At 38.4% G+C, this 72,089-nt stretch overlaps 2 protein-coding genes across 3 annotated transcripts; one reads left to right on the top strand and one right to left on the bottom strand.

Annotated features, from left to right (window-relative positions):
• Nucleotides 1–26,728: 26,728 nt before the first annotated feature.
• On the bottom strand, nucleotides 26,729–57,339 carry LOC308703192 (uncharacterized protein). Of its 2 annotated transcripts, XM_081386513.1 has the most exons (4): nucleotides 57,270–57,339; nucleotides 53,918–54,234; nucleotides 41,859–42,113; nucleotides 26,729–30,125 (listed from the first exon to the last, which is right to left on the bottom strand). In XM_081386513.1, exons 3-4 carry the CDS (start codon nucleotides 41,914–41,916, stop codon nucleotides 28,840–28,842), a joined length of 1,344 nt encoding a protein of 447 aa, XP_081242639.1. In that variant the 5' UTR covers nucleotides 41,917–42,113; nucleotides 53,918–54,234; nucleotides 57,270–57,339; the 3' UTR covers nucleotides 26,729–28,839. The 2 variants fall into 2 exon arrangements, with proteins under 2 accessions (XP_081242639.1, XP_081242640.1); XM_081386514.1 differs by lacking the exons at nucleotides 53,918–54,234; nucleotides 57,270–57,339 and adding an exon at nucleotides 43,413–43,432.
• A 1,889-nt stretch (nucleotides 57,340–59,228) lies between these two features.
• LOC308694876 (uncharacterized protein) lies at nucleotides 59,229–61,863 on the top strand (the record flags this gene model as incomplete). The annotated part of the gene is made up of 3 exons (XM_081372678.1): nucleotides 59,229–59,279; nucleotides 60,052–60,105; nucleotides 60,361–61,863. The coding sequence occupies 3 exons, from the start codon at nucleotides 59,229–59,231 to the stop codon at nucleotides 61,516–61,518; spliced, it is 1,263 nt and encodes a 420-aa protein (XP_081228804.1). The 3' UTR covers nucleotides 61,519–61,863.
• Nucleotides 61,864–72,089: the final 10,226 nt, after the last annotated feature.

Genomic DNA, 72,089 nt, shown 5'->3' with positions numbered 1-72,089 from the left:
TTTTTATATATATATATTTATTAGGGCTGTCAAAAGATTAATCGCATCCAAAATAAAAAATTGTTTAAATAATATATGTGTGTGTACTGTGTATAATTAAATTTGTATATATAAATACACACACATGCTTGTGAAAAATGTGTAATTTATATATAAAAAAAAAAATATTTATATATATTATAAATTATAGATAAATATATACAGTATATGTATGCAAATATTTCTTAAATATATACATGCATGTGTATGTATTTATATATACAAGATAATTATACACAGTACACACCCATATATTATGTAAACACAAACTTTTATTTTGGATGCGATTAATCACGATTAATCTTTTGACAGCCCTAATATATATATATATATATATATATATTAGGGGTGGCACGGTACATGAAAAAACATCCGAACCGTTCGGTTCGCTTGTCTCGGTTCGGTGCGTGTGTGCGTCGCACGGTTCGCACGGTTCGACGCATGCGCAATGTAGCCTTGTGCCCGTGCTAATACAATGCTAAATCATAAATCAGATGTATGCAGAATAACATTACGATGTCCAGCAATCGATTTAAATAGTGCACTGGGTTTACTTAGACATTTAATGAGATCTACTCCACTATATGCTATTTTTTCACGTGAATAAAATTTCACGTATGTAGGCTACTTCAATGGTCCAGTGGAATAACTTTTGCCAAGCCTGTCAGAGGTTCTGAGTTCTAATCCGCACTCGTATATATATATATTTTTTTTCATCAAAACCGATTATGTTTATCAGTGGTTGTATATCAAGCAGGGACAGATTTGTGTGAATTTTGTTATGATTTAATCGGAAAGAATAGAGAGTCTCCACAACGGATTGAAGCGCGCATCCCAGCGTGTGCGCGAGCCACAAGAGAACACTGTATCAGCGCCACTGATCGCAGCGGCAACGAGCACTTTGATCACTTGATTTAAAAAAAAAAAAACACATTTCAGCGCTAGATTGCTTCTTATTTAACAAACGACCGAAAAGTCTGAATACTGAATACTTTGCTAGTTAACTGGAGATGCTTTATTCATTTGTATTGGTACATCCGTGCCGCGAGATGTTTCAAAAGTGATGGGGTAAATATCGACCCTGGCAAAAAATGGTGGGGAAATGTCCCACTCGCAAATTACGCCTATGATGACGAGACACGAGGAGAAATTGACAAAGAACTGTCCAACACAGCCCACGTAGCTCTCACTACAGATGATGGACCTCCAGGGCCACTGAAAGTTTCCTCACGGTAACTCGCTCACTATTACTTCGAAATGGGAAATGATGAGAAGCTGCTTTTTGCAAACACGCCCCATTTATGTAATAAATAATTAGATAATTAAATTATATATCATATGCTTAAGTAAATTTTTGCAGTGTGTTAATGGTTAAAAGAAAAAATAACAACAAGAACCGTACAGAACCGAAAACCGTGACCCTAAAACCGTGATACAAACCGAACCGTGGGTTTTGTGAACCGTGCCACCCCTAATATATATATATATATATATATATATATATATATATATGTGTGTGTGTATGTGTGTGTGTGTGTGTGTGTTCTGTACATTTTAAAAAGCAATTTTAACCTTTAATTTAATTAAATAATTTAATTTTAATCTAAAATGTATTCCCCAAATCATGCATATTTTCCCTATATTTTCTCTATATTTTCTCTTGATATCAGTATGTTCACAGGGTTTTTATTGTTTTGTTTTTTTCAGGGATCAGATGCTCCACTGAGGAGTCCTGCTGACTTCAACATTCACATGAGTCTCTGTAGATGAACATGGTAAAGTGAAAAATCAAACACCTTGGAAATGAAAGGTATGTACTATGTTTCAGGAATGACACAAAGGTTTATAAGTTTGGTTAAGTCTCTGTCTTTAGTTCAGTGTGTTAAATAATGTGCTTTTTTTGTCATTTGTTGTGTATCTTTGGATTATGTTGTGTTGTAAACAAATACAATCAAAAAGCCATTATTTTTTAAATCTCCTCATTCTTTGTGCAAGGTTGCTCAGAATGACAGGGCCTGATAGCTCCTAATAGCTCCCCCCGTTAGGGGAGGGTCTTTGTCTTTCTCAGGTGTGAAAGAAATAAAATATTCATGATGTTCGCATAAAGCTTTTTCACACAAAACATGTCTTGCCATTTTTAAATCAATATATTGTCTTCTCTGAATGAGCAGTCAGGGTGATTTTCACATAGTTCTGGAGCAAATATTCATGAATGTTCTTCAGCATCATGAATGAATGAAGAATAAACACCAACCTCTTTGTTCTTCAGGATCTTCAGTGTGTTTCATTCTGCAGGGTTCTGGATCACTCATGTTCTCACTGTCCTCTTTAATGGGAATTTGCAGCATTTATTGCTGAATTACTGTGGGAGGAGCTTCACTGATGATGTGATTACTGTGGGAGGAGCTTCACTGATGATGTGATTGTAGTGGGAGGAGCTTCACTGATGATGTGATTACTGTGGGAGGAGCTTCACTGATGATGTGATTGTAGTGGGAGGAGCTTCACTGATGATGTGAATGTAATGTGAGGAGCTTCACTGATGATGAATTACAATGGGAGGAGCTTCACTGATGATGTGATTGTAGTGGGAGGAGCTTCACTGATGATAAATTAGAGTGGTAGGAGTTGATCTGCCAAAATCAAAAATATATAAGTTACTGAGTTTGTTTTTATGCTCATGGACATCAGAATATAATAATATAAATTCTTCCAAATATAAATAATGGTAATAAAAACAGAAATAAACAGGCCACTGTTAGATTGAATGAACAAAAAGGTATCTCTCAAGTTTATTAGCATCTTTGTCTCAGAAGATATAGCAAGAATATGAGGGGAGTTACAGCGAGTTAACCAATAAGATAGTGTATACTAGAGATGCACCGATTGATCGGCTGGTGACCGGAATTGGCCGATTTTCACGTGATCGGCCGTAACCGGCGACCGGCCGGTCAGTCTGACAAATGCCGATTTTATGCCGGTCAAATGCACTCGGGCGCCGCATAATTAACATCGCGCAACATCAGCATCACACGTGCACACGGAGCACATGTAGAAAACCTCGTGAATTACGTCCGTTCAGACCGCAAGCGCGTATTTTTTTTCGGCGTGCATGTTAATCAATGAGTGCATTCACAACGGAAGCAGGAGCAGCGCGTGAGCGTCAAGCAGGAGCGTCGCGGGCAGTGAAGCGCGTGTTTCGGCGCCTAGTCTATTTGCTGCTCTGCTCACGCTCAATTAAAGGGAAAGCACACTTTTGATGGAAAATAGCCTAAATAGGGTTTCACAAAAAAAGTGCCCAAAATGCACAGAATTTGTGTGTTTTAACAAGAACTGGAGTAGGCTATGTCAGAAAAGAAAACAAAGACTAATATTTATAGAAAATGTACCCTTTAAACTTGTTTTATTATTCAGTTTGTACAAGTGATTGCAATAGGCCTGTGTGTGTGTGCTTTGAGAAATATCTTTATACTGCAAGGCTATATTTATTTTATTTTTTATTTATATAGCCTATTATTTTATTGCCATTCCCTGTTTTCATACAGACGTTTCGTTTGCTAAATATATATATATATATATATATATATATATATATATATAATTATTGGATATTGAATGTGAAAAGGAAATGGTTCTTCCACAACACTGCACTTTAGATGTGTGTGAACTATGCAAATTGTAAAATGTTCTATTACAGAAAAGATATAAAATAAATATTTGTGTTTGCTGTAAAGTGGTTAGAAAAAATTAAATCGGAATCGGCTAAAATCGGTATCGGCAGGTCAAACTTAATGAAAAATCGGAAATCGGAATCGGCCCACAAAATTGTAATCGGTGCATCTCTAGTGTATAACTACAACAGGGGTCATCAACACGGTGCCAGCGGGCACCAGGTCACCCCCAAGGACCACATGAGTGGTCCCACAGGCCTGTTCTAAAAATAGCACTTGTGAGGTGCGTCTACAATTTAATTTTATTCTGTTGCTATTCTTTTTTAATTACACTTGCATTTATATATATTTAAAAATATGTTCATTATACATGATTTTAGATAAGTTTAGGTGAACTCTGACCTACTCTAGTTCAAAAGTATTTTGCGCGAGACAAAACCAGTGCTCGTGGAGAGTAAGCTAGTGGGGCATTTGCGGGGCGACTGTGGTGACGACAAAGCAGCACAATGTGGAGAGACACTTCACTACGTGTGACAAAAGCTACCATGCTAACTACCCACAAAAGCTAACATGCTCTTATTATAAGGAAACACCAGTACTTTGTTTAGGCTTGGTTTGTAGGGAATTCCAAACCTGCGCACATATATTCAAACGCACATAACTATAGAACCAATTCTTAATGCGCATGTGAACGGCATCAGCGTTTCTCACAGGTTTGCGTTTAAAGTCTGTGTAGAGGGAATGGTGTCGCCTTAGCCCCTAATTTAATAACAACTGATCGTTGCGACGGAAGCGAATCAATCAAAACTAACTTTAGCTGGAAAATAACTTTAAAGAACCGCTATAAAGCCAAAACTGTTACCTTAAATTATACGTTTATCTCTGTAAAGCTGCTTTGAAACAATCTACATTGTTAAAAGCGCTATATAAATGAAGATGACTTGACTTGACTACCCACCGGGAAGTGCACTACGGCGGACAGAAAAGGCCCGTGAGCTAAGGGCAGCTTTGGGTAACCAACAGTCTTTTTTCTTAGATTCGGTTCGGCACGCATGTGATTCACGGATTAATTGCTAAATTTAACCATCATAGGGTGAAAGTTCATAATTTGTACGTGTATTGACTTGCCAATTTACACATTCAAACCATTTTCAAACCCCCCCCCCCCACACACACACACACACAAACACACACACAAACACACAGAGAGAGAGGCGCATTTCAGACAGCGCTCGAACGGACACAAACAAAATTGTCAAAATACCATCTAAATGACCGTCTCGACAAGTAGGCCGTTCTCTCGTTTGTGGGTGGTTCTTCAACTACGGGCACTTTTGGCCTTATGAACTTGATGTAAAAAAAAGTGTTCAAATCAAAATTGTCACAGTCTTACAGTTAAATATAACTAGTCTAGTTTAATGATCCATAAGAGAACGCACTTACATTATAAGACAAATTGGTGTTTTTTGACATATTTTCCGATCCGCACTGAACAAATGTCATTTCCATCACATGCAAATATTTGATTATTATTTAAAATTCTTATGATATACATAATTTCTCAACAGTGTAAAACCACTTCCACACATAGTTTGACCAATTTATACCTATATTGCAATTACCATAGATTTGTGGATTAAATTAATTAATTGTCATGAGGCCCAAACACAAAGCTTACATCCACCACAACCTGAAATATAATATTGCATTGGTTAGATACATTTCAGAAAAATAACTACTTGTGTTATTACATTAAGTGGAACATTATCCCATAAAATATGCAGAATTTTTTAATGAGTGATTAGAATTTTGTACATATTTTTAAAAAAGTTATGAGGTGGTGGAAATGACTGGGTGTTGTGGAAATGACAATGAATGGACGTCCATGTAGAAAAACAGAAAACATTTAGTTGAAACCCATTTAACAAATCATTAGTCATTAGTCTGTTTGGTTCCATAACCAGATGAACAGTTACAGTCTTACTGTAAACAACTTTAACCACAAATAGTGAGACCTTTATCCAGTTGACCTCCGCAGCATCTTAAAAATAGATGTAAAGGCATTTAAACAAATATATATTTGAATAAATACATTAGTGTTGTACATTTCAATAAATAAAATATTCATATGTAGCCACTCAATCTAAGAATTCCACCTTGTAAGCATAAATGTCATTTCCACCACACCTTTGTCATTTCCACCCAAGAATAATGTGGTGGAAATGTGGTGGAAATGACCGTGGTGGAAATGATAATCCTACAGTATTTTGTAAAAAAATCCAAGCTAGTATTACATATTAGCTATGAATTGGTAGTTAGCATTGCATGCCTACAAAATACATCTATTTGTGTTAAAAAATTAATTTATTTACAAACTCATTTATTGTTACGCCATGTTTGGAAATGACATACAATAAAAATATTTTCATTTTAAGCAACATTTACCTTGAGTTTTCTTATCCAAGTTGCTGAAGAAATTTAAAATCTCCTCCATGTCAGACATGTGCTGTGATGTCATTGTTCATCTCCATAGAAACTACCCAAACAATCTTTCAAAAAAACTTTTTAAAGGGACATTACAGCGTTGTGGTGGAAATGACGGCAATACTGTGGGACAACTACATTTTGTATATAAAATCACATTAATAGTTGTCTGACCTTAAATACCTCAATTATGTTTTGATTCTTTTACTGAAACTTTATTCAGTCATAATAAAAAAAAAAGATAAATAATTTTTTTACACTTCTTTTTCATTATTGAAGATCAAAAGTCTGGGTGTGGGACAAGCACAAAACAGCAATATTTGCATGTATAATGATGTTTAAAAAGGTGAAAAAATCATCATAGACTACCGGTAAAAAGTTCCTAAAGTACTTTCATTGTAAATTTAACTATGAAAGTGTTAATTTTTCAAAATTAAATGTTTTTTATAAAATATGATCAAAGGACATGAAAGTGCCCGTAGTCTAAGAATTGCCCACATGTCATATGTGAACAGCTGAGAAAGAAACGGATATTTGTCCGTTTTTTTCGGTCCGTGCAGTCCGTCTTAAAGTGACAGCGCCCCTAATATTATATAATGTCACTCAGGGTCCGAAATTAACACCCGCCAAGCGCTAAATGCGGGTAGATTTTTCGTTTGCCGAGTATATCTCAAAAGGCTATCCGCCACAGTGGCGGGTGAATGTTCATACCAAAATAATAAAATTGTCAGCGCGCACGCGCTCTTCTGCCTCTGACGAGCAGAGAGAGAGAGAGAGAGAGAGAGCGAGTGAGCAAGTGAGCCCGGCCGCGCGCGCGCACTCACTATTCAGAGCGGACAAGCTTCCCCGTACTTTTTGACAAGCGTTCTTGACAGGACGGCCAGAGCTTCTTTGCAGCTCAAGTCGGCGGCGGTGTGTGCGTACAGTTAACGCTCTATCTGTTGACGGCGCTGAGGAAAAAGGATATGTGAAGCTCCCGCCACTGGAAGAAGCGGTCGCCACCCATTTGTGTCCTGCTCATCAAAGCCGTGCAGTGCGTCTTCAGCACTCGCGGATCGTGCATACTCTCCCGCTGGCCAGGCTGCTTCTGCTTTACAAACCATGGCCGATCTTTTCTCGAGAAAATTTGTTTTCTCATAGCGTTTGCAACGCAATACTCGTCCCCTTATCTCTCAGGGAACCGAAGTTACGTAAGTAACTTAACCGAGTACGTTCTGCCTTCCCTTCCACATGAGTCAGGAAACAAAACTGACAAAAAATATATATATATTTCACCCCAATGATAGTAATATTTCATATATTTCTCTCATTTTGATCTTTATATATATATATATATATATATATATATATATAGAGAGAGAGAGAGAGAGAGAGAGAGAGAGAGAGAGAGTTTTTTTATTATACATTTCAAATTTTACTCTGGACAATTTTTTTTTTTTTTTGTATTCAACATAATATGCCTACCTTATTATCTCAATTAAAAGTACTGAAATGAATGTAGCCTATATGTGACCAAAAAAAAGGCTGTTTATTATTTTGGCCGGTAAAAAAATGCTTGGCTGGTGGATTTTTTCATCTACCAGTCCCCGTGGCAGGTGAGCCAAAAAGTTAATTTCGGACCCTGTATACTGTTTTCTGTGTCATAGATATAAATAAAACAATGTACCTGAATATACTGTTGTTTTAAATAATGTGTGAACTTTATCAGTTAGGCTAGTAGTTTTTAATGTAGTAGCTATCGAAAAACTTGATTCCAAGCAAAAAAAAAAAAAAAAAAATTTTGTTTGTCAGTGGCTTGTGAAAAAGGGACATTTTTCCTATGAAATGTAGTGATGTAAGTGATCATCTAAAATGTAACAATTACTGAGATTAAACTGCTGAATATTGATATCTCTTTCCGTCCTTATTGTCATTGTTGCTAATCATTGTGAGATATTTACATGATTAGTGTCTTCACATAGATGAGTATTATTAATAATGTATAACTAAAGGCAAACTGAGCAAATTAGAGCGTATCAAACTGGTAGCCCTTCGTATGACTCAGTACCCATGAAGTAGCTCTCAAATTCAAAAAGGTTAGTGACCCCTGCCTTACATGATATATGAATATGATACATTGAATAACAAGGCCATATATATGGTCAGTTTCTGGCAATCCTACCACATGTGCATTTGTAGCCTGGAGGACCCTTATACTGTGTTCATAATAGAGAGAACAGGAGACCATTCCCCCATCCGAACATAGAGGTCCACATAATGAAGAACAGATGTTGCCAGTTCCTTCTTACAGAACAAAGAAATTCCCATGCATGTATAGATTTGATATTTCCCACGTTCATTATTCATACAGGGGCAATATAAAGAGTGTCTACATTAATTTTAATAAGTAAATGTAATCTGTCAAAGATAAATATCGACAAAGAAATAAAGGTAAACATGAAAACGGCAACAGCAACACTTGATATCTATTCACACCAATTCCCCTCACAGATCTCAAACTTTAACTGGACATTCAGTAACAGTTCTCACTCCAAACATCGAGACAATCACACAAACGAACACAAACTCGCTCAGGTCTGAATGAACTCAACATATTCTCCTCATGCTCGCTGCTGCTGCACTAAATGTTTATTTCAGAAGGAAGACGCCAGAAAAGACGCACAAGTATTGCTGTGATCGATGAAAACAATACAGAAATGAGCCTGTCGCTTAATCAAACTGTATAAAGTGTGTGTGATGGTTGTGTAAATATGAGAAATACCGTGAACTGTTCTCCTCACCTCAGAAGACTCGACACTGAAACTGTCTTATAGTTGAAGTTAGGGAAGAGACGGCGCGAGCGAGCGGTGACGTCACCTTCACCTTCACGCAGTGATTGACAGGACGGGACGGGCACGTGATCGGCTCAGAATGCATTTTCAAATTGCACATTGAATTTTGCTTCATTCATTGCGGGACACTTAATGGAAATGCAATCGCAAGTGTCTTAACTGTGAGTGTAAATGCAATTAAGAAAAAATAACATTTAAATTACAATTTTGCTACAGTTTTTGCTTGAACATGTTAAACATATCTAATCATTTCTGTAATACATTTTAATTTTGCAACTTATAAAGCGTGTAAATATGGATTCAAATTACATATTAAAACTAGTGTATGAAATGGCAAATGTAAATATTACAATTGAATTTTCATTTTCATTTTGCACCAAACGTTGCACAAATGCATGGGAAAATTAAAATGTAAATACAGAAATGCATTGCCATTTTACATATTGCATTGTCATTTTGCATATTACATTTCAAATTGAATATTGCTACCCATATGCTTCCATAGATCACCTCCATCCAGTCTGAAAAGTGTTTTGGCCTGTAAAGTCCGGCTCAGTTTATTCTGTAGCGTCCTAAGACAAATAGTAAAGGCATTGTTGGAGCTACATTAGTTTGCTTTCAGTAGTGGTCATTTTGTTAATTAATTTGTTTACCATTATAATTTTGCTCACATTAGTAATATATATTTTGGTAATGTTCTTTTGTTGTTTGTTTAGTTAATTGTTTTATTTATATGTTTAGTCTTTATTTTTGGCTAGTTTAATAACTACAATGTTTGATTTAGACACCTGAGGGCAGTAGTGGGCGCAGGTAAAGGTGAATATAGGTAGGAAGTAGGATGCGACCTGTAGCACCTGGGTGATGGGCATATGTTTTTTTACCAGCGCGAGAGATGCTGTATTGTTTTGCTCAGTTGAAATAAATAAACCAGCCACAACTCTGAATCAGCCTGGAATTGGACTTATTTCTTGCCTGTGTGCATCACCTGCCCAGGGTGCTAGAAGTTGTCGTTTGAAGTTTGATTTAAGTTTAATTTTATTTTGTTTGTTGACAAACGGCCACTACAGGCATGTTGGTAGATTAGCACCTGTAGAATTTCCTTTTATTGAAACCCCAAAAGCTTTGTTGAAAAGCTTCTATTATGTTTAGATCCATGAGGCAGTTCGACTAGCGCATTTCCTTACTAAAGAAAGAACACTTCAACAGAAGACTGTATTCTCGTAATTTTTACTTTATTCTACCAAAAGCTACTAATTACATCTTCAACAGTGTAATAAGATAAGATTACTGTACCAATTTTTTTTAAGAGTAATTCCTTATTTTAATTTTAGAACAAAAAGTAATTCAATTACAGTAATTAAGGTTAGTATTGCATTACACCCAACACTGATTATTTTATAATCATACGCATATTAGTGATATGCCGAAATGATCCCAATTTACTCCTATTTGGGGTACCGAACAATTTATACCTGGTCATAAAGATGGAGGATTTAAGTAATGGAATATAAGAGGCATTCAGAAAATTATAGATCTATATGAAGATGGAGTTTTACTTTCATTTGATCAGCTGTGCCAGAAATATACAATCCCCAAAAAGCATTTTTTTTAAAACTATTTACAGTTGAAAAGTTACATGTTACAAAAGAATAACGGATAATCTGTATGTCATCTTTATAAAAAATTTGAAGAAATAATTCTTGGAAATTTAGAAGGCAAGGGCCACGTATCTGTCTACAATAATTTAATGGTCAAACAACAAAGAAAAGAGGCAATTTTTGTTACTCCTGCACTTTATTATACTGAATGTCCTTTGTTTGTTCGTTGTTGTTGTTTTTTTTTGTACTTGAGTGCAATAAATTTTGCTTGAAAAAATGAGAATCGTTTGCGAGAATCATGATCTCAATTCCCATGGAGAAAAATCCTGATTCACGTTTTAGCAAGGATCGTGCAGCCCTACCCCAGAGGGTTAATGGTCCACTGAATGGAAACAGTGGTGCATTAGGAATGGAGATTCCAACTGCTACAGTGAATCAGATTGCTGTGTGCAGATTGGAGGAAATGTTAATGAATCAATACACTCGTGATTTCAATGAAAGCACAGTGAAGAAAGAAATGTCCAGGGAGGACATCAAGTTCATGGAAACCATGGATCACTCAGCAGTATTTCAAGATGGGAAATACTGTTTGAAATTGCCCTTTAAGACCAAAGAAGTATATCTGCCTAACAACTTTGCTGTGGCAAAACAACGGGTCCTTGATTTGAAAAAGAAGTTTCTCAACAATCATAATTTTCCTTTTTTTTTTTTTTTAAACAACAAATTTATTTGTCAATTAAAATTGTCACACAAGTTTAAACAGCATTTCCATTTTCCATTACAACAACAACAAAAAAAAAAAACATACAACAATAACATGGGCTACTTGTCTATATATTATTATTATTATTAATTCTTTATTTCAGACCCATGGGTCCATATAAATAACTTACAACATCCATAGACAAAAACAACATACATAATTTAAAATACATACAAGCTTTCTCTCCAATGCTTCCAGAAACAGGAAAAATACCTTGTTTCACTCAACACAATATTATTTAAGTCTCTTATGATACTATTTTTAGAATCATTCATCCGACATATGAAACTGTACATATACTTCCTTAAGACAGCATTCAACATGGGTATATCATTAGCCACAAACATTTGACTTGCACTTGACCACCTTGGGACCTTAAGTAAAATTCTAAGAGCATCATTATATGCTACCTGTAACTTTCTCATCTTTGCTTTAGAATATTTACACCACAGGTGGGCTGTATAGAAAGAAGTACAGTATGCTCTGAATAGAGTTATTTTCACATCGTCTGAACACATAGAAAACTTACGAGCCAGCATATTGGCTTGCCCATACAATTTACAGCACTGGCGCTGCACATCATCATCATCGTTTAAATCATCTTTAATGATGTGGCCTAGGTACTTTACTTTAGTTACTACATTTAAAACTTTATCATCTAGATATAAAGAAGGAAAGTTAATCTTTTGGTCCTCTTGGGTTTTAACAATCATGATTACACTCTTTTTAATATTAAATTTTATGTCATGCTGCTTACCATAATTTGAGCAAATTCGAAGCAATTGTTGTAGGCCTACACTATACGGAGACATAATGACAACATCATCCGCATACATCAAATGATTAAAAATACTATCACCTATCAGACATCCAGTCTTACAGTCATTTAGCTCCACAGAAAGACCATCCATGTAGAGATTAAAAAGAAGGGGTGACAATAGCCCACCCTGCCGAACCCCATTTGTCATATAGAACGGTTCCGAAACGGAATTACCCCATTGTACTTTTAAGGTTTGATGTATATACCAAAAGAGTAAAATTCTTATAATATAAGGGGGAACTCCTCTTTCTTGTAATTTTAAAAAGAGCTTAGAATGATTTATTCGATCAAACGCCTTGGAAGCGTCTAGAAAACACATAAAAACAGTGGAATTATGAGTATTATACTTACTAACTACTTCTTTTAATGAATATATGCATAGATCAGTGCCAAGCTTACTTTTAAAACCAAATTGGTTATCCGTAGTTATTAAATATTCTTTAATCCTATCCATGAGAATTTGCTCAATTATTTTAGAAAGCACACTTGCCAATGCAATTGGCCTGTAGTTTTCTGTCGCAGTTATTTTGCCAGTTTTATCCTTAATAACAGGCAATAGTAATACTGTTGTCATGGAATCAGGTAACACAGCATGAGATAAAAAACCTGAAAAACACAAAGCAAGTAATACAGTAACCCTTGAACTAGCGTGTTTCAAATGTTCAGCAGTTATTCGATCAGGACCGCATGCTTTATTCACAGCGAGTTTATCAATTGCGAACTTAACCTCATCAGGTGTAATAATCATATCTTCTTCATTCGACACATGACCAACTTCAAATTCTTCCCTCGCAACACAATTAAAAAGAGCTTCATAATGTTTTCTCCACAGGTTAACAATATTCTCGGCTCCAACAGCCCCATCAATACAAGTCGGCAGTGGTATTTTTCTGTTGTTGATAGCCTTAACTTCTTGCCAAAAGTCATAGCCATTATTTTGCTGCAGGTTCTTAGCCATTGAGTTTGCTCTCATGGTCAGCTCATTCCTTTTTATATATCGCAGAGCATATTTGAATTTAGCATTTGCCAGTTTCTTTTCCTCAAATTCTGGACCATACCTAGCTTTACCTGTCAAAACCCAGTTTTTAAAAGCAACTCTGGCCTTCAGATGTAATTCAGAAACAAATTCATTCCATCCGGCCCTAAAGTTATGTTTTTTATATATACTCTAAATGTCCATCAATTCCACGAAGGAGTCACCATCTACCACTCAAAAAAATGATTCATGGCATAGTTAATAATTATGTATTTGCATCCTTTTGATTTTATTTAAATCATAATATTTTCTAAATGTATGTAGTCAGATTGCTTAGAATCAGTGTAAATCTGCTAATTGTGAAAACTATTCGATTTAATCAGTTAAAAAGTATGAATATGGTTTAAATGAAGGTAGCTGCGGAACGAGCCAGATTCTATTAGTTACATTTTATGAGATTGGTTTGCATACAATTTATGGGAAATGGAAGGCGGAGCCGATCCATAGGGGGCGGTACTGCACATAGACAGGTCTAAATGCACCTGGAGAAAAGATGAAGCAGAGACCAGCGGCAGTTGAAAAAGTTCTCCTCGCCATCTTACATGAGATCGGAGCACCTTCTTGGATCAACCTGATTGCAAGGCAAGTTACATTATGTACTCATCGTATATAAGTTGACTGTTTCTGTTTTCAATGTATATACACGTGTTATTTCTGCTGTTGATATCGTATTACAAGTATCAATGCCCCCTGACTATCAAATTTGGATTTAGTCCACTAGCTAACTTGCACATGGTTCTAATAAAAGCTAACTTTATCTACTTTCCCCTTAAGCTACATTTTCAGTATAACTAATTAAAAGTAACTGGGAGATGTTTTGTGTTTTTAGTTTATATTAATATGCGTTTTTTGTTTGACCTGAGTAGCCTATAACTTTGGCCCACGTACATTGCGTAAATAAAAAATGGTGTTAGGTTTGGGGTAAGTTAGCGACAGTGGCGGATTTAGCAAATCGGGGGCCCAAGGCAAGGTAGAGCTATGGGCCCCCTCCCCATCCAATCTTTAAAAGAGAGCGAAAAAAATATGTATGGACTGAATGGTGGATAGGCAGGTAAAGCTAATCTACGGGGATGTAAAGGTTAGAGAGGAGAAAAAACGTCCCCTTTAAACCCTGCATACACTTCTTTACTCCTAAACAGAAACATGTTACAATGTTTAGCCTACATGGTACAATTTCTGGTAAGCTATGTTTTTTTTTTTTTTTTTGCTTGACAAATTTCACCATTTCGATTCAATTCTTGTGATTTGATTCAATATTGACTTATTTGGATAAATATTAGGTAACGTTTCACAAGATAGGCGTTACTTTTTCTCAAGAAAAAAAAGCCCTATCAGCTGGTATAATTTAAGGTTAAAATAAGTAATATAGTAGCCTACACATATTTAGCCAAATACTCTCTAATAGCTCTTATTTTTCTAGCCAATTAAATGGCTTTCCTGAGGTAAAGTTATGTGACGATTGTTCTCCAGCTGTTTTACAGCTTTCCACGGTTGAAAAACACTTATTGATCGATATTATGAAAGAGGATTATACATTTCGGTAAGTTATACTGTATCTTTCAACATTGTTAATTCGTGTTTATTTACTATTAGCTAGAGATGATCAGTTCACGTGCCGCTATAGGAATCTGTCACGTAACATTAAAACGGCAAAACGGTATTTATTGTTTGTATTTCGTTATAGAATTGACAGAATCTGAGAGCTGAGATTTTTTTAAATATCATGATTCATAAACTGCTCAGTTTTGTCTGTCGATCTCCGTGTCCTCTTTGCTTCACGATTTTTCTGTGCGTTGGACTTGGACGTTGTTGTTCCTGATCTGTATCCCCAACAGTAGCCGTAATAATACTTATCAGCGTCTTTTCACTTATTTCTTTTATTTGAGCCGCTTGGGTAACCTCGAAACTTTAAATTTTCGCGTTTAGACTCGTCTTGCTCTGTTTGTGTATTTCCCAGTCCTCCTGTTACTGCGTGTTGTTTATCTTTCGCGCCGCGCACCTTTACGGACTTTTTGCTTTCCTCCCGCTTCCTCCTTTTTTCAGCACCGCTTGGGTAGCTAGCTTCGCTTCATTTTTACTCTGTCTACTACTCTGTACACTCTGTCTGTCAATCACTTCTTTTCTCCGTCAGTTTTTTGGCACAGCCTTGTCACTTTCGCAGATGCGCAGTAAGTGAGATAATGGAATAATCCAATGTAGTGAGGCGGGGGGGCCCCCTCCTGTCTGCGACACTAATGATTTGATGCCATTTTTCGCAAATGGAGTTTTAGAAATATATAATTAAAAAAAAAAAAACTTAGACATAAGTTAATAGGGCATTTTGGGGGCCCCTAGGTAGCTCGGGGCCCAAGGCAATTGCCGACCTTTGCCTAATGGTAAAGTCCGCCCCTGGTTAGCGATTTAAAGATTAAAATCGCGATATTACTCTAAAAAATTAATGCTGGCTTTGTAATTTCATAAGCAAAAGTTTGCGTTTTGTTTCTAACTAGAACCGTTTTTTTCTTTTACAGATACTTAAAGCATCCTTTCTTACATCTAACGTATATGGTTGGACATGGACAACCACCAACCTTGTATGTATGCTACAAAAATACATAGAAAAATCAATACATCAAATTATGAACAATTAATCTCAGTTTAAATGTTATATGATTCAACATAAAAAAAACATTACATTCCAGAATACATAGTTAAAAACATATTTTACAGACATGAACAGCCGATATCATCTTGCAATCAACCATATTTTATTATAAATTGGACCTATGTTATTTAATTGTTATATAAAAGTTATTAATTTATTATAATTTATTAATTTATTATTATTATTAGAAGTAGCTGTATTTTGACTTGTCTTGTTACAGCAAAATCAAGTGTAAATCAAGTAATGTCGATTCTCTAAGTAAACTGTTTTTTTCTTTCTTTTGTCTTTTTTCACAGATACGTGAATGTGGCCATGCAAAGTGTGTGACGTTTCATTATCTACCCGGTATGAATTGCTAAAACATTTTAGGCTGAAACATTCTTTCTCTTTATTGGCATTATTGTTTAAATGCAATATTGTTAAAGCATTATTCACATAACAGGTATTATGACATATGACAGCTACGCAATCACCACTTTGACACTTCAAAAAGTTAATAAAGAGATCATAAAACTAATCCATATGAATTTAGCAGTTTAGTCCAAATTTTCTGAGGAGACTCAATCCTTTTTTATGATGAACAGATTGAAGTTTTTTCACATTCAAACATTCATCAACTCACACATCAGTTAACTTATAGCAAACGGAAGCTCAAGAATTTTCGCTTGACGTGCGAGAACCAGTGAGGTTTGTTCTAGTGTGTTAAGCAAGTTCAGTTGAGCTTCTGTTTATGTTCGCTGATCAATGTTTATGTGAATAAAAGCCTAAATTTAGTCTAAATTTGGACTAAACCGCTTAATTCATGTGGAATAGATTTACTATCTCTTTATGAACGCTTGGAAGCGTCAAAGTTGTAGTTGCGTAGCTGTCAATAGAGAGACAGAAAGCTAACTTAAAGCTAATTAATTACATGTTTTTTTTGGGATCTTTTTATGCTTGTTTGAGAATGAAGACATACACACCAGGCGAGATTGTATCCTGAGGTGCCTAAGTGTCTGCCTCAACAAAGACATCGAAACACTTCTCAAAGAATATGTGGTAAGTGTGTGTCAACCTACTCTCTTTATGTTATACATTTCTTATGGATATATTTACATTGATGCCAATGAGAAAATGAACATAATCACAGTCTAGCTTATGCCCTTGTGTGTAGTGTGCAGCGAAATATTAAACTATGCAGCAGTCAGTGCAGAGCATGATTGATCACACCAGACAAATGAGAAGCTTTTCAACTAGAAATAACCTGGATCAGCTGCAAAATAAAATTGTAAGCCTTGGAAAAGTTTCACCCACAAATGAACATTATGTCATCATTTACTCACCCTAATGTCGTTCCAAACCTGTATGAGTTTCTTCTGTTGAATACAAAAAAAAAAAAAAAATTTTTTTTTAAATGTTACAAAATATAACATTACATATTTTTTGTTCAGCAGTAGAAAGAAACTCATGAAGGTTTTGAACAACATAAAGGAGGATAAATCAGGAGTCTCATTGCACAGACAACAATGGGCATCTATGTCATTCGAGCGGAGGGTGCTGGTCCTGGAGAAGAACCTTCAGATGTGGGTGTAGTTCTTGAAGTTCTGCAAAGCCTGCCAAGTGTCACACTTGGATGTGTGATGCTTTTTGGACTAATTTATGCCCTTAACTTAAACTATCCAATGGACCTTGATTGCACATTTGACGCATTTCAGAAAATCCTGATGGAACTGGATACAACCAAGCTGTCACCAAAAGTTCAGGGACGAAATTAAGATGCTTCAGTGATTGACAGATATGCTGATATTTTCCTCTTGACTTGTTGCACTTTTTCTACTCGTTTGAATGAGTTTTAAACTTAAACAAAACTTGTTTTGTCTACTTGTTGAACAAAACTACTACTAAGTTCAACTACTAAGTTGAACAGATTCTTTGTTGTTCTAGATTTTTCTCTTTTTCCCCGCTGTCGAACCTTTTATACACCTGTACTCCTAACTTGTAAACGTGGGTAAAAAGTGTGGTGGTTCAATGAGGTTGATTGTGGCAACGATAAAAAAACAAACAAACAAAAAAACATTAAAATAAGTGCATTTAACCTTAATGTGCATGTAAACATGTAGGGAATTTTTTTTTTTTTTTTGAGGTTGCACACATCACAGTGTATGTGAGCATGGGTTATGTCTTGCTATCTCATCTTTTTGCTGCCTTTTGAGCTTGTTATTCCTAAAATAAAAATGAGGGGAAAAAATGTGAAATGAGGTGGTTTGGCCGTTATTTTTGTGTTGTATATCGTGATTGGGGAGGGGAAAGGGTGATTAATAAATACTAATTTATAAATATGATTTTAAAATACATTGGGTTTATTAATAAAAATTACTTAAATGTGATGCATTTTAAGTAAATTAGGTTTATTATATAATAATACATAAACCCGTTTCTTATTTATTTTTAATAATGTAGCGTTTATACACCCGTATAAATATAATTAATTATTATTCATAACGGATTATGATCAATAATTATTAATTTAATTATTTTCAGAATTTACTGTAGCAGAATCAATAGATCATTTTATCAGTTCATCCAATGAACAGAAAGCATAAACAATTATTAAATCTAGGAAATATAATATCTTCCTGGCCAAGAAAGAATAATCCCCGGCTAACAGTAAATTAAGAAATAAATCAAGGGTAAAAGCATAGGTAACTTTGATCAAAGTTCAAGACAATAAATTCGTAAGCACATAACACAAGTAATACTTCTCTTTTCAAATACAAACAATACTTTATTGATTATATGCTAACACACATGAAACTAACACAAACACACGCACACACATATACACACACATTCATACAAGTTACAGAAAGAAAGAAATAAAGAAAGAAAGAAAGAGTTTGGAAAGAACGAGTTAAGGGTAAGAGGAAGAAATCCCGAATTTCTATATGCACTCAAGACATGACCTGAATGAACCATCAATCATTAATTTAACCCTGGTCGTTCCTTATGCAGTTTATAAAAGGTTATAATGCACCAGTTCAGTTAAGAGTCTAGAGGTTACTTGCGTTTCTGTGTTCTGTTTGAGGATTCCCTTTTGTCAGGTACAAGGGTGTTTTTCGGGGTCCGTTGGTTGATCTCCTCGTGCTTGGATAGAGTTCAGGGAGAACCAGTCACGTGGTGTGCTGGCGGATGGTTGAAGCGTCTTTGAAGTTGAAAGCGTGTGTTGCAGCCGTGAATCGTGGACCGAAACTTTGCAGCAAAACTTAACTTAAAACCGAGACTTTCAATCGGAAAAGAAGATTAACATCAAGAAAGAAAGAAAATTGAGACGAGAGTAGTAAGATGGCTTGAATAAAGCTGTTGAACCCGTTCTTCTGATCTTAATTTGGGTTCGTTGTCTCTTCGCGTCTACATGGTTACTGGTCTGATTTAGATCTTCATCTCGCACTGCATTTTTGTTCTGCTCTAAAACACTGTTGCTTTTTTCTTGAGAGCGAGACTTTGTTTTGGGTCTAAGATTTTAAACTCAAAAGTTTGTCCCACCTCCTGAAGAGATCGGACCAATTAGACACTGGCTTTATGTAACCCCTCTCACCCGGGTCCTTCACACCCCGCTCCGTGCGGGTCTCGAACCCGGGTCTCCGGCATGAGAGTCAGGCGCTCTAACAAGGAGGCTAAAGACTGCAGCCTCTAGCGTCTGTCGCTAGAGCGCCTATTGAGATCAGAGGAGTGAGGTTAACTGCACAGCAACTACTAGCTGGCCTCCGTTACACTCACCCCCCTAAACCTCACTCCCATCCGGGTCACGGCACCAATGTAACCCCTCTCACCCGGGTCCTTCACACCCCGCTCCGTGCGGGTCTCGAACCCGGGTCTCCGGCATGAGAGTCAGGCGCTCTAACAAGGAGGCTAAAGACTGCAGCCTCTAGCGTCTGTCGCTAGAGCGCCTATTGAGATCAGAGGAGTGAGGTTTACTGCACAGCAACTACTAGCTGGCCTCCGTTACATTTATTTGTCTCATCGTAAATCATGCGTTATCTGGGATCTCCTTACTCTCCAAGCTCAAGCAGAGAGTACAGAGGCCACAGTTTAGACATCATTACTATTATAAGAATACAAAACATTTTACACAGATTTCAATCAAGCCATCTTTTGAATCACGGGCATACGATCATACTGATATGAAACACAACACACTTTCATTCAAACATCTAACAGTTATAACCATTAAAGGACTTACATGGGATATAATCTTATTAAACATGCATATAAGTGGTAGAAACAACACAGGATTATGTAGTTGCATGATGTTTTCTGGTTTAAAGAGAAGAGAAATCTGGTTTGGTCCTTCAGAGGTCCTAACAGGGGAGGGGTCAGGAATGTTGTGGGGTCCAGCAACATCTGCTGGTATCTTGACAGAGCACTGAGTTGTGCCATCTCTGAACCAATCATTCTTTTAAAAAAACCCTCACATTGACAAGTTCTTCCGTTAGTTTGGCCATAAAAAGTTCTCATTGTAGCCTTACTGGCGCCGGGATGGGTGATTTATGGCTCTGGGTTTGGTGATTTGAGCCTGGAATGTGAGGACTCTGTGTGGGACCTTGGTCTCTGTCTTTCTCTTAACCAGTCAGTGTTCGCAACAAAGCTAGCATTGACCAGTTATTTCGTTAGTGCTGGGGGGGCTCTTTTAAATAGCCAGACTGGTGGCAAAGATTGATGATGATCATGAGACATTCTGAACAACTCTTCCCTTTTGTTCGGCGGGAAGTGGAAAGTTTGAATTAATCTTCTGGAAGAAGATTAGTTTGTGTTTGGTTCATCCTCATTGTCGCTACAATAAATTGGATTTATTGATAATTTTACATAAATCTCATTCTTACTTGTTTCAATTATATAGGACTTACAAATATTTATTGCTTTAAGTTTATTATGTTTACGTTAAAGTAAGTAATCCAAATGGATGGAAAATTTATATGCAATCAAATTACATAAATCTTATTTATTAGGCCTAAATATTTTTTTGAGTGTAGACTCTCCAAAAAGTTATAAAACACTTTCCAGATGGACCAAAAGGTATGTGACTTGTTTTTCAAAAAGTAGGTAATTTTTTCTAAGGCAAGGTGTGAGGTCATCCCCTTTATCCATTGAGACACGCCAGGACTTTCTTCTTTTTTCCAAGTACATGCTATTAGACGTTTAGCTTCTAGCAAACAGAGAATTAACAATAATCTTTTATGTTTGGTGATTTTAAAATTCAGAGGACAGACATGCAATATACACAGCTTTGGATCAAGAGGAATTGCTTTACTAATGATTTGGCTTATAATATTCAGTATCTTAACCCAAAAGCAATTAACTTTAGTGCATTCAAACATACAGTGAAATAAAGTTCCCTTTTCTTGTTTACATTTGTAACACATGTCAGGAATATTCGGGTTGAAGTGATGTAACTTAACTGGAGTGATATATTGTCTGCTCAACCATTTATACTGAAGTAGTCTCAAATGGGTGTTCATTGTCTGAGTTTGGGCTTTCAAGCATGCCATTTGCCACTCTTCCTCAGTTATATCAGTCTGCAGGTCAGACCGCCATGCTTGAAGTCTATCATTAAATTATTATTTAGATTTGGCTACAAACAGTTTATATAGCACAGAAATCTAACCTCTACCTTTCAAGCAGTTATGTGTGATATTCTCCAAAGTAGAAAGAGTCGGCTCAACCAGACTTTGGCCTTGTCTTGATAACATGAAGCTACGTAATTGCAAATATTTAATAAAATGTTTTTGCGGAATTCCAAACCGTGTCCTAATTTCTTCAAAGGACATAAATCCTCCCTTGTTATAAAGATCAGACACCTTACTTATACCTTGAATTGACCAGATTTTAAAGCCTGGATCGGCTCTGCCAGGGCGAAAATTTTCATTACCAAAAACTGGTGAGAAGGGTGAGAGATGCGGTAATTCCCCTATGTGAGCAAGAGCCTCAAACCAAACTGCTATAGTATTTCTAGTATACGGGTTTTTAGTACATTTACTTAACTTTTTAGCATCTGTTGAATACAAATAAAAATTCAAAGGAATTGGGATAGAGTGAGCCTCTATAGATACCCAGGTCGGAGGATAATCCTTCTCAAAATAAAACATTGCTGCTCTAATTTGAGCTGCCCAGTAGTACCATTTTAGGTTTGGTAGGTTTAACCCCCCTCTATCATAAGGCAAGTAGAGCAAGGAGAGCCTGAGACGAGGGCGCCTGTTGTTCCAAATGAAGTTTGTAAACGATCTTTTCATTCGGGGCAAAAAAAGAAGAATGTGGAGGGAGGGAGATAGATTGGAAGAGATATAATAATTTGGGTAAAATTGACATTTTTAATATATTAACACGGCCAATCAATGAAATAGGAAGTTTTGTCCATCTATTCATCGGGTCAATTGTCGAGTCTGATAGGGGCTTATAATTGGCTGATACAATTTCATTAACAGTAGGTGTAATTTTGATCCCAAGATAGGTAAAGCCTTCTTGTGAGATTGTAAAGTTTGACTGAACTTGGGGGAGATGTATTTTTGCTTTGTGGAGGAACAGCAACACAGACTTAGAATTATTAATTTTATACCCTGAGAATTCTCCAAATGTTTCAATCAAATTTAGCAATGCTGGGATAGACTGTTTTAGATTAGAAGAGAATATAATTATATCATCTGCGTACAATGAGATACGATGTTCTGAGGATCCAATTGTGATACCAGAAATATGTGCATGATTATGAATTGCCATAGCCAGTGGTTCAGTTGCTATAGTGAAAAGCAGAGGAGAGAGCGGGCAGCCCTGGCGTGTACCCCTGTAGAGTCTGAAAGGGGCAGATGTTATTCCATTTGTTAATATCTCAGCTAAAGGGTTAGCATATAGGATCCGGACCCATTTCATAAACTTATCCCCAAACCCCATCCTTTCCATAGTTCTGAACAGGTACTGCCACTCAATTCTGTCAAACGCTTTTTCAGCGTCTAATGACAGGAGTGCATTATCGCGAGTATTACATTTCTCATGTAATATATTAAGTACTCTACGAATGTTATGGAAACCCTGCCTCCCCCAAACAAAGCCATTTTGATCAATATGCACAAGTTTGGGCAAATGTATTTCTAGTCTCTTTGCAAAGAATATTTAAGTCATTGTTCAGGAGAGAAATTGGTCTGTATGAACCACAATCAGTTGGTGATTTGTCAGGCTTTAACAACAGAGTGATCACCGCAGTATTCAAAGAGGGACGTAAAGCCCCATGCTCTAGTGACTCCTGGTACATTTCCAATAGAGGATGAATTAATTTATAACAATCATAATTTTCATCAGGAATATACCGGGATACATTAATGATATCATCAGCAGGGGCTATGCAGGACAAATACCTCAAGAACAACACTGTGAAAGTATGGTACATCCCTCATCATAGTGTCCACCATCCAAGAAAGGGATCTATTGGTGTTGTGTCCGACTGTGGAGCCACATATCAAGGAACATCTTTGAACAATAAACTTTTACAGGGTCCTAATCTTACCAGCTCTTTGCTTGGAGTTCTCACATTTGCTTCAGGCAAGAACCCCTAGCCTTTATGGGTGACATTCAAGCTATGTTCCATCAAGTGAAGGTAGCTGAAGAAGACAGACATTTTCTTCGCTTTCTTTGGTGGCCAAATGAAACATATCGGAGAGACTTGTGGAATATAGGATGACTGTTAATTTATTTGGTGCAGTTTTCTTCAGTGCGTAACTTGCACAACTCGGAGAGGAAACTGCACCAAATAAATGCAGATGACAATCAGTTTGAGTTTCCAGCTTATGTGATCCAATCTGTCAAGCAAAATTTCTATGTGGATGATTGTTTGCAGAGTTCAGTTACGGAAGAAGAAGCTATAAAGACGATGCAGTCTCTCATTGCTTTATGTCTGAAAGGGGGATTCATTTTGGAAAAATGGATCAGTAATAGTCATGCAGTATTGCAAACTGTGTCAGTAGATCAAAGGGCTAAAGACCTGAAGGAGTTAGATTTGGATAGAGATACACTTCCACTTGAAAGGGCACTGGGCCTACAATGGTGTGTGGAAACAGATTATTTTAAATTCAAGTTGGACATAAAACCGCAGTCTTTTACCAGACGTGGCATGCTTTTAATCACCAGCTCCGTGTATGACCCTCTGTGATTTTTGGCTCCAGTCGTGTTGTCTGCCAAGATAATGCAACAGTAACTCTGTAGGAGAGGTTGTAGATGGGATGATGCTATACCAGAGGACATATTATGCCAGTGGAAGAGATGGGTGGAGGATCTGGAGTCACTAGTTGTATTCACTGTGGACAGGTGTATTAACCCTGTGGATTTTGGAGAGCTCAATCATGCCCAACTACACCATTTTGATGATGCCAGTATGAATGGATATGGCACAGTTACATACATCAGAATGTTGAATTATGAGAAACGTATTCACATTGCTTTTCTACTTGGTAAAGCCAGAGTGACACCATTGAAGGCTGTAACCATTCCCCGTTTGGAGTTGACAGCAGCTGTGCTTGCTACCAAAGTAGATGCAATGCTAAAAGAAGAATAGAAGATTCAGTCTTCTGGGCCGACAGTACAACAGTACTAAAGTACCTCAACAACCAAGACAAGCGTTTTCATACATTCGTAGCTAACAGGATTACAACCATTCGAGAAACCGTTGAACCCTCACAATGGAGATGTAAGTTCTAAGGACAATCCAGCTGATGACGCTTCAAAAGGAATGAAGATTGGAGACTTTTTAAAGAACAGCAGGTGGCTTCAAGGTCCAGCCTTCTTGTGGTTGAATGAAGAGTATTGGCCTATAGATACACTAAATGTCACGATAGACTCTGGTGATGTAGAGGTTAAGCGAGAATCAACAGTAAACATCATTAGTGTGAATGAAGTGTCTAATCCTACTGACCAACTAATCGGTTACTTTTCTGAGTGGAGGAGGCTCAAAGTAGCAGTGGCCTGCTTTCTCAAATTGAAAATGAACTTGTGGGAAAGAATTCGTTTGAGAAATAAGCAGAAGGCTACAAACGTAATATGCTATCTGTTTCTGATGCAGAAAAGTTAGTTCATGCATTCATGACCTCGAGACTAGATTACTGTAATGCTTTATTAGCAGGTTGTCCTGCATCCTCAATAAACAAGCTACAGTTAGTCCAAAATGCCGCCGCTAGAGTTCTTACTAGATCAAGAAAATATGATCATATAACACCAATTCTGTCGTCTCTACATTGGTTACCTATAAAGTTCCGTATCAATTACAAAGTATTACTACTGACCTATAAAGCCCTAAATGGTTTAGCTCCCGTGTATTTAACGGAACTTCTATCGCCCTATAATCCATCACGCTCTTTAAGATCACTAAATTCGAGGCTTCTGGTTATTCCTAGGATATCTAAGTCCACTAAAGGAGGGAGGGCGTTTTCACACTTAGCTCCTAAACTCTGGAATGGCCTTCCTGATATTGTTCGAGGCTCAGACTCGCTGTCCCAGTTTAAAACTAGATTAAAGACGCATCTCTTTAGCCAAGCATTCACATAATACTTACCTTTTATACTACAGTTGAATCAGATTGAATGCATTAATATTGCGAACAGCAGCTACGCTAATGATTTCCCATATGCTTTTCTGTTGTTATCTCGGGACGCTAGTCCCGAGGTAAATACAGATCGTCAGCTCCAGTTTGTATCCAGCCTCTCATGGAAACTACAGATTCTCCAACACCCGTGCAGAGACGACTCGGCGCCTGTGAAGAGACGACTCGACGCTGGCGATATGTTTATGCCCTAAATACATGATTAACTAACTGTTTTTCTCTATGTATATTTCTGAAATGCACTTTCTGTAAAGCTGCTTTGAAACAATATGTATTGTGAAAAGCGCTATACAAATAAATTTGAATTGAATTGAATTGAATTGAAATGCTGGTCATCCAAAGAACAATCAGGACGTTGGTGTACAGTCTAAGGAATCAAGAGTTACAGCAATGCCTAAGAGTCTCATTTTGACGCTAGATGATCTACAAGGAGCAGAAAAAGCCATAATTTGTTATTGCCAGCAAAATAAATTTAGTGAGGAAATTTCTTTCATCTGGGAAAGTGTCAGTGAATTGGCAAAGTCCTATTTATTGGTTGGATCCATTTTTGGATGATGGACTGTTACGAGTTGGAGGAAGATTGAGTAAAGCAGCTATGCCTGAAGAAGTCAAGCATCCACTTATACTATTTCTATGCTTATTCTGAAACATGTGCATGAAAGTTTGGGTCATGGTGGACGAAGCCATACGTTATCTACTGTTAGGAAGAAATTTTGGATTACTAAATCCCACTCTGATGTCCGGAAGATCATTTCTGGGTGTGGCTTTTGTAACGCCATAATAGAAGAGCAGTTGAACAAAAAATGGCAGATCGTCCAAAGAAAAGGATCCTTCCCGATAGATTACTTCAGACCAATGGAAGTAAAGTGTGATGGATTATCACGATTAATACCGTTCCCAATTATCTTACATCCTCCCTAGGATATATATATATATATATAGATAATCTCGTGGTAACTAAAGAGCCTATCCTTTAGTCGTGTCCTCAAGAGTTAGGTGATCAGTCTATACAAATTCGTATTCCATTATAACAATAATAGATCTCCCCTTTGTATTATAAGTCTACCTTTTGTGGAACTCTTAAACCTTGTTCACAATACAACACCCTTGTTATATGCTGCCTCTTTGGCTAGGCTGAATGATCAATCAAATCTCATGATTATTCTTTTATAAAAGAATGCTCACCCTCTGGTGTCGTTTTCTACAGAAAGGATCTCCCCTGATCCGGGTTGAAGAATATGACTCGTACTCAAAAATCCAAGGTCCAGTCAGATGATTTTAATAAATGTTTTAATAAAATTTATTAAAAAGAATCAAATAAAAGGAATACTTGTTACAGATTATAAATGAGTACTAAATAACAGATAGAAAATGGCTAGGCATCTGCTAATTGCTGGCGTAGCAGACGGTGATTGCAAGGAAGAGCAATGAGTCCTTTGTCGTCTTCTTATATAGTCTTGAATTCTTGATGAATTCAGGTCCTGCCTTATTAAAATTAGCAGCAGCACGCTGACATAATCATGTTAAAAAAGAGAAACAGGGCTATAAAGGCACATGTCTAAGAAAGGCACATGTCTAAGAAAGGCACATTTGGAAATGAGAGGCACATTAAGATTATGAAAGGCACATTAGGTTATGTAAGCCATATGGTTATGAGAGGCTCATTAGGTTATAGCAGACACAAAGCCCTTATTCAAGAGATACACAGCCCCTATTCAGCAGGGGAACTTATAATAGTAATGTTCCTCATTTTCCCAGACAGGTCTTTGACAACAGCTGCAACATCCTGGGATGTCTGTGTCTTATTATGACATTTCCTGCGCTGGCGTCGAGACAAAGGAACTGAAAAAGCGAGGGAGGTGCCATCCTTAAATGGGCTTCTTTCAACAAAAGAGAGGAAGGGTAACTTGTAAAAGATATGGAGTAGTGTTCACTTGTATGGCAAGTAGGGCAATTCATCTTGAGGTAGCAAGTTCACTAGTCAAGTCAAGTCAAGTCATCTTCATTTATATAGCGCTTTTAACAATGTAGATTGTCTCAAAGCAGCTTTACAGAGATAAATGTATAATTTAACGTAAGAATGTTTTGGCTTTATAGCGGTTCTTTAATAAAGTTATTTTCCAGCTAAAGTTAGTTTTGATTGATTCGCTTCCGTCGCAACGATCATTAGTTATTAAATTAGGGCCGACAAGACGACACCATTCTCTCTACACAGACTTTAAACGCGAACCTGTGAGAAACGCTGATGACGTTCACATGCGCATTAAGAATGGGTTCTATAGTTATGTGCGTTTGAATATATGTGTGCAGGTTTGGGATTCCCTACAAACCAAGCCTAAATAAATTACTGGTGTTTCCTTATAGCTTTGATTCAGAATTTTATTTTATTTTATTTTATTAATTCGGGGTAGATACGCGAATTGAGTTTCCCGATGACGCTTTATCTGTAGAGTGGTAAAGGGATCCTCCATAGGGAGAGACTAGTTGGCACTTCAGCACTGCAACATGAACACAACATGTACATTGTACTTATTTTTTGATGCAAGTACATAGTACTTAACGCCACTTAATATAAAGTGGGACCAAAAGGGTCGACCGCAATAGCGAAAGGTGAACGAATGTCAACTTCTCTCTAATACAAAGAAAAAGCCAAATTGGACATTATGCATGGTGGTGTTGTGGAGTCAATAAAAGTGTATGGTGATGCAACGGAAGAATGGTCTTCTCGTTTCTTATGGAGGAAGTAGACAATGTAACATCAAAATGCAAGCAAGTGAGTCAACCTAATTCTCCGTGACCAAACAACTCAGTAGCTTGAAGTATTAGATTTAGCTCCTACAGCCAGTATACTTTTTATATACAAAAAGTACAATTTGTGTATTAGATTTAGCTCCTACAGCCAGTATACTTTTTATATATACAAAAAGTACAATTTGTGCAAGTACATTTTCAACATACTATTGGAAATATAAATATACTTAAAATACAATGAAGTACATTTTTTTTCGCTTGGGGCTTTTGGAGATTAACTGGCATAAAGTTTGACGTTCGCAAATTTAGGGACCGTCTATAAAGTTACATGAGATTATTGGCATACACGGTTCTAACCTCAATAACATTTGAAGAGAATGACTTAGTCACAAAACCAAAAGTGTAGGGGTCAGGCATGATGCACTCCTTTTATATTTTAGGTATTTATTCAAGTAAACTGTCAAATCATATGTAAATATTACGTAGGGGAGAGCGGGGTATTATCGTCGCTTGATCAACACAAATAGCTAGTATTCTCGTTGCTTGATAAACTTAAGGTTGAGCCACTGTAGTCTGTTGGACTATTTTAACGATGCTTGCAGTGATGTGGTTTCTCCACTGCATGGATCTTCATGTGTCGCTTCAGTTTAGCTTTAATAGAGAATCTCTTCCCACACTGATCACACGTGTGCGGCTTCTCTCCAGTGTGGATCCTCTCATGTGTTTTCAGAGATGATGAGTCACTGAATCTCTTGTCACAGTGTGAACACTTGTAAGGTTTTTCTCCAGTGTGGATCCTCTCATGTGTTTTTAGAGATGATGACTGACTGAATCTCTTGTCACAGTGTGAACACTTGTAAGGTTTTTCTACAGTGTGAATTCCTTCATGTCTTTTCAGATTTGAAAACTCACTGAATCTCTTGTCACAGTGTGAACACTTGAAAGGTTTTTCTCCAGTGTGAATTCTCTGGTGCAGTTTTAAACGTGCCGCTGTAATAAAAGTCTTCTCACACTCAAAGCACATGTACTCTCTCACACCAGTGTGAGTTTTCTCATGTCTATGTAAATATTGCAGCAGGGAAAAACTCTTTCCACACACAGAACATGAATGTGGCTTCTCCTTCATATGAACTCTCAGGTGTGACTTCAGGGCTGATGCACTAAGAAATGCTCTGCCACATTGATCACATGAGAACGGCTTCTCTCCGGTGTGGATCCTCATGTGAAAATTAAGGGATGATGATCGATTGAAACTCTTTCCACATTGATCACATGAGAACGGCTTCTCTCCAGTGTGGATCCTCATGTGCAAATTAAGGGATGATGATCGATTGAAACTCTTTCCACATTGATCACATGAGAACGGCTTCTCTCCAGTGTGGATCCTCATGTGAACATTAAGGGATGATGATTGATTGAAACTCTTTCCACATTGATCACATGTGAACGGCTTCTCTCCAGTGTGGATCCTCATGTGAACATCAAGATGTTGTTTGGCTGTGAAACTCTTTCCACATTGATCACATGTGAACGGCTTCTCTCCAGTGTGGATCCTCATGTGACGCTCAAGATGTTGTTTGGTTGTGAGACACTTTCCACACTGAGTGCAGGTGAAAGATTTCTTGGCTCTTCTTTTCTTTAAAAATTTATTTTTAGTCTTTGAGCGACTCAAAGGTTTTTCTCCAGGTTGGACATTATGTTCCTCCACCACTTCACTCAGTTCTTCTCTCTCCTCCTTCACTTCACTCAGTTCTTCACTCTCCTCCTTCACTTCACTCAGTTCTTCACTCTCCTCCTTCACTTCACTCAGTTCTTCACTCTCCTCCTTCACTTCTCTCAGTTCTTCACTCTCCTCCTTCACTTCCATCAGGTCTGACAGGAAAGAAAAATATTACATTTAATTTTCAGTACATCAAAATAATTCAAAGAGAGAAATATAAAGGATATGAAAGTGAGTCCTGATGTAGTAGGATATACTGGACGTAAACAACACTGGATCGCCACCATGGGGAAATACATCTAGCACAAAAAGACGGAGAACTGGAGTGGTCTCCAGGTTCAGGAGACGGCCCTACCGGCCCCCACTACTGGCTCTGATCTTATCCAACATGTGATCCCTTAAAAATAAAATGGATGAACTTCTGCTTTTAACACAAACGGACCGGAATTACAGTGACTGCTCGGCCTTCTGCTTTACCGAGACATGGCTGGATCAATCGGTTCCTGACGAGGCGGTAACCCCCCCTGGCTTCACTATCTTCAGAGCCGACAGGTCAGTCAAACTATCCCTCAAATCTAAAGGAGGGGGGTATTTCTCTCATGGTAAATCAGCGCTGGTGTAACAATTCAACAATCCTTCATCGTCACTGCTCTCACGATTTTGAAATGCAGACCATATTACCTCCCAAGAGAATTTGCCTCAATTATATTAATCTGCGTTTACGTTCCACCACAAGCTAACGCTAACACAGCCATTAGCGATCTCTCCCAACACATCTTGTCTGTTGAAAACTCCAACCCTGATACGTCTGTCAACGCTAATCTCATCTAATCTTGTGATTTCAACAACACAAACCTGTCATCCGAACTCCCAAACAACAAGCAACAAGTCACTTGCCACAGCATGGAAAGCAAAACACTGGATCAGTGCTACATCTCTGTTTCAGATGCTTACCGGGCATTCCCGAGGGCTCCACTGGGGAGGTCTGACCATGCTGTGTTGCTCCTCATTTCGAAGTACAGACAAAAGCTTAAATACATTAAGAAAACATCAAAATCTGTCAGGTCCTGGTCCATAGATGCCATTGAAACACTTTGAGGGTGTTTCGAATGCACAAATTGGGACATATTCAGTGCAGCTTGTGACTCCCTCGACGAACTCACAGATACTGTAACGTCATACGTAAAGTTCTGCGAGGAAATATGCATCCCCACCAAGACAGTGACATTCTATGGCAATAAATACATATAAATATATACCATAGCAAGTGCTTGTAAGCACTTCGACTTGGTGGAGTAATATCTTCACTCGTGAAAAATCCTCTCACCGGCACCCGCTCACTCTAGTGAAGATATTACTGCGCCAAGTCGAAGTGCTTCCAAGCACTTGCTATGGTATTCCGCCATACAATATAGTTATCCATTTTACACGCTTAGAAAAGCGCAATGTTTTGTTTTGTGTCACCGTCCTGGGTCGAGTTACACTACGCGAGTAACTGTATTTAAATAGGGAAAACGTGGATGTGTTTGGTAGCTTCTCTGCTTGGCCCATATTGAATGAACTGGGCTAAGCTAAGTGCTAACAAAGTTTTGTCGCAAGACAGAGCGATTTAGTGCACGCACTGAGACGAGAGATGCATGTATTAACTCGTCTTAGTTAAGGGAATAACATAGTTTAATATGAAAAAACGGTGGAGTATCCCTTTAAGCCAATGTACAGTCCCACAATGTTTTAAATGCTCCATCATTATTCCTGTGCCAAAGTCCTCAAAGATCACCTGCCTAAATGACTTCAGACCAGTTGACCTAACATCTGTGGTAATGAAAGCATTTGAACGGATTATTCTGGCATACCTGAAATCCTGCACTTCCTTGCTCATGGACTCATATCAATTCGCCTACCAAGCCAACCGGTCCGTTGAGGATGCAATCAGCATAGCACTCCACCATACCTTGCAACATCTAGAATCACCAAACACCTATACACGCATCCTGTTCATAGACCAGATGTGTGCACGCTCATGGACCACACGCACACTTGCACGAGCACAAGCTGTTCTTAACCAAAGGAGCATCAGCCGCACAAATATTTTGTTTACAGTCATATTGTCTTCAGAGGTAATAAAGTTATAAATCTGCAAGTCATTTTAAATATGTGAAAGGAAAGGCATTTGAGTAAATTACACACGTACTGTATGTGTGAGGGGAAAACGGGGGTAGTAGAAAACTTCGGTTTTTGTTTCCATCTCCATGTTGAACTGTTTTATGTGTTTACTGTATCCACTTATGATTGTATTATTATGGAAACACGTTCATGAACAATATAAGTTATTACTTTGTTATTACTTTATAAAAGCTCAAAATAATAATCATACCATACACAGTTGGTCAACAAAGTACACTCAAATGTCTCAAGGTAATATTCACAGATTATTACATCATTTGTTGTCATAGCTTTGCCGTATCAAACATGAGAGACTGGGCTATATCTTGCCGTTTTATCAAGAAAAAAGCCAACTGAGGATCCCGTTTGAGCCCTAGAGCAGACCGCAGATTCCAACGAACAGTATATATATATCGTTTTTACCTTTTGTACACACCACGTCCGAGTGATCCGAGGGCGCTGGCGCTTCCTAGTGCAGACCGGAGATCTCTCCATTTGTTGAAAGCCTCCCGATGTTGACTCTCGTCTTATTCCGACGCCTGTGGCACTAGACAAACATTTTCTTTTCTTTGTCTTACGTGGAGTTTACGTTGGGGTTTGGAATGAACTACAAGCCGGTCTCTTTGAATCCATCTTCTACTTTTGTCGAAAGTTGACTAAAGTTTTGTCGCTCGAGTTGTCTTCGCTGATACGGAGAATGGCAGCGGCGCGGCGAATACACAAACATGCCAGACATTACCAGGTGAGCGTGAACGCGCATGACGTCACCCGAATCCCTCTTATTTCTTTTACTGTATAGGATTATAGAGGCAATCGCAGTGATCAGAGAAGGGCTCATTCAGCCCATCAGGCAATTGTTTAAGCATGTATGGGTAAAAAACGGGTATTTTTAACCTGAAATGTTGCGCAATGCACCTTTAAAGATAGGCTTTCTACAAAGCAAAACTTAATGAAGTGGTAAAAATCATGTCTGACAATTTACAAAATAAAACTTCATTAAGTGGTAAAAATATGGAAGAAAAATAATGTCAGATGTTTTTGAAATCCTGTTGAATTGCACTACTTGAAAACAAATAGGCATTACATTAACCATGCTTGCATTTTAATGCATTGTATTTTTAGGGCTTGCATTTTTATGGGCCGAAATTCAACATGGTTGAATATTTAAGCTGTGAATATTTCAATTAAAAACATTTCAAACACATTTACATTATTAAAAATTCAATAATCCATATTCATCTTTCATATTTCATATTGTTTAAAAATACAACCTATAATATTCAACAGGCATTTTTCGGTCCATTTTATTTCGCTTTGCAAATTCGCTTCCACAAATTCAGTGGTTCAAATTTGAATTTAATTTTCAATTTAAATTTAAATTCAACATAGACATCCAGGAACTGCAGGAAAAGCAGTAGATTGCCGAGCATACTCTCCATCTGCTGTTCAGTCAATCTCACCAGCAGGGGGTGCAAAAGCGTGTGCTGTTGACGAAGACCAGCAACAGTTAGAACAAGCCATTCATTCATAAAACTAATTTACAGCAATGTAAGTGTATTTGTGATTATTATGAAGGCGGTTTTATGTTAAATTCAGTGTCTTCACGGTCACTTTTCCTGTGTAGCCTACATGCATCTTTCTCTACCGTGAGCGAGATTATAATGTTATTCCCCGATGCGGATATACAGATCCAATGTTACATTTTTGAGGTTGACATATTTCTCTTGGTTGTTTAGTGGCCTTAACTTTATATTGTGGCGATGTGCTGCATGCAAGCTATTAGGGTTTCCCTCAATACTTAAGGATTCCCCTGCTGGACATACAAAACTCTTAACATAGCTAATATAACTAATACAGTGATATTAAAAACCAAACGCAAGTCCAGCTCCAGATGGACTCAGAATAACGCACAAAGTTTAATGCTGAGCTTTTCCCAGTGATAGACTGGCATAAAGTTGGCTTGACGTTGGACATTCGCACATTTAGGGACCGTCTCTAAAGTGTACACGACTTTGGTATACACGTTTCTAACTTTGATAGCATTTGAATAGAACGACTTACAGGCATAAAACCAACTGTAAAGTGTTCATGTAGTGTCAGGCATACTGTGAACCCTTTGGATTTTTGATTCAAATAAATTAAAGTTTGCTATTGAAGTTAGAAACGTGTATAATGTTGTATGCAACTTTGGAGATGGTCCCTAAATGTGCGAATGTCCAATGTCAAGCCAATTTTACATTTATTAGGCTACATTTAGTCATTTAGCAGACGCTTTTATCCAAAGCGATTTACAGTTCAACTAACTGTAAAAACAGTTCAAAAGTAAAGCACCATGGTACAACAATACTACGCATGTTCTAAAGAGAGAAACCCGTAATTTAGAGCGTAAATGGAAAAAAACTAACTTAGAGGTCTTTAGAATCGCATGGAAAGACAGTATGTCACGTTACAAAAAGGCCCTAAAAGAGGCCAGGGCTGAGCATCTCCGCAAACTAATAGAAAACAACCAAAACAATCCTAGGTTCTTATTTAACACTGTGGCTAGACTAACAAATAAACAGATGTCTCCTGAACAAAATATTCCGTTACAGTTTAGTAGTAATGATTTCATGAAGTTCTTCACTGAGAAAATAGAAAACATCAGAACCACAATTGTAAACGTTCAATCCTCAATTGCGTCTTATAATTCAGCCTCAATTATCACCCCGCAAGAACAATTACAATGCTTTACAACTATAGAACAAAAAGAGTTAAATAAACTTATCACTTCATCTAAAACAACAACATGTTTACTAGATCCTATACCAACTAAACTTTTGAAAGAAGTGTTACCTATAGTGGAGGAGCCTCTCCTCAATATTATTAACTCGTCTTTATCTTTAGGTTATGTTCCAAGAACATTTAAACTGGCAGTTATAAAACCTCTCATTAAGAAACCACAATTAGATCCACATAATCTAGCAAATTATAGACCCATTTCAAATCTACCTTTTATGTCTAAAATACTAGAAAAAGCTGTGTCCGCTCAACTGGGCTCTTTCTTGCAAGAAAATGACATCTATGAAAAGTTTCAGTCTGGATTCAGGCCGCATCATAGCACTGAAACTGCGCTTGTTAAAATTACAAATGATTTACTTTTATCTTCTGACCAAGGCTGTATCTCAATACTAGTTTTACTTGATCTTAGTGCTGCGTTCGATACTATAGATCATACAATACTCTTAGATCAACTACAAAATTATACTGGTGTTCAAGGACAAGCACTAAGCTGGTTTAGATCGTATTTATCTGACCGCTACCATTTTGTTTATTTAAATGGAGAAAAATCGATCATAACTCCAGTAAACTATGGAGTGCCGCAGGGATCTGTGTTAGGCCCTCTATTATTCTCAATATATATGCTGCCACTTGGAAATATTATAAGGAAACATGGAATTAGTTTCCATTGTTATGCTGATGACACTCAAATCTATATTTCATCACGGCCAGATGAAAACGCTAAATTATCCAAATTGACAGAGTTTGTTAAAGATATAAAAGATTGGATGACGCGCAATTTTCTTTTATTAAATCCAGACAAGACAGAGGTACTAATCATCGGTTCAAAAAACCACCCACAAAACCTCTTACAATACAACTTTAACATCGTAGGATGTCCTGTTACTTCATCCTCTACAGTAAAAGACCTGGGTGTTATATTAGATTGCAACCTGTCTTTTGAAAATCATATTTCATATGTTACAAGAACAGCCTTTTTCCACCTTAGAAACATTGCTAAGCTACGTAATATGCTATCTGTTTCTGATGCAGAAAAGTTAGTTCATGCATTCATGACCTCGAGACTAGATTACTGTAATGCTTTATTGGCTGGTTGTCCTGCATCCTTAATAAACAAGCTACAGTTCGTCCAAAATGCCGCCGCTAGAGTTCTAACTAGATCAAGAAAATATGATCATATAACACCAATTTTATCATCACTACATTGGCTACCTATAAAGTTCCGTATTAATTACAAGGTATTGCTACTGACTTATAAAGCCCTAAACGGCTTAGCTCCAGTCTATTTAACCGATCTTCTATCGCCCTATAATCCATCGCGCTCTTTAAGGTCACTAAATTCGAGGCTTTTGGTCATACCTAGGATATCCAGATCCACCAAAGGAGGGAGAGCATTTTCACATTTAGCTCCAAAACTCTGGAATAGCCTTCCTGATACTGTTCGTTGCTCAGACTCGCTCTCCCAGTTTAAAACTAGATTAAAGACGCATCTCTTCAGCCAGGCATTCATATAATACTTTTAATCTTACAGTTAAATCCGACCTCCAGTTCATAAACGCCAGAGGAGAACTGGCCCCCGACTGAGCCCGGGTTCTCCCAAGGTTTTTTTTTCTCCATTAGGTCACCTGATGGAGTTTTTCGGTTCCTTGCCACTGTTGCCTTTGGCTTGCTCAGTTGGGGATATTTGGGAATATTTAATTTAATTAATCAATCAACGATACTATTGATCAGCATTACCAAACGTGGACGTTCCACTAGAAACAAACATTGATGTATTGTTTTATTACTGTGAAGCTGCTTTGATACAACCTATGTTGTGAAAAGCGCTATATAAATAAACTTGACTTGACTTGACTTAACAATAGGAGGACAACAATATGCAAGTGCTATGACTCTTCCCAGTTTAAACTAATGCAATACACGTAGGCATAGCTTACTAATATATATATATATATATATATATATAGAGAGAGAGAGAGAGAGAGAGAGAGAGAGAGAGAAGAGAAGAGAAAATAAAGTGTTAGTATTAATTGATCAAGTGTTGATTTTGTGCCATTATATCATGAAACGCTCTGCATGAAACTTTGCACGTTAAGTTCATATTCTTAGTCCATCTGCTTGCCTGTAGCCTACAGCCTACATCTCCAATATGGTGCGAGTTTGGTCTTTTATATCACTGTATTAGTCCATAAAGCTACGTTTAGCGTTTTGTTCTTCTAACTGTTGCTGGTCTTCGTCAACAACACGAGCTTTTGCACCCCCTGCTGGTGAGGTTGACTAACAGCAGATGAGAGTATGCTCGGCAATCTACTGCTTTTACTGCAGTTCCTGGATGTCTATGTTGAATTTACCACTGAATTTGTGGAAGCGAATTTGCAAAGCGAAATAAAATGGACCGAAAAATGGCTGTTGAATATTATAGGTTGTATTTTTACAAGGGGTCATATAATGGTACATGCACTTTTACAAGTTGATTGTACTGAAATGTGTGTTGGCAGTGCCTGTACACAACCATCGTAAAATGATAAAAATCCATCCAGTGTTTTTTTTTTTTAATCTCCTTATATGTTTGACCCTCTCTGAAATCAAGCCGTTCACAATATCGACGCCCCTCCCACGATGGGTGATTGACAGTGCAGCGTTTCAACACAGACCCGCCCTCGCTCGTGAGAGAGCTCTCTGTCATCATAGTTCACGCGTCACTGTTGATACCGTCAGTGGAGCAGAATGGCGTCTGCGATTGTGGTGTTGAGTTCTTCGGTGTAATAAGGAACACAGCAGTCATTTGGATGTTCCTAAATCCGAACCGTTGAAGATGCAGTGGCTGAGTTTTGTTTTTGAAGCGATATGCCCAAAGGAATGACACGGGGATTCCCTCACGGGGATTCCCCACGATAGTCCATGCTTTCATGTTTGCGCGAAACATTTCACACCAGACAGCTTTACAAATGAGAAAAAACGGATCGGTACCAACGTGTTCCTGCTGAACCTCCAGAAGAAGTGAGTGTAATGTTTTTATTAACCTTTATATTAATATTTATATTTTGCAAATTAGCAAACCTTGCTGCAGGCTTCACGATGAATGCGTTAGGTTTACACTCAGGGTACATTACGGCATGTTTTCTATGTACGACGTTCTCAATATAATTCATAATCCCACGTTTATAATGAACAACGCGTGGTTGACTGTGTACGCACAGAAAAGATGGGCGGGGTGAGCAAAGCTCATTATCATTTAAAGACGTATGCACTGAAACGGCGTGCTGAAAACTGTTTTTGACCAGGTAAAATGAGTGTTTTCTTACAATACTGTAAGGCTGCTGCCAGTATGTCTGGCCGACCCCTCGACGGAACAAAAGGCCCCCCTGGACATTAACACTTGAACTATCTCCTGCATATGTAACAGGGATTTCGAGGTGCAGCACACAGTGCAGCTCACACTCCACACACACTACCTCCCCCTCATCCCCCCTCCTCCTCACCTGAAATACACTGAAAACCTATGCAATGTAAAGTATGTACAAGAAGTATCTATGCATGTTTGATATCATTTAAAGTGTCTCAGTGCGCCTGGTAAAATGGTCTCATTCTCCCAACCATAATGAAAAGCTAAAAGAAGATATAAAATATGAGAAAGTTATGTATCTTCTAAAGGTGTTCCCTCCCCAGATCCTCCATTCAGACTGTACCTCCTGTATGTTAAACAAGAACCTATTCAAATACAAATTCTGATCTCCCAGTGTGAACCCCTGAAGAGGGAACCAAAATCTAATTATAATGATAGACGGCCATTTGGTAAGAATATTGAATTATCTGGGTATATAAGGAAAAGGGACAGAAAGTTCGAGGAGTCTGTAGGTTGACTGCCCACACAAACCGTTGTGTGTAATTTTCGTTGCCAGGTAATAATTTCTACAAATTCCTCGATTCCGGAATTGTTGTTCTGTTATGATCAATTGATGATTTTATTCTTGCGAATTGGATTTGAATTATTGCTTCATTACCTGGTCAATAAATTGTAAACGTTTGATTTTATTCTGACTGACTCTGAGATTGTTTTTACTCTTATAGATTATAGGATTCGTATATTTCCACAAGTTTGCGCCAGACATTAGTGACGACTAATACTGGATAACAGATTCAAGTGTACTTGAATGAGGGGGGCGAGTTAATTTCCGTCCAGAATCAGCTAAATGCTTTTTGATCAACCTGGATTCGGGTGCGCTCCATAACCTCTGTTCTCTTTTAATGTTCTTTTAGATAAGTGTACGTGGATATCCCACGGGCTTGACTACACCAAAGCCATTTTGAGAAAAGTGAGTTGATCGGCTAACGTCTTTTAATGGTGGTCTTGACCTCTACTAATTGAAACAATTGAATTAAGTTCCTGAGGTGGCATTCAAGGGGGCTATATAAGTGTCTGTTATTTTGTACGTGTGAATACGGCGAATCTCAAACATTTAGCCAATTACCTCTGTTTTGTTAAGCCAGACTGGCGAGATTGTGTCGTGCATCTGAAGGACTGCTGAGCGATATAGTTTCCGAATCTAAATGGGTAAATTATAATCAGAGTTAAAAGAATAATCAGATATTCGTTCACATTTAATGATGCACAGATATCATTAAAACCTTTTTCATTTATGGAGTCAGATGAAACGAGCTATTGCATGTGAGAAAATATATTGCATTTAATCTTGTTGTGTTGCGTAAAAGGAAAGACAGTAACGCGCAGAGAAACCTTCCCCTTATTATTGGAGACCTCCATTGGACCAATAGACGGGCTTACAATACTAATCAGAATTTTTAATTAAAGTATATCACAAACTTTTAATTTAGACCCTAAAGAATCATATTAGCATGTACAAAAATGGCATTATATGACCCCTTTAAATAGTTTGAATATTTTGGTAGTGAAATATGAAAGGTGAATATGGATTATTGAATTTTTAATAATGAAAATGTGTTTGAAATGTTTTAATTGAAATATTCACAGCTTAAATATTCCACCATGTTGAATTTCAGCCCATAAAAATGCAAGCCCTAAAAATACAATGCATTAAAATGCAAGCATGGTTAAGGTAATGGCTATTTTTTTCAAGTAGTGCAATTCAACAGGCTTTTTATTTCAAAAACATTTGACATTATTTTTCTTCCATATAAAAACCATGTCTCCTGATATATTGCGCATCTTATGATCCTATCTTTTATTACAATTGTTTTTGAGCTAAAATTGAGAACACATCATATAGGCTATATACTAGGGGTGGCACGGTTCACAAAACCCACGGTTCGGTTCGTATCCCGGTTTTAGGGTCACGGTTTTCGGTTCTGTACGGTTCTTGTTGTTGTTTTTTCTTTTAATCTTTAACACTCCAAAAATTTACTTCAGCATATGATGTATAGCTAAATTATCTAATTATTAATTGATTTATTTCATAAATGGTGTTTGTTTGCAAAACGCAGCTTCTCATTCCCCATTCTGAAGTAATATGAGTGAGCAGTCACCGTGAGGAAACTTTCAGTGGCCCTGGAGGTCCATCCGTAGTGAGAGCTACGTGGGCTGTGTCGGACAGTTATTTGTCAATTTCTCCTCGTGTCTCGTCATCATAGGCGTAATTTGCGGGTGGGACATGTCCCCACCAATTTTTGCCAGGGTTGATATTATCTCCTAGCACGGATGTACCAATACAAATAAATAAAACATTTCCAGTTAACTAGCAAAGTATTCGTTTCGTTCGTTTGTTAAATAAGAAGCAATCTAGCGCTGAAATGTGTTTTTTAAATCAAGTGATCAAAGTGCTCGTTGCCGTTGCGATCAGTGGCGCTGATACAGTGTTCTCGTGGCTCACGCACACACCGCAGCGGCCGCACATTCTTCACTCGGACGCGCGCTTCAGTCTGTTGAGACTCTAGGCTACTCTATTCGTTCCGATGAAATCACAAAACAAAATTCATACAAATCTGTCCCTGCTTGATATACAACCGCTGATAAACATAATCGGTTTTGATGAAAAAAAAAATATATATACGAGTGCAGATTAGAACTCAGAACCTTTACGCTTGGCAAGTTCTGCCACTGGACCATTAAAGTAGGCGGTACGTGAAACAGTCGATCTATCTATGTAGCCTATTTATTCACGAGAAAAAACAACATATAGTGGAGCAACATATATACTCATTAAATGTCTAAGTAAACCCAGTGTACTATTTAAATCGATTGCTGGACATTGTAATGTTATTCTACATATGTCTGATTTATGATTTAGCATTGTATTAGCACGGGCACAAGGCTACATTGCGCATGCGTCGAACCGTGCGAACCGCGCGACGCACACACGCACCGAACCGAAACAAGCGAACCGAACGGTTCGGATGTTTTTTCATGTACCGTGCCACCCCTACTATATGTATATAGTATACACACTGTCTGTTTATTTTATAAAACATGTTTGGGGCCATGGCGTAATTAAACTAAACGATCAGTTATCGGTGATGATACGTTGTTTATTATTGCAAATGTTTTTTACAGCTTCAAGGAGAACACCTGGCTGCCTGCTTGAGGATCTCCATCAATGGACCCTGTTCTGAGGCCTTCCCATATGATAGGGCACTGGAATATTTTTTCAGAAAGGCCCGTAAAAAAATGTTCAAAGGGTGCAAAATTTGCTACAAGAAGTCTGTGGAGCAGTCAGAGAAAGTGTAGCAATGGCATAGCAATGAAGAAATGTCTTTAAGTTATCTAACACTAAGTGTTGACAATGGAAATGTGTATACGTGTCAATAAAAATATATGATATATTTAACCCTTTTGTTGTGCCTTAATCACCCCCCACCCCACCACCGCACCACACCCCAACGCATATATAATCTAATTCTGTGGGAAACACTGGTTTCTAACATGAATGTTCTTCAGCCTCATGAATGAATGAAGAATAAACACCAACCTCTTTGTTCTTCAGGATCTTCAGTGTGTTTCATTCTGCAGGGTTCTGGATCACTCATGTTCTCTCTGTCCTCTTTAATAAACTCAGTCTTTGCAGATTTCAGCTCTTCCTGATGCTCTGATGCTCGTCTTCACTCGTAGCTGATGGGAATTTACAGCATTTATTGGGGAATTACAGTGGGAGGAGCTTCACTGATGATGAATTACAGTGTGGGAGGAGCTTCACTGATGATGTATTCCAGTGGGAGGAGCTGATCTGCCAAAATCAAAAATATAAATTACTGAGTTTGTTTTTATAATAAATGACACTTCTAAGCATTTATGCCTGTCTATCTATTAATCGTACAGTAACTGATGCCAATTCATTATTTTTCATTCTTTTTATTACTAATCCTAACATTATTCTGCTTCTTCATTAAAAGACAGGTATCTAGAAATATAGAAAAGAATATAAATAATTTAAATTCTTCCAAATATAAATAATGGTAAGAAAAACAGTTAAAAGCATAAAGACAGAAATAAACATATAGTAGCCAACAAATCCCCTCAGTCTGCTGACACCAATGAAATGAGCTTTAAGTGTCAATTTACAGGAGATCTGAAGACATCAGCATAATAAATGAGGTGAAAACAGGAACTATTGTCATGAAATAAAGAGTGTTTTCAGCAGATCTGTTAATATTGATGAGCCTCAGACTATCAACACTCATTCAACAAGCCATTCAGGATCATCAGCAGATCATCTCACTTTATTCTGAGTGTTTGCTGTTAGAAACACATTATTTGAGTCAGGATACATGACAAAAGCCTGTAAAACTGCTCTACTGAAAGACAATACTGTTATTTCTCACAATATAACCACCAAAATAAGTGATAAATCACCAATAATAAAACAAAATAATTAAATAAATAACCTCTTCAGGCAAATAACACCACCATAATATGTGAATCTAAATATAGTTTGACTTTATAATAACTATTAATTGCAATAAAGTAATTCCATCATTAACGTTACATTCGTACAGAAACTGACAATGATCATAAAACTCTTAAAAATGAAGAAAATGTAATGTTTCCTGTGTCAAACTTCATTAATATGTATCTATATTCCATGCATGTATAGATTTTATATTTCCCACATTCATTACTCATACAGGGGCAATATAGAGTGTCTACATCAATTTTAATAAGTAAATGTAATCTGCCAAAGATAAATGTCGACAAAGAAATAAAGGTAAACATGAAAACGGCGACAGAAACACTTGAGATCGATTCCCCTCACAGATCTCCAACTTTAACTCGACATTCAGTAACAGTTCTCACTCCAAACATCGAGACAATCACACAAACGAACACAACATCGCTCAGGTCTGAATGAACTCAACATATTCTCCTCATGCTCGCTGCTGCTGCACTAAATGTTTATTTCAGAAGAAAGACGCCAGAAAAGACGCACAAGTATCGCTGTGATCGATGAAAACAATACAGAAATGAGCCTGTCGCTTAATCAAACTGTATAAAGTGTGTGTGATGGTTGAGTAAATATGAGAAATACCGTGAACTGCTCTCCTCACCTCAGAAGACTCGACACTGAAACTCTAAATGAGAGAAGAGACCAGTGTTGCCAACTATTTTCAAAGGAAAGTAGCTAACGCCTCCCCTAAAAGTAGCCAAATGTCGCTAGATGACGTAATACGTCAATTAGCATATTTATGACGTAATCGCGGCGTACTTGCGTTCTGCCTGCCTAATGTTTTTTCTCATTAAAATCATGCTCACATACTGTATTTTAACATAACATAACATAACATAACATAACATAGGCTATAGCCGAATGTCCAATAAAGCTGTTCTCATTTACTATTTTTTTTTTTTGTCAGACAATAGAACGAGTAGCTATTGATTATTTTTTTTATATGTGTAAAATTATCTGAATTGAGAGAGTTCGGGAACTGGGTGAACTAAAGCACTGTGATAGTTGGCAACACTGGAAGAGACGGCGCGAGCGAGCGGTGACGTCATCGGCCTCCAAAGCACGCGGCCACGCGCGTACGGGACACCCCCGCAGCCAATCAGGGCCGCGCAGATTCCACGCAGATTGTGGAACTAAATACGAATTAAACTACGCCAAGTATTATGGGAAGTGTTTAAGGTGTTCGTAGGAGGAGAAATAATAGGATCAAATAAAAAAAAAATTAAATTAAGTATTGATAATAATCCTGAAAAATGACATAACCTGTCTATCATGAGAGCTAACTATGATAAATTAACAACTGACATATATCAGCGAAAATGGACTGTAAAAATATAAAGGCACATAAGGCTACAGTATTCTTTAATTATGTCATTAGCTCAATTTAAGGACCATGTGGGTTTTCACTTATTCACACTTTTTAGAGACCCTGTTTGTATTGTTTATATTTTCAGAAAATAATATAATAACATAATTTGAAGGTATTAAATACATTCAATTACATGTATTATTATTATTTTTTAATTATTATTACAAATTAGAATTTAACGAGGTAAACATATGCTCCAGCTTAGGGCTGAATCCCAATTCTCTGTCTTACCCCTTCCCCTTAGTTTTGCACGTTCACGTGAGAGTAAGGGCTATCCCAATTCTCATTTTGATCAAGGGGTAGGGCTAAGGGGAAGGGGTAGATAGCCCTTAAAACCAAGAATTTTCGCGAGCTTACTTGAAGCCAAGGGGTACCCAGAATGCACTGCGCAACCGGCAACAATGGCGGGCACACCACCAAGAGAGTCCCATAAATGTAAGTATTTTCGGCTTAAATGATTGATTGAAAAATTATGACAGTCTTGTTTTGTGCTCTACGCAGTCATGTTCATATGTATTTGCAACCATGTTGTTAACTGAAACTAGTCTGCTACGCTAGGCTATGCTAACGATACATTGCTGCTTTGCATTTCGAGATCGCCTAAAATGTCCGGGATTCGGTTTTTGCTTTCTACAGTCGCCATTCATTAAATTATGTGTACATTATTTGACACTGACACGTATGTATTCAGCTTCAAACGGATCCCGACTGATACGAAAACACAGGAATTTAAGCAATAATAAAACGCACATAAACCGATCACTTGTTAGCGTTCATGCACGTTAAACACTTCATTCAGATTCACCGATTTTAATGAATTCAGTGTGATTGAAACAATACCTTGTGCATAAACATGATGAATAGCGACGGCAGACTTCTAACGTTACTGTCCTGTATCACACAGGGACGCCGGAGGAAACCCGGCAGCTGATCCACTTTCGGGATGAAAACGAACTTAAGTTTTTAAAATCAAAATATGCTGCAAAGCTGTATTTTTATTTTATTTTATTTTTTTATGCTTACTTTATTGGTTCTGTAATATGATTTATTTTTATTTGACGTTTTTGCCTGTTATGTTTACTTTATTGGTTCTGTAATAAAATATATTTGTATCAATTTTTTTTGCCTGTTATGTTTACTTTATTGGGTGATAAAGATTTTTGTTAACAAAGAAAGTGTTTCTGAACATCAGTGACATTCAAAACAGTGATAACTGAAACAGATATACAAATGCAGTGTGTATAAAAAATATTTATTGCAAACAGACAAAATTACACAGATAAGAACGTCATATCCAACACCAAAGTGAACAAAAGTATAAAATATATAAATGCATATGACACTGTTGTCATGTTCAACAACTGCAGGAAGTGAAAAGCAAGGAACAGCTTCAAATAGATACAGATTTAGAAAGAACAATATTTTTCAACCGTAACAGTTTTATCATTTTCCAATAATGTTTTGGTAAGCACAGTTTTTGACACAAAAGGATTGGCAAAAAAAAAAAAAAAAACATGGGAATGAACACTAATGTTCATGCTTGCACATTGCCTGAAACTAGGACAGCCAGTCTGTTTCGTGTGTCGTTCCCAGAGGTTTCGTTTGTTGCCATGGGTTCACGGGCTGGTTGGGGGTCATTAATATCCATCAAGATGTCTTCATCTGGAACCAGTGTGTCACCATTGTCCATACACACATTGTGTAAAAAGGCACATGACCTGGGGTGCAAACGTGGGCTTCACCTCCAAAGCTCTGAAGAGTGTTGACCTCCACCTGGTCTTCATCATGCCAAACGCCGTTTCGATTATGCTGCGTCCCCTTGACTGAAAGTAGTTTAAGCGTTGCTGTACTCTTCCATGCACTGGCTCCTTGAATGGGGTGATGAGGCAAATTGGCGTTTCCAAACAAGGATACCCACCATCACCCAGAAGGATGTAGCCTGTTGGTGGACACCGTCTTGCAGTATAAAAACTGCTGTTCTTCATTATGCGCGTGTCATGGACAGATCCCGGGTACCCCACAAAAATGTCCAGAAACCTGCCATTTGAGTCACAGATTGCCTGCATGCTAATGGAGTAGAATCCTTTATAATTCAGATAGTCCAATCTGTGACGCTGTGGTGGTTTTATTCGGATGTGGCTGCCATCAATTGCTCCAACCACATTGTGGAATGCAGGGGTTCCTGAAACGTTGACGAATCCCTGACCAACTGCAGGCAGGTCCACTGTTAAAGGGAAGCAGATTGCTCTCCTCAGATTGTCCCAAATATTCTGGGCCACTCTGTGGATGATACGGTGAACTGTAGCCTTTGGGACATTAAAGACACTGGACACCACCCAATAAGAGAGTCCATGTGCCAGCCAGTAGGTATAAATGAGTACCTCAAGCTCATTACCCAAGCCATGGTCCTGCTCCCTTTGCAAAAGCCTTTGTAAGCTTTGCATCGCTGTTCTGGTGAGGCGGAAATCCTGCCTCAGCTCAGTTTCAGCATCGAACCACATGCGCAGTATAGGCATGTTGGGGTTTATGGCACAGTACCTAGTTGCAGTACCAGTCTGGAAAATAAAACCATTTCACACCATTAATGAGCTTGTGGAACCCACTTTTCAACAGGCACAAAAAAAAAAAAAAAATTACTATATTCGAATTTTGTCAAGAATTATAAAAAATCCGCAATAAGCTCATAATTTGTGCTAAAATAGTCTAAATGTTTAGTTTTTTATAACAATTTTAAAAATCTGGTTATGTCTATTTTGATGTTTCTGCGCAAGTTCAGCAGACAGATGTTCGGTATATGGGTTTGTTCCGATCAGATCATGTGAGCGGAGAGCGCATTTCTGAATATTCCGCTCCGCACTCAAACGCACGACCGCACACATCTAAGCTTGCCACAAAGAACCGGTAAAAGTAATTTTCAAAATGCTGACATTGAAAGTCCCGCTCGGAGCGGTAAATCAAACAATGATTTGTCCTTTAATAATGATATATTAATATTGATAGGATGATAACAGGTGTCATGATCATTCTTAAGTTTCGTGATCAGCACTGCTGCTGTATCAGACAGTGGTTAGATCAGCTTTCCAGTAAAAAAAAATAGGACAAGGGAAATATAAATTATGCATTATTTTTTATGACAAATAAATTATGCCCAAAATACGGGACATTTGGCAACCCTATATAACGTTAGTTTTTTCCCTTCCCCAAGAAAGCACATAACGTTAGCAGGGCTGAACTGGGACAAAAAAAAAAAATGTTTTTGCTAATAAAAATTAGCGTTATAGCTAACAGCTCAGATAACTGTGTTGGTTAGTTCGGTAAACGTTTGTTACCAATCCATACATACCATAAGCGGATCCACCAGCATCCGTAGGCGTCGTAGACCTCTTCTTCTCCCTTGATTTCTCCGATTTGTTGCAGACAATCGCAAAAAAAATTCTAAAACCCACGCAATCGACATAAACACGCTTGCAGACGGCATCTTGGAAGTTTGTGATCAACACGTGTTGCCCCTGGTGACACAGAGCCACTTAGTAACACTTAGTAACGATATATGATGACGTAACCAAGTGGCGTCTCATTTCATAGGGGTATGTTTTCACCCCTAGCCCTTACCACTCGGTTTCGAGGGTAGGGGTAGGGTAAGACGAAGGGGTAGGGGTAGGGTAAGGGGTAAGACAGAGAATTGGGATTAACCTTAAACATCATATTCAATAATATAAAATAAATATCTTATATTTGAGAGGAATAAATAAAATTCATCTTACATGTTTAGAAACGTACAACTCTTGAACTTACATGTTCAAGAAGCTCTTAAGAGAGTTAACATAAATCACAGAGTGGTTCTCTCTCACACCAGCGTCTCTGACTCAGAGGAGTGTATTCAGTGATGGGATGAGACATTGTGAATGTTGTGTTGAATTTACTTCAAAGTAAAATCTTAAAAGTTTAAATGATATCTTTTAAAAATAAAAGATGTTTTAAATAAATTATTAAAAGTCTTAATAAAAGCAAATATTCTACAACGATGGTCTGTGGAAAAACTCGACTTGAACTTAAAAGTATTTATATTTATTTATCATGGGTATGTAAAATAATTTGAAGCGTCACAAGTCATCTCACGCCTGTGAAATGTTCAATAATTTCTTAAGTTGTATCTGTGAGAAAATGACAGCGACATAGGCCTATCTTCAACCATGAGAACATTTAGAGACTGTCCCACTGATAGGCTGCTTATAAGGTCCTTCCGATCAGCGCTGAGAAGGAAGTTACTTGACAATAATGATAGCTTCAGGATATCGGATGACAGAGCGTATGTCATGTTAGTCTGCTAATGCCTTTCCATACTAAATTCATTTCAAAGCATAACCTTAAACGTTTACATTAGATATTTTAAAAGATTGATTAAATTAAATCTTTAAAGTTTGAATACATACTCATCTTCTATTTATCTTTTAGAAGACTTTTGTATGATATAAATTATTTTGCTTAATGGTGACCTAAAGTATAATTGTTATTAAACAATGTCTGTTCAAAAACTGTACTTGGTCGTCTTAAATCTCATTTATATGAAAAAGATTCAACCAGCATTTTTTGTCCATCCGGGGGTTCATCACAGAAAACTACATTTTCAAAATGAAATAAATAAATAATTTAATAAAATGTAAACAAAGTTTTAGCTAAATAAAAACACCTTACATTTCCAGAGAGGCGAAGTAGTTCTTCATGCAATGATAAAAACAAATAGTTTAAGTTGTCATAAACATATATCAGCCCCAGACCCTTCAGTGATAAACTACAGTGTGAACTGAAGCTTCAGACTCTCACAGAGACTCGAGGAGGAGTTACAGACCAGATGAGTCTCGGGGGACAATGTCACAGTAAATCCAGTCTGCGTTTCAGAGCATACTACATCCAGAGTTGCATACTAACTGTTCAAATTCATTTAAAAGCATAACCTTAAAAGTTTTATTAAAATAATATCTTCTATTTATCTTTCTAGAAGATTTATGTATTATTGTAACTAAACAGCGTCTGTCCAAAACCTTTAGATTGTTGAAAAACTGTACTTAGGCGTCTTAGATCTTTGGTCCACACCACATGAAACATGTTGTCAAAGTTTGTCACAATGTTTTGCTGCTGCGTTGTTTTTAAGAAATCCGAGGACTTCACATTGCTCTTATTTAGACTAAGTTGTATCATTTGGAAAATCACCACACAATTTGAGAGACGCAATGTGTGATAAGTAAAAATCACACATCGTCTTAATTCAAAGTTTAAGTATAAAATCGTATAAGATAATTTTTACTTGTATCTCCCGAACTATCCTTAATCAGTGTGGAAATATATCGGTGTGAGAATATACTATCGGTCATCTACTCAAAACACATGTAGAAGTTTCAAATGTTAGCATTTGTTGATGGTGGCCGCATGAACAGACTTTGGGGAGAGCTATAGCAGGAAGCATGCCCTTTGACCTCCTCGATTTTGGAGGCGTTTTTGTTAAAGATTTCTCCCATCTAGCGGTTCTCCCATCTACTCGCTTTTTCAAATGCGTGTTGCAACTGCGGTAGCTGTTATGCGTCAAGAATCTATGACAACGTGTCTTCCGATAGCGCTTCATCGAGTTTAATTGTACATGTTCTACCGTTATGCTGACTATATAATGATTTACACAACCAAGCTTGTCATTTAGACCGTACCTTTGACTTACCCGTCGAGAAGAAATCAGGCAACTTCCCTTTCAAAGTCTTTCTCCTTCATTAGCTCTTTACACCTGGGAAAAGCTATCCCGATATTTATTTACATACCGATAAATTAAATTTGAGCTTTTTGGCGACGAGGATTCCTTCTCCTGTGGCTCGGCATAAGTATGATCCTGCATTATATTGTACCGTGCAGTGCAGCCTTTCAAATGTGCCGCGGGAAGTATCAACGCCTCCCATATGGTCTAGCGCAGGGGTCACCAACTGGCGGACTCCGGTCCGAATCCGGACCGCAAAATGCGTCCATACGGACCGCGAAGCCTTTTGAAATAATGAAATAAATAAATGCCGCTATTTTCTAATAAAAACACATTTATATCAGGCACATCAAAGTCAGCTCAGTAGAGACGTTTGGGTCCAACAGCGCAACGGTTTGCTACTACAGTTACTATGCTCACTGTTGCTACGTTCAGACTATTTTTCAGACCAGACGCGCAGTCATTGCGCAATGAAGAGAGCAGAGAGCGCGCAGAGCCGCAGACAGATGAAACTTTCAGCGAGTGAAAAATGCAGAGAGATAAAACTTTCAGTGAGTGAAAAACAATGGCATTTTCAAAAATTAGTAAAGTTGACGCTGAAAACCAAGTTTTCTGAGATAATTGATGGAAAAATACGCATTTATTCTTCCTGCATCGAGCTGTAACTGTTACAAGGCCCGTGTGTCTCATTTGCTCCGAGTCTGTCGCGGTTTTATAAAAGTGGAAACATTAAATGTCATTACGAAGCTAAACATAGACACTTATTAGAAGAAACTTATCCTCAGCAGTCCGAGGTAAGGGCGCAGAAAATAAATGAGCTCAAAGCCCAGTATGAGCGATCTACACGGGTCGTCCTCTCTCACTCATTCGCCGCCCAACATCGAGCATATGAGTGTTCACTGAGAATACAGTGAATTTTAAACAATTTTATTTAAATTTCATAAGAGGTTATTTACATTTTTATGGACTGTAGCCTACAAAATAAGAGATAAAGGGTTTCTTGCACTTTTTAATTTTTCCAGGTGGCACTATTTTTTGCATGTGTTTCTGAATGATATTGCTGAAAACGCACTTTAGTTTTCCTTTTAAGTTGTTAATGTTGAAATTAATGTATGTTTAGTGCACATTTAGAGATGAAGGCATTTTGCACAGTTTCCTTTATCATATTTTTGTTAGACATTGTTACTGGTTGAATTCAGATATTTTGTACCAAATCAACGTAAAGGACATAACAGAACAGCATTTAAATTAGATCAGTTTTGTGAAGGATTACTTATGGCTGCTTATGAAAAGACATATTGTTTATCCATTATATTTTGTTAAAAAAAAAAATGTTATCTACACTCGTTTCTTTAGTCTGGTAAAACCCATCAATTCATATTTTTAGGTAGGCTATATAATGTCCGGACCTCGGCTGGTGAGGAGGGTTCATTTACTGGACCTCAAGCAATTTTAGTTGAAGACCCCTGGTCTAGCGGTTAGGATTCCTGGTTTTCATCCAGGCTGCCCGGGTTCGACTCCCGGTATGGGAAGACAATTTTTTTTATATTGCCAACAAAATTCAAGTCCATCAATAATAATTTTTAGTTATCCATAGTCTTATAGGCCTACACGAACTGCAGAAACAAGCAGAAGATACGTAAAAGCTCATAAATGCTGTTTCAGTACTGAGTCATTTTCACAAATACAATTATATTCAATTCAGAAAATTTCACTATGGAACATTTACTTTATCTATCATAATTTCAATTTAGTACATCATCATTTCAACTTTTCATCTCATAATTATGACGCATAGTCATAATTTCAACTTAAGTCATAATTTCGACTTTTTGTCATAATTTACCATTTTTGTCAATTACGCCTTTTTAATGTAATACTTAAAACGTTTTTAAGTCATAATTTGGTTGTTGACTATAGTAGTGTTGATGATGAAACGTGTTGAGTTAGGCCAGTGCTTTTTGTCCCTCTCTGCTCTTTTTCAAGTTGGCGGAACGGCACGGAAGCCTCCTTGGACTTACCCGTCCCATGCAAATAAAGATAAGAAATTCTTCGCTTACGAGGATAAGTCAGATCATTGGCAGAGGTCATTTTACACCCATGAGGACATATTTTATGAATAAAGACAATGATTTTAGCTAATAAAATACCATTTTTCAACCGAGCGAATCTAGGCCTTCAGAAATCATAACTTCAGGGGTCAACGGTTTAGGCCCGTTGGTTTAGGTATTTGTAAAAATCAAATACTGTATTACACTTTTCAAAGTTAGAATAAAAAGACCTGTTGTGTTCTGACACAAGGCCATTAACCGGTTCTTTTTTGTTTTATAAATGTACTTTGCTTATTTCTACAAATATCAACCTGATAAATATGAATACGATTAAACAAGATAATTTTTAAGAAAAAAAGAAAAAAAACAGTGTTTTAAAATACAACTAAACCATGATAACGGATGATTTTTTGACCGTCCTACATAAATGTTTCAGGCATAGTGCAACCCTGCAATGTTCGATTTCTCTAACATTGCGAGGTCTCACTCACAACGCAAAACGTTGTAAATAAAATTAAATAAAATATTATGGAAGTCATTGTACTGTAATTTAACCATATTTTATTGATTAATATTATGTTGATTTAAAGTTTTAGTTATTAACTAATACCTACTAACACTTCAACATCCGGCACACTGAAAGAGATGTATTATTTGAAAAAATGCAATGTTCACAATCTACAGTTAGATATTCTCCTACTTAGTATCTTTGGGTGTATTTTTACACGGCAGCATATTTTGTCGCACTGTAGTGATGCAAAGTTCCACACCATATGGACTAACTAAATACACAAAAGTTCCCAAATGATGATGGTTTTATTACTCCGCTAGATTTAGTCATCTTGTTCAGATAGCAGGCGACACTGTTTCACATGTTGTGCGTTGGACCGTATGTGTGTTAGGTGAAGACGTTTCTTTGAGAGCCGTTTATAGAAATAAATGACGATTAAGAATTAAAGTGATAGTCTTTCTGTTTGACTAAATTGATATCAATCACACAAATACGAATCACACAAACTGTTTTACACTTAAACTATTACAACAGAATCACATCTGACTATTGCACCGAGAGGCATATTAAACAAATTTCCACACTTTGGTAAAACCTGCAGATAAAATTGCACAAAAGTAAATTCTAATTCTAATTCTTCATCATCATGAGCCATTTAAAACAAATACAGAAAAGCCACTTGTGATCATTTTTGATCACATTGCTAGTTCTTTAGTTTTTGTACAGTTTGCAAAAAGTACATAGAGTGTGGTCAAACATGTTCATATAGGAATGTATCCTATACATTATAGGTCCTTCTACACGACTACAAGACTAAACAAATCATATTTATTTTAGAACATCTTTCTGCTATGTCTACGAAACATCGACGTCAAAGATGAGTATTGCTGTTTTTCTGTTACCTATTACACTTCAAACTCGTCTAACTATTACACTTATTTTGTTATTATTACACAGTTATTTTGTGTGTGTCGCTAAACAATGGTTAAGCTAATGAATCACGGTTGATACGTGCTGCCTGCTTGAGGATCTCCATCAATGGACCCTGTTCTGAGGCCTTCCCATATGATAGGGTATATTGGAATATTTTTTCAGAAAGGCCCGTAAAATAAAATGTTCAAAGGGTGCAAAATGTGCAACAAGAAGTCTGTGGAGCAGTCAGAGAAAGTGTAGCAATGGCATAGCAATGAAGCAATGGCAATGTCTTTAAGCTATCTAACACTAAGTGTTGACAATGGAAATGTGTATACGTGTCAATAAAAATATATGATATATTTAACCCTTTTGTTGTGCCTTAATCACCCCCCACCCCACCACACCCCACCGCAAATATAATCTAATTCTGTGGGAAACACTGGTTTCTAACATGAATGTTCTTCAGCCTCATGAATGAATGAATGAAGAATAAACACCAACCTCTTTGTTCTTCAGGATCTTCAGTGTGTTTCATTCTGCAGGGTTCTGGATCACTCATGTTCTCACTGTCCTCTTTAATAAACTCAGTCTTTGCAGATTTCAGCTCTTCCTGATGGTCTGATGCTCGTCTTCACTTGCAGCTGATGGGAATTTACAGCATTTATTGGAGAATTACAGTGGGAGGAGCTTCACTGATGATGAATTACAGTGGGAGGAGCTTCACTGATGATGAATTACAGTGTGAGGAGCTTCACTGATGATGAATTACAGTGTGGGAGGGGCTTCACTGATGATGTATTCCAGTGGGAGGAGCTGATCTGCCAAAATCAAAAATATAAATTACTGAGTTTGTTTTTATAATAAATGACACTAAGCATTTACGCCCGTCTATCTATTTATCGTACAGTAACTGATGCCAATTCATTATTTTTCAATATTTGTATTACTAATCCTAACATTATTCTGCTTCTTCATTAAAATACAGGTATCTAGAAATATAGAAAAGAATATAAATAATTTAAATTCTTCCAAATATAAATAGCCTAATGGTAAGAAAAACAGTTAAAAGCATAAAGACAGAAATAAACGTACAGTAGCCAACAAATCCCCTCAAGCGTGCTGACACCTATAGGCTACGTGCACGTGGCCGCCATTTTGGATTTCGGATCAGCGAGTGTGCGGTTAGACACTTCCGGTTTCGCATTACGCCCGGTGCAGGGAGCCGGAGAAAGACGAAAATTATCTTTTATAGTTATTTATAGAATCAATTATCACTTAAAATACTACTAAGATCCATATTACTATCACACGATAGCCAATGGCAATTAAATGCACGGATGCATAGTCAGATTAATGAATGAAATACAACTGTTCACGAACAGAAGATTGTATTTGACTCGTGCTGCATACACATACGCAATTACAATTATGCCTACTGTAAATTTAGAGTTACAACTACGATTAGAGTTGTTTACATAAAATACACTGTGAACATTCACACGTTTGCCCTGTGATAGGCTACAATTCGCTCCGTGCACGGCGACAGTTGTTCGAACTTGAGTGTGTGGGCCAGTACTTCGAGTGAAAACTACGGTGATCTGACAGCGAGAGACAACAGCGACCAAGTTCCATTACCACAGAGATATTTTTTCACAAGGAGTATTCAAGAGAGGTGACTTGCCTTTCAGACGATGACAGCCTCAGCTCTTCATCGTTGTATGCCGTTTTGTACCATTTCGTCACGTTACAACAGAGAAGTCAGCTTTCATGCATTCCCCGTTGACGCTGCGGTACGGGCTGAGTGGATACAGGAGATCCGGAGGGAGGACTTCAACCCGACCAAATATTTAAATGCATATAATTTTCAGTGTATTTCACCTGTGCGTTTCTATGCTTTCTATTACTGCATTTATTTTGTGCAAGTGAGATGAGTAAAGTTGATCTGTTTATGAGTTGGCTATATGAGTAAAGTTTATCTGTTTCATAAATAATAATAATAATAATCTGTCTGGTGTTTATAAGCAACACATACAGTACTACGTGTAAAATATACACAAACTTACCTATATTTGTTTGTGGTACCTACAGTAAAAAATGTAAATGTAAAATATGTGATGATAATATTGATCGAGCAATTGATGTAAGTAAAAATGCATGCAGAATTGAGAAAATAGTATTTATGGATATAAATTGTAGCCTATCACAGGGCTAACGTGCATTTAATGCAAACAACTGTAATCGTAGTTGTAACTCTATATTTAGGCTACAGTAGGCATAACTGTCATTGCGTATGTGTATGCAGCAGGAGTCAAATACAATCTTCTGTTCGTGAACAGTTATATTTCATTCATTAATCTGACTATGCATGCGTGCATTTAATTGCCATTGGCTATCGTGTGATAGTAATATGGATCTTAGTAGTATTTTAAGTGATAATTGATTCTATAAACAACTACAAAAGATACATTTCGGCTTTCTCCGGTTCCCTGCACCAGGTGTAATGCGAAACCGGAAGTGTCTAACCGCACACTCGCTGATCTGAAATCCAAAATGGCGGCCACGTGCACGTAGCCTATTAAATGAGCTTTAAGTGTCAATTTACAGGAGATCTAAAGACATCAGCATAATAAATGAGGTGAAAACAGGAACTATTGTCATGAAATAAAGAGTGTTTTCAGCAGATCTGTTAATATTGATGAGCCTCAGACTATCAACACTCATTCAACAAGCCATTCAGGATCATCAGCAGATCATCTCACTTTATTCTGAGTGTTTGCTGTTAGAAACACATTATTTGAGTCAGGATACATGACAAAAGCCTGTAAAACTGCTCTACTGAAAGACAATACTGTTATTTCTCACAATATAACCACCAAAATAAGCGATAAATCACCAATAATAAAACAAAATAATTAAATAAAACAAAATAATTAAATAAATAACCTCTTAAGGCAAAAATCTACAACACCATAATATGTGAATCTAAATATAGTTTGACTTTATAATACTATTAAAGGGATAGTTCGCCCAAAAATGAAAATTCTGTCATTATTTACTCACCCTCAAGTTGTTTCAAACTTGTATACATTTATTTTTTCTGCTGAAACACAAAATAAGATATTTTGAAAAATGTAAGTAACCAAACAGTTGATGGACCCCATTGACTTCCATAGTATTTTTTGTCCTACTATGGAAGTCAATTTCAGGTTTTAAACAACTTGAGGGAGAGAAAATGATATCAGAATTTTCATTTTTGGGCGAACTATCCCTTTAATAGCAATAAAGTAATTCCTTTATTAACATATGTTACATATACAGAAACTGATCATAAAACTCTTAAAAATTAAGAAAATGTAACGTTTTCTGTGTCAAACTTCATTAATATGTATCTATATTCCAATGCATGTGTATAGATTTTATATTTCCCACGTTCATTACTCATACAGGGGCAATATAAAGTGTCTACATCAATTTTAATAAGTAAATGTAATCTGCCAAAGATAAATGTAGACAAAGAAATAAAGGTAAACATGAAAACGGCGACAGCAACACTTGAGATCGATTCCCCTCACAGATCTCAAACTTTAACTTTACATTCAGTAACAGTTCTCACTCCAAACATCGAGACAATCACACAAACGAACACAAACTCGCTCAGGTCTGAATGAACTCAACATATTCTCCTCATGCTCGCTGCTGCTGCACTAAATGTTTATTTCAGAAGGAGGACGCCAGAAAAGACGCGCAAGTATCGCTGTGATCGATGAAAACAATACAGAAATGAGCCTGTCGCTTAATCAAACTGAATAAAGTGTGTGTAAATATGAGAAATACCGTGAACTGCTCTCCTCACCTCAGAAGACTCGTCGCTGAAACTTTTAATGAGGGAAGAGACGGCGCCAATATTATCTGCCTGCAGAGCCGGAGGCTGCATTTTCAGGACCCCACTTTTAGGACCGCATTTCTAGGACCCTAGGTTTTTGTGACAGCGCCACCTACCGACTCGGAGAACCGCAGTCTCAGGAACGCATTTCCAGGACCCTAGTTGTGCCAGGCAGTATTTCCACCCACCCAGTTTCAACTACATTAGAGTTTTACAGTTTTATTACACCCAAATACTACTTTATTTATTGCAATTAAACCTGGTTCCTAGGAATGTTGAGAAATTATTGGGTCTAGCATAATATAATAACTCAAGTAAAATAAACAAGGAATCATGTTATAGTCTTTTCAGTCACTAGATCGACCACATTTTCAAGTATAGAGGGAAGACAATGACTCTGGGGGTAGATTGTGTATATTTTACAAAATAATATATCACACCTCAACTTGAACACACTAAATATTTTACAAAATAATATATAACAACTGAACTTGCACACACAAAATATTTCACAAAATAATATATAATAACTGAACTTGCACACACAAAATATTTTACAAAATAATATATAATAACTGAACTTGAACACACACAAAAACAAATTTGTTCATGATGTGGACCACAAACAGAACTTCATGGACAACATCATCACTGACTCCTAAGAGAGAGAGAGAGAGAAAGAGAAGTGAATTAAATAAGGAACATTTAGTTGAACATGTTCTACACTTTTTTTTTTTTTCTTAGTTACCAAACAGTGCACACATATCAATTAAGGTTCATAATACTATTATTGCATACTGTTCAAAGATTTGAAAAAAAAAAAAGGTTTTGATGTTGTGGGAACAAAGGTTCTAGAAACACTCATGTCAATAAAGCCCATCTCAATTGAGAAATCTGAATAGAAATAACATTGACACGACTTTTTTTCTGACCATATATATATATATATATATATATACACATTTACATGTATATAATATTTAAAGCACACATTATAAAACCATGTCAAAATGATGAGACGCATGTAGACGCATACTACACATAACTTGTATTGTGGGTAACGTTAAACAGGCTGACTGTGAGCACGTGACAGTGAAAACATTAAGATTATTTTAACTGAATTAAAATGGAAGAACAAGGAGTAATTAACAAGCTTTCAGAACGAACATGCTACAGTTTTATTGTGCTGTCAATAAGTCAACACAGGCTTATCACGCAACAGTTCCGTTAAATGAACGTGCTAACAATTCATTTTCAAGCATTAGAGGCTAAATACTATGGCTATGCATTCAAGACTATTTTTTTAGCAAATCACCATCACGTTTGCTACGTTAACTTTCCAATTAAATGCATCGCAATTGTAAAAATTTATTCGCATTTGATACTCACACTCTGATTGTCATCCATCTTCGCTGGTCCTCTAATTCGGTAGGTGGCGCTGTCACTAAAAACCTAGGGTCCTAGAAATGCGGTCCTAAAAGTGGGGTCCTGAAAATGCAGCCTCCGGCTCTGCAGGCAGACCCTACTCGACGGCGCGAGCGAGCGGTGACGTCATCGGCCTCCAAAGCACGCGGCCACGCGCGTACGGGACACCCCCGCAGCCTGTGCACTCCATCGCCTCTCTGAAGAAGGCCATCAAGAGCAGGACAACTGAAGTCGCCATCAAGTCTTGATCTTGTAGTGTCCTTGAGTCATTCTCCATCTCAGTTAGCAGAGACTGAATCTCCCCTCCCCACTTCAACTTCTGACAACTTCGGCTCTCCCTCATCTGTTACATCACCAAGAGTTTTAGGATACTGAGCAACAATATTCTTGGCAATCTGAGAACATTCAGCTCTAGTAGGGTTTTGGCAGTGTATCCGGATTGCGTCCACAATAACTCTGATCATCTGTAACCTGTCAGAGTGGGCTGCCCTTTTCTCCGTAGAAATGGCCTGTCGGAGAGTTGGAGCCATCTTCTCCCAAGGCACATGGAAAGTGGTGATCCAGTTAGGTGGACACTGGGGAGGGTATGGCACAAGGGAAATAGTGGAGGGTGGAGATGGCAATTGCAATGGAGAAAGAATAATTGATTGTGGCTCCAGGGCAGACTCTTGAGAGAAGACAAAAAAAAGAGAAATTAAAATGAAGTCAATAAATTAATACATTTTGTGCATCTGCAACACCCTGAGCCATGTCTTTAAAATGTGCACTGTAATTGTACCCAATAAATAGTCATCTCCCTATTAGTATCATTTGTATAATCATCACAATAAATACTACAGGCAGGGTGATTTAACCATTATGTTAAAGGGCAGAATTGAATAATATGTTAAAGAGCAGAATCTACCCAATACATTCACATATACATCTGACAAATTATTTGGCTGTAGAGAAATGAAACAAACATATTGTCATCAGTGTGAACACACTGGTACATCAGAATATCAAATTGGTAATGTCGTCATCTAATTTTATCCTTGGTTCTGCCTCAGCCACATACAATAATGATGTTGCCACTAAGATATAAATTAAAGCATTGCACTTATAACCAGTGTTTGGAAAAGTAACTTTTGAAACTATTTTGTTACTTGCTCTTAATAGCAACTGTCACATGCCTGTCCTGTCTCGTGTAGCACATGTGGTGTTTGTGTTCCTGTCACTGTTTGACCCCACCCTCCTTGTTATCTTATTATTGGTTTCATTTGCCCCACCTGTTGTTCCTCATCACCTGCCTGATTTGTCCCTTTTATAAGTTCCTTTGTGTTTGCAGTTTGTGTCGGATCGTTGTCTTGTACCCGTCTCCTGTTCCCCCGTGACCCTTTTGGTATGTTCATTTTTGAAGTTGTGGTTGTTTTGTATTTAGTTATGTTTTCCCCCTCGTGGGTTTTGTTTTGTGTTTAGTGTTTCTTTTTGTAATAAATATTGTTTTTTCCCCTTTGCATTTGAGTCCTCACCTAGTTTCTTTAGATTAACGTGACATAACGATCCGACCATGTCGAGGACTCAGCAAGGGGTTTCACGTCACCCACCAGCCCCCTCTGTTGCATGCCCCCAATACGAACGTATTATTCGTTTTCAGGCACTTAGTTCCGGTTCGAGTCCGGTGGTCCCAGTGCCGGTGGTCCCAGTGCCGGTAGTCCCTGTTCCAGTGCCTGAGCCGGTGGTGCCAGTTCCAGTGCCTGAGCCGGTGGTGCCAGTTCCAGTGCCTGAGCCGGTGGTGCCAGTTCCAGTGCCTGAGCCGGTGGTGCCAGTTCCAGTGCCTGAGCTGTTAGTGCCAGTTCCAGTGCCTGAGTCGATGGTGCCTGTTCCTGAGTCAGTGGTGCCAGTTCCAGTGCCTGAGCCGTTGGTGCCAGTTCCAGTGCCTGAGCCGTTGGTGCCAGTTCCAGTGCCTGAGCCGGTGGTGTCAGTTCCAGTGCCAGTTCCGGTGGTGTCAGTTCCAGTGCCTGAGCCGGTGGTGCCAGTTCCACCGCCCGAGGGGTCGTCTCCGCCCTGGCCGCCCGAGGGGTCGTCTCCGCCCTGGCCGCCCGAGGGAGGGTCTCCGCCCTGGCCGCCCGAGGGAGGGTCTCCGCCCTGGCCGCCCGAGGGAGGGTCTCCGCCCTGGCCGCCCGAGGGAGGGTCTCCGCCCTGGCCGCCCGAGGGAGGGTCTCCGCCCTGGCCGCCCGAGGGAGAGTGTGCTCCGCCCTGGCCGCCCGAGGGAGAGTGTGCTCCGCCCTGGCCGCCCGAGGGAGAGTGTGCTCCGCCCTGGCCGCCCGATGGACTCTCTGCTCCGCCCTGGCCGCCCGAACTGTCCATTTTCCCTGCCCCACTCTGGTCTGTCTTTCCCGTTCCTCCTGTTTCACCCTGTTCTGTCCCTCCCGTCCCGCCCTGGTCTGTCCCTCCCGTCCCGCCCTGGTCTGTCCCTCCCGTCCCGCCCTGGTCTGTCCCTCCCGTCCCGCCCTGGTCTGTCCCTCCCGTCCCGCCCTGGTCTGTCCCTCCCGTCCCGCCCTGGTCTGTCCCTCCCGTCCCGCCCTGGTCTGTCCCTCCCGTCCCGCCCTGGTCTGTCCCTCCCGTCCCGCCCTGGTCTGTCCCTCCCGTCCCGCCCTGGTCTGTCTCTCCCGTCCCGCCCTGGTCTGTCTCTCCCGTCCCGCCCTGGTCTGTCTCTCCCGTCCCGCCCTGGTCTGTCTCTCCCGTCCCGCCCTGGTCTGTCCCTCCCGTCCCTAGTGGAGCGTCTGGTAGCCGCTCCTTAAGGAGGGGGTAATGTCACATGCCTGTCCTGTCTCGTGTAGCACATGTGGTGTTTGTGTTCCTGTCACTGTTTGACCCCACCCTCCTTGTTATCTTATTATTGGTTTCATTTGCCCCACCTGTTGTTCCTCATCACCTGCCTGATTTGTCCCTTTTATAAGTTCCTTTGTGTTTGCAGTCTGTGTCGGATCGTTGTCTTGTACCCGTCTCCTGTTCCCCCGTGACCCTTTTGGTATGTTCATTTTTGAAGTTGTGGTTGTTTTGTATTTAGTTATGATTTAGTTATGTTTTCCCCCTCGTGGGTTTTGTTTTGTGTTTAGTGTTTCTTTTTGTAATAAATATTGTTTTTTCCCCTTTGCATTTGAGTCCTCACCTAGTTTCTTTAGATTAACGTGACAGCAACTAGCTAGTTACTTCACTAAATTAGTATTTTCACATTACTCACTTAAAATAATGCAAGATGTCAAGTACAGCCATCTCATAATGATAACATTACTATTATTGTAAAGAAATCATCATAATTCAGCATCACACAGCCTTAAGTAACAATCTGTTGTTAATCTAACTTACATCCAACTAACAGTGGTTATAACTAAGCTGATCTTGTGGTGAATACATAAAATACATAGAAGCTAATTTAGTTATGTAGTTTCTGTTATATTTAACTTAAAATTTGAAATTGAACAAACCTCTCCTCTGAAAACCATCTATGAGTTTGCGACACTGTAGGGGTGTCAATATGTCGTTTATGTCGTCTTCCTTCACATAAATCAGATCTGAAACTTCTTCTACTCCAACAACCAAAAGCAGTCGCTCAACTAATGATTTCATGCGTTCCTCATCCAGGTTTGGTAGTACTGCTGTGATAGTGTCCACAATTGTTTCAGGCATTTTGTTTCAGGCATCAACACCTGCAAAATTAAACACAGATAGCGTGATGAAGGGCAACCACTGAAACACCACACAAGTCATAAATTGGTAGTGGGTAGTAGTCAGCTAGACTGTCTATGTCTACACAGATGTAGTCCCCCTGTAGAGTCAGGTAATGAACCCCAACATCAACCAGTAAAACAGACTGGTGCTTCTCCACAATCAAATGAATTCTGCTTTGATCGAGTAAAATTAATGCAATTTTCCCAAACACAATTCCACGGTCACCATCTGCCACTGCCACAACTAGACCCTTACGATATTCGGTATTCTTGTGCACTACAGCAGACAACTCTGTAGTGTTTTTCCTGTTGGCCAATGTCCTGCTGACTGCCTGCTGAATCCCATGACTGTAGAGCCTCTCTTCAAATTTGCTTGCTAGTCCGACAACTTGAATGTTTGGAAGAAACAGCTTCCCTGTGCTTAAGTATGCCTGCAGTAATTGGTGCCGTTCTGCTAGTGAGCTGCACAAATTTTTGAAATTGTGCCGTCTCCTTGCACACTGTTTAAAATAGCAATGCTTGCTAAAGTCCAAAGTCGAATCAGAGGGCCAAAATGTAGAATGAGGTCTGGATAGTGCATTAAGTAGTGATGTTTGGCTTTTAGTGGACAGTCAGGGAACATGGCACTTCTGAAGTGTATATATACTTCAATGAGAATCATTAAGTACGCAATCTGGTCATGGCTGATTTTTGGTGCACAGATCAGCTCAACTATTTCCCTCAGTTTTAAGCACAGTTGCCAAACTTGGTTATCAATTGGATTCTGAATACGATCCCCAATGTAAAGAGGAAGCAATCGTAAAAAGCACCAGTTCTGCGCTGCGTGACCCCCAAGGTTCTCCCTATCTTTCTTAACTTCACAAGGCTTGTTGTTCCGATCACTCCCTGAATATGTGGACTGTGAAATGCACCTGTTTAACTGGACATATGTAAAGTGTTTCTCAACATTTACAAGATGTCTAATGTACATTGTCATGTCATAAGAGACTACCCCTTCGAACAGGTCATGGCCCAAACATGGTGGGAGACCTGGACTGCACACATGAAAGTGTTTCAGGTTGTTGAAAACAGAATCAAATTTGATTCAGTTGACCATAGCTTGGCCACCACTGAGCTGCTCAACACTCTCTCTGTACTTTTTCAGGTTGTTTCTGAAATGTGGCTCTGTCTATCAAGCAGTAACGACAAAAGTAATTGCTTCTGCTAAAATTCTCTGTGAATCCTCCGATACAATGTGATCCAAGATTGTCCCCAGATATGGCTATCAGTGCTCCTTTCAGACGGCTACCATCATTGGTTTCAAAGCCCAGCTCTTCTATATCTTTCAAATCAGCTACAACAGGGGAGAAAATTTTCTGTTGCCCAAAGAAACGAAAGTCTTCCTCCCTGCAAAGCAGTACCAACTGCATTTGATCAGTACATGAACGATTGTGGGGTAATATTTCACCAAGAGTCAGGTACACAGCCAATATCTTGTGCTTCTTTTTACCAGATCCAAGAGGATTGGCAACCTCAAATGAATCCTGATACAGAATTATTGACAAAGATAAGGGGGATTCATTTAACAACGTATTGTTTTTGGTGTTTTTTCCATCCAGCACATCTGTCAAAACATCTGTCTGAGAATGTGACATCTGCTTCATCTTTGTCTGTCTATACTGGTCTTTCACTACTGATTGACTGAGAAGAGAATTCAGTGTCTCCTTGATTGGTACATACTGAAAGAAACGTTCCCTGCCAGCTTCATCTGCACCTAGATAGACCTTAGTCGGCTCAACGTAGTTGAAAGACTTCTTGAAAAATGATTTTCTTGTTTGATTAGATTTGCTTGAGTTTATGTTCGGGCGCTACATATATGCTGCGAATGACCTTAACTAGACCATCATTATAGAGTAGCACAACATACACAACAATTAAAATATAATTTATCTGAGGTTCCTAGAACAATTAATATGCAACATGCCAAGCCTAGTCAAAGTTTAGAGGTAATATTAAATAGTCATTAAAATACATTACAGGATGTGCTCTATCAGCATAATTGCGTAATCAGTGTTGGGTGCAATGCAGTACTAACTAATTAATTAATTACTGTAATTTAATTACTTTTTATTCTAAAAGTAAAATAAGGAATTACTCTTTAAAAATAGTACGGTAATCTTATAACACTGTTGAAGATGTAATTAGTAGCTTTTAGTAGAATAAATCAGAAGTCACGAGAATACAGACTTCTGTAGAAGTATTTTTATTTCATTTTTATTTCAGTGTTTTTTTTTAGTAAGGAAATGCGCTAGTCGAACTGCCTCATGGATCTAAACAAAATAGTAGCTTTCTACTTTTATCTGGGGTTTCAACAAAAGGAAATTCTACAGGTGCTAATCTACCAACATGCCTTTACTATTTGTCTTAGGACGCTACAGAATAAACTGAGCTGGACTTTACAGGCCAAAACACTTTTCAGACTGGATGTAAAGAGTTTCACAAAAAAATATAAAATTCACAAATAAAAAGATTAATATCCACAAATAAATGTAAAGAGTTTCACAAAAAATGTATAAAATTCACGAATAAAATGAGATTTGCCAATAAAAAAATATTTACAAATGTTATATTATTTTACAAACACAACTCTGCCTGGCATTTATTTGTGAATCTCTTCTTGTGCATTTGTGAATCCCCTCATGCATCTGGGGATTTTGAAACACATCTAGCGTCGACCTAGCCTGGTCCTAACAGACTCTTGTACATTTCATTTGTTAATAATTAATTAATAATTTCAATAACTAGATGTACCGCATCGCGGTACAAAATATGACCGCCGCTCAGGCCTGCACTGGCTTTCCACAAAAATAAATGACGTGGAGTAATTTGGCTGTATTGCGTGTTTATGTATATACCTATAAAAAGTAATAGTATGTGCATGTCTGTCTGTGTGTGTGTGTGTGTGTGTGTGTTTGTGTATGTGTGTGTCTGTGTGTGTGTCTGTGCGTGTATGTATGTGTGTTTGTGTGTGTTTGTGTGTCTGTGCATGTGGATTTGTATGTGTGTGTATGGGTGTGTGTCTGTGCGTGTGGATGTCAGTGTGTGTGCATGCTTGCATTTGTTTGTATTCCTGCATGTGTGTGTGTGACAGTATCATCCTAAACCAGCAACCCTTCGCTCAACAGCACCATCTACAGGCCGATGAGTGTACAGTCACTAAATGTGCACATAAATGAATTTATTTTATACCCCCCCCCCCCCATTGATGAAATTCTACAAAACTTAGCAGAGGATACCCCCAGAGGATGTCAAGTTAATCATACACATGAAATATGGTGCAGTTCTGAACATCTCCACTGAAGATAGGGGCGATAAAAGCAGAATAATATTGCATTTTCATTTTTTATGGGAGGGGCGCAAATCACAAATGACTGATTATGGGCTAGGTTGATGTGGGCCCTTAAGAGTGGGCCCTACATACCATAAAAATTTCTTCATCCTCGTTGCCACGGTTCAGGTAGTTATTTAGGAAAAACTGCATTTTTTGGGGTTTGGGGGGGCCCAGCGCGGGGGGGGAGTGGCCCCGGGGACCAAACAAAATTTTTCCTTAGAAGTCTAGTGGGGCTACATGCCCACCAAATTTCATGTTCCCCGGTGCTTCGGTGTCCCTGGTATCGTTGACGAAAAATTTACGGGGGCCCCAGCGCGGGGGGGGGGGGGGGAGTGGCCCCCGGGGACCAAACGAAATTTTTCCGTAAAAGTCTAGTAGACCAACATACCATAAAAATTTCTTCATCCTCGGTGCCACAGTTCAGGTAGTTATTTAGGAAAAACTGCATTTTTTTGGGTTTGGGGGGGCCCAGCGCAGGGGGGGAGTGGCCCCCGGGGACCAAACGAAATTTTTCCTTAGAAGTCTAGTGGGGCTACATGCCCACCAAATTTCATGTTCCCCGGTGCTTCGGTGTCCCTGGTATCGTTGACGAAAAATTAACGGGGGCCCCAGCGCGGGGGGGGAAGTGGCCCCCGGGGACCAAACGAAATTTTTCCGTAAAAGTCTAGTAGACCAACATACCATAAAAATTTCTTCATCCTCGGTGCCACGGTTCAGGTAGTTATTTAGGAAAAACTGCATTTTTTTGGGTTTGGGGGGGCCCAGCGCGGGGGGGGGAGTGGCCCCTGGGGACCAAACGAAATTTTTCCTTAGAAGTCTAGTGGGGCTACATGCCCACCAAATTTCATGTTCCCCGGTGCTTCGGTGTCCCTGGTATCGTTGACGAAAAATTTACGGGGGCCCCAGCGCGGGGGGGGAAGTGGCCCCCAGGGACCAAACGAAATTTTTCCATAAAAGTCTAGTAGACCAACATACCATAAAAATTTCTTCATCCTCGGTGCCACGGTTCAGGTAGTTATTTAGGAAAAACTGAATTTTTTTGGGTTTGGGGGGGCCCAGCGCGGGGGGGGAGTGGCCCCCGGGGACCAAACGAAATTTTTCCTTAGAAGTCTAGTGGGGCTACATGCCCACCAAATTTCATGTTCCCCGGTGCTTCGCTGTCCCTGGTATCGTTGACGAAAAATTTACGGGGGCCCCAGCGCAGGGGGGGAAGTGGCCCCCGGGGACCAAACGAAATTTTTCCGTAAAAGTCTAGTAGACCAACATACCATAAAAGTTTCTTCATCCTCGGTGCCACGGTTCAGGTAGTTATTTAGGAAAAACTGCATTTTTGGGGGTTTGGGGGGGCCCAGCGCGGGGGGGGGAGTGGCCCCCGGGGACCAAACGAAATTTTTCCTTAGAAGTCTAGTGGGGCTACATGCCCACCAAATTTCATGTTCCCCGGTGCTTCGGTGTCCCTGGTATCGTTGACGAAAAATTTACGGGGGCCCCAGCGCAGGGGGGGAAGTGGCCCCCGGGGACCAAACGAAATTTTTCCGTAAAAGTCTAGTAGACCAACATACCATAAAAGTTTCTTCATCCTCGGTGCCACGGTTCAGGTAGTTATTTAGGAAAAACTGCATTTTTTTGGGTTTGGGGGGGCCCAGCGCGGGGGGGGGAGTGGCCCCCGGGGACCAAACGAAATTTTTCCTTAGAATTCTAGTGGGGCTACATGCCCACCAAATTTCATGTTCCCCGGTGCTTCGGTGTCCCTGGTATCGTTGACGAAAAATTTACGGGGGCCCCAGCGCGGGGGGGGAAGTGGCCCCCGGGGACCAAACGAAATTTTTCCGTAAAAGTCTAGTAGACCAACATACCATAAAAATTTCTTCATCCTCGGTGCCACGGTTCAGGTAGTTATTTAGGAAAAACTGCATTTTTTGGGGTTTGGGGGGGCCCAGCGCGGGGGGGGAGTGGCCCCCGGGGACCAAACGAAATTTTTCCTTAGAAGTCTAGTGGGGCTACATGCCCACCAAATTTCATGTTCCCCGGTGCTTCGGTGTCCCTGGTATCGTTGACGAAAAATTCAGTAAGGTGACGGAAAAAAAAAAAAAAAAAACTTTGACAATCCCCATAATTATTGTTATGAATATGATGCCAATTTGTGGCTTAATTTAAATTGAGCAGCAGTAGGCCTACTGCTGTGCTAAAAGGGATGTCAAGCATTTATTTATTATTTATTTTAATGTTACTGAGGAATGAGTTAAAGCAGTGGTTTTCAAACCCTGGGTCGCGACCCAGACTTAAAATATGGGTCGCCAGGACGATTTAAGGAAAATATAATTAAATTAAAAAACAAAATTTGTTTTCATAAAACCATAGTCTATATAAAAGAAACACACACAATATGGCTATTTAAACAATTAATAGATTAATAAAACGAAAGAAAAAACTGACAGCATGCTGCTGAGTTTGGTTCGTTTGGCGCGGTGCCTCACAAACAAGTTGACGGAAAGGAAACCGAGACCGCAGTTTGTTTATTTTCTTTATTTTACAAAAGCACAATGTTGTGTTTTATTGCGAGTGTACACAAATATAAATAAATACGTTGCAGTTTCGAATGATGTCCTGAACAAAATAACGGAGTATATTTAAATGATTCCATCGTGCCGGTGGCGCCTCACACGCATTCCAGCATTGCAATCTTGACATCGCAGCCGGTTCATTATCAAAATAAAATAGTCAACCTCACATAAAAATTACACTGCTCTGTTTAAATAGTCAATAGCCTACAGTTCGTGCCATTCAGCGTAAGCACCGCTCCACTGTGATGTTTCCAAGCACATTTTTGCGCATGTGAAGAGGGTGATTTTCTGAAGAGGGATCGATATTGGAACGTGAGTGAAGTACAAAGAAGCCCACGAGCGAAATTTCCAATGGGGACAGGGGGGACATGTCCTCCCCACTTTTCAAAATCCAAAATCCCGTTTGCTATAATTTGTTTATATAGTGTGCACGCGATGTTCCCGGACGTGGACGCATCGACATAGGCTCGGTCCTGCTCCTCCGTGGTATCGCGTTTGCGGCACAGGCGATGAAACGCCAGAAACAACAACAGTAACTAAGCTATCGTTATATGATCCCGCTCTTATTCGTGCAAATGCTTTTTCATGCGCGACAAGACAAAAGAGAACACGCTGTCAGTGAATGTCCTCCTGACACACACACACACACACACACACACGACCCACAGATAGACGCGCGCCAGTATCAAGTTCTCTTTCGCGCTAGAACGAACAACACACATGTATGCCATGTCCGTTTTGTCGAGTATCCTCACAATAACAGTCTTAAATGAGTTAAATAAAATCTTAAATTAAAGTAAAGAGTAGTGAGAGAATGGGATGCGTGAGATCGTCAGCTGTGGCTGGTCCTAAAGTATGGAGCGAAATATGTGCCATAATTTAACAAACAAATCCAGCATTTTGCAAACAAACTCAATCTACTTCGCAAAGGAAAACTCGACTCGCAAACAAACTCGATCCGCTTTGCAAAGGAAATCTCGACTCGCAAACAAAAAGAAACCAATGTGCAAGCACAAAGGTCACATATGCGTGCAGGCAGATTTTCTCACAAATGCGTGCAGGCAGATTTTCTCACAAATGCGCCCAGGCAGATTTTCTCACAAATGCGTCCGGGCAGATTTTCTCACAAATGCGTCCAGGCAGATTTTCTCACAAATGCGCCCAGGCAGATTTTCTCACAAATGCGTCCAGGCAGATTTTCTCACAAATGCGTCCAGGCAGATTTTCTCACAAATGCGTCCAGGCAGATTTTCTCACAAATGCGTCCAGGCAGATTTTCTCACAAATGCAGTTGAGCAACTTCCTCTTCTAAAACAGTAGATGGCGCTAAACTATAGGCTAATTTAGTGCTAGTCTCCCAGGAGAAGCACTGATTTGAAACTTGCCTTTGCCTACAGCTGAGGAAAATGACCGGTGAACGGGTGTGTTTCTGTCTTATTTGATCTATAATTAACCTTTTTGAGGTTTTCTCTTGCCAAACGTTTATTGCATATCTAATCCACATTAGCACTTAATAGCACTTCACTCTCTAGGATCGGGGAATCTATAAGCTGAAAGCTCTGCCATCTTGTTGCTTTTTGTCATTTTTTTCTGCATCGGACTCATGCGAAATTACTAAATTAGTGATTATGTCTACACTTGAATGAATCTATTTCTTTCGCTCTCCATAAATTAATGAGAACATTTAATTTAATTGAAAGGAGGCTCCCACTTATTTATTTATTTAGCCTAGTTGGAATTCAGTCAGCTTAACAATTAATGTAATAAAATAATGCAAAAAAAAAATATATATATATATATATATACAATTGTTTCTTATCTTGCCTGTGACGTAGCCTATGCAGTGCCCAAATTATTATTTTGGACACACAAATGAAACCCGCCGCTCAATTAAATGAAATGTTCTCATTCATTTATGGAGAACGAAAGAAATAGATTCGTTCAAGTGTAGACATAATCACTAATTTATGGTGCTAATGTGGATTTCTGTCTAGATATGCAATAAACGTTGGGCAAGAGAAAACCTCAAAAAGGTTAATTATAGATCAAATAAGACAGAAACACACCCGTTCACCGGTCATTTTCCTCAGCTGTAGGCAAAGGCAAGTTTCAAATCAGTGCTTCTCCTGGGAGACTAGCGCTAAATTAGCCTATAGTTTAGCGCCATCTACTGTTTTAGAGGAGGAAGTTGCTCAACTGCATTTGTGAGAAAATCTGCCTGGACGCATTTGTGAGAAAATCTGCCTGGACGCATTTGTGAGAAAATCTGCCTGGACGCATTTGTGAGAAAATCTGCCTGGACGCATTTGTGAGAAAATCTGCCCGGACGCATTTGTGAGAAAATCTGCCTGGACGCATTTGTGAGAAAATCTGCCTGCACGCATTTGTGAGAAAATCTGCCTGGACGCATTTGTGAGAAAATCTGCCCGGACGCATTTGTGAGAAAATCTGCCTGGACGCATTTGTGAGAAAATCTGCCTGCACGCATTTGTGAGAAAATCTGCCTGGATGCATTTGTGAGAAAATCTGCCTGCACGCATTTGTGACCTTTGTGCTTGCACATTGCTTTCTGTTTGTTTGCGAGTCGAGATTTCCTTTGCAAAGCGGATCGAGTTTGTTTGCGAGTCGAGTTTTCCTTTGCGAAGTAGATTGAGTTTGTTTGCGAGTCGAGTTTTCCTTTGCAAAGTAGATTGAGTTTGTTTGCAAAATGCTGGATTTGTTTGTTAAATTATGGCACATATTTCGCTCCATACTAAAGTGGCAGCAGCTAATTCTCGGAGAAAATTACTAACTGCTCTTGACTAAAGAATGCTTGTAGCTTTAATAAGGATTTATCTATATTTAGTTTATAATTTATGCAGTGCAGAATGTTTTGATAATCATATTCAATTTTTTGTATATTTCATACTTGTTAGACAGGAAAGGCACAGGTAAATATGACATTTATAATGGGTTTATGTAAGGTTTGTTTTAAGTTCACTTAAATTAAAAGTTTTTATATTTTTTGAAGCCTAATAAATATTTAAAATTTGGGGGGGATAATCATTTTCATTTTTTCTTATAAGCCTATAATAAATAATAGTTTAGCATCCAAATAAATCGCGAATATGGAAAAAAATGTATTCGAATGAGAGAGTTACGTGTGCCCAACGCCGCTTACTTTCACTTTCGCTTTAAATTATTTCGCTTTGGCTTGTTTATAGATATATATATATTTTCATTCTTGTTCTGTTCTGAATATCATTAAATTTAAAGGATTTGTTGTGGAATATTTTTAGTGAATTTTTTAAGCATACAGCAAACGATAGTAGGCTATTAATTGGTTAAAATTCTTACAATGGTTAATGGTTTACCGGTTCATTAGCATCCCTGTAGCTTTAGCTAGATCAAAAGAGTGCAGAATCAACTTTGCGTTACGATCGCGTCACGGATAAGCCACTGCACGTGCATCATCAAAAGCGGTTGTTAACAAAAGGCTTAAGAATAGGCCTATATAGGCCTATGGGTCGCGTCAATAAAAAAAAAAAAAGGGTCGCTCTTGAAAAAGTTTGAAAACCACTGAGTTAAAGCATAAAGCATACAGTAGGCTACACTCCATAAATGTTCCTAGAGTTGTCATCAGATTTTCAATTTCATTGAAACGAGTAATAAAATAATGTGGGCGTGGTCTGTGTCGTGAAATTAAAACACATTAAAACTTCCCTTAAATGCGTCTGAA

This window comes from Scardinius erythrophthalmus, assembly GCF_964197995.2.
Source record: "Scardinius erythrophthalmus genome assembly, chromosome: 1".
In the NCBI taxonomy this organism is placed as follows: domain Eukaryota; kingdom Metazoa; phylum Chordata; class Actinopteri; order Cypriniformes; family Leuciscidae; genus Scardinius; species Scardinius erythrophthalmus.
Note: the sequence above shows the minus strand (reverse complement) of the source record. Positions and strands in the feature narration are given on the sequence as shown.

Bases quoted from the DNA above. Each gene is read 5' to 3' on its own strand.
- LOC308703192 (XM_081386513.1), bottom strand. From the start codon at position 41,916: ATGAGTGATCCAGAACCCTGCAGAATGAAACACACTGAAGATCCTGAA. The intron at 30,126-41,858 runs GTTGGTGTTTAT...CTTTCCTGTCAG, and splicing joins AGATCCTGAAGAACAAAGAG to ACCTGATGGAAGTGAAGGAG.